Source organism: Carassius auratus, unplaced genomic scaffold, assembly GCF_003368295.1.
Source record: "Carassius auratus strain Wakin unplaced genomic scaffold, ASM336829v1 scaf_tig00214152, whole genome shotgun sequence".
Lineage (NCBI taxonomy): Eukaryota > Metazoa > Chordata > Actinopteri > Cypriniformes > Cyprinidae > Carassius > Carassius auratus.
Genome location: NW_020527539.1, coordinates 1 through 59645, shown reverse-complemented (window position 1 = coordinate 59645; position 59645 = coordinate 1). Strand labels below are relative to the sequence as shown.

The 59645-nt window shown below is 37.9% G+C and overlaps 2 protein-coding genes across 4 annotated transcripts; one reads left to right on the top strand and one right to left on the bottom strand.

Annotated features, from left to right (window-relative positions):
• The first annotated feature begins 15044 nt into the window (after nucleotides 1–15044).
• On the top strand, nucleotides 15045–30782 carry LOC113091267 (vitamin D-binding protein-like). Of its 2 annotated transcripts, none has more exons than XM_026256678.1 (12): nucleotides 15045–15205; nucleotides 15485–15554; nucleotides 15840–15972; nucleotides 19826–20037; nucleotides 22481–22613; nucleotides 25162–25250; nucleotides 25988–26114; nucleotides 26766–26968; nucleotides 28986–29118; nucleotides 30139–30188; nucleotides 30354–30465; nucleotides 30613–30782. In XM_026256678.1, the coding sequence occupies exons 1-12, from the start codon at nucleotides 15142–15144 to the stop codon at nucleotides 30649–30651; spliced, it is 1365 nt and encodes a 454-aa protein (XP_026112463.1). In that variant the 5' UTR covers nucleotides 15045–15141; the 3' UTR covers nucleotides 30652–30782. The 2 variants fall into 2 exon arrangements, with proteins under 2 accessions (XP_026112463.1, XP_026112462.1); XM_026256677.1 differs by having other exon boundaries at nucleotides 30139–30224.
• A 2974-nt stretch (nucleotides 30783–33756) lies between these two features.
• Nucleotides 33757–50160, bottom strand: LOC113091266 (electrogenic sodium bicarbonate cotransporter 1-like). 2 transcript variants are annotated; one of them, XM_026256675.1, is made up of 17 exons: nucleotides 49949–50160; nucleotides 48321–48434; nucleotides 47437–47611; nucleotides 46040–46173; nucleotides 45053–45324; nucleotides 43969–44036; nucleotides 42633–42818; nucleotides 42293–42406; nucleotides 39898–40059; nucleotides 38636–38814; nucleotides 37655–37727; nucleotides 37484–37552; nucleotides 37085–37258; nucleotides 36498–36662; nucleotides 36183–36276; nucleotides 35655–35737; nucleotides 33757–35271 (listed from the first exon to the last, which is right to left on the bottom strand). In XM_026256675.1, exons 1-16 carry the CDS (start codon nucleotides 50143–50145, stop codon nucleotides 35691–35693), a joined length of 2223 nt encoding a protein of 740 aa, XP_026112460.1. In that variant the 5' UTR covers nucleotides 50146–50160; the 3' UTR covers nucleotides 33757–35271; nucleotides 35655–35690. The 2 variants fall into 2 exon arrangements, with proteins under 2 accessions (XP_026112460.1, XP_026112461.1); XM_026256676.1 differs by having other exon boundaries at nucleotides 35655–35734.
• Nucleotides 50161–59645: the final 9485 nt, after the last annotated feature.

Below are 59645 nucleotides of genomic sequence, written 5' to 3'. Positions count from 1 at the left end.
TATTTAATTTAAATCAATTCAATTTTATTTTACATTTGATTTGTCCATTTCTGCATCTAAACGCATAAAAAAACCTAAAACATGCTCTATAGAACTATACTATTGACTATTATTTTTCTTTATCGTCCAATTTATTTGGTGTACACACTTCCATTTTATATAAAACTTGTTTTGTTAGATTATACACGTTAGCAGTGGTCTATAATAAAATATAACAGGTTTTATTCAAGCTGTTTAGAATGTTGCAGTAGGCTATTTTTTAAATGTAAATCCCCCTAAAAAATTATTGTTATTTGTTTTTCCAATAAATAAAAAGCATTTGAAAAACAATAACTGTTGTACTTTTTTTATACATTTTGGTATAATTTCATAGTTTATGCCATTATAGTATAAAAACACAATACATTTTTGCACTATAGTAATTTTAGGCCTTATCCTTTTCTGACAGTTTTAGGGATTTAAAAAATCCTAAAAAACCTTATTTGTGCTGCAAATAATAATTTTAAACTCAAAAGTAAATAGTCAGTTCATGCTTTATAAAGCCTTGTCCCAATATTAATAGTCAGTAGTAAGCAGTTTATAAATACAGCTATAAATAGCTTGTTCTTTTGGTTTATAAGCACATTTATTAAAAAGGAGAGTAAAGGGTCAGTTATCTTCCTATGAAAAATAAAAGATAAAAATAAACAAACAACACACAGATTGATACAGAACTCAGAAATTTTATTGTGGATTTATGATAAAATCAGCCTGTAAATGAATTCATACTCCTCCTCATACTAGTTCATACTCCTTTTTCAACATGATGCCAATATACTGAGATGTTAAATTGTGAATGGGTTTAGGATAGCTTAAATGGTGTTGCCATAGAGATTTATTAAAGTAACAAAAAAAATACAATAGTTATTTTACTATATCTTTAACATTTTTCATTCTTACTCTTCATAATTTTTTTTATATAATAGAAGTCATCATTTGAAGGAAGCACAGTAAGTTTCATAGCTTTATCATTTTCAAGAGCCAGCATAAAATTAAAACTATCATAACTTATAAATCAAGCTTGCAATTCTTAGTACCAATAATGGCCACCAGATGGAGCTATAGGATTACTTTTAAATAATTATTGTAGAAACAAGTATGATTTAAATCATTTATAGAAATCTTTCAAAGAAAAATAATATGAATTTTATGTATTTTACTGATAAAATGACCCTCACTTAATTAGAATAACAAGCTGAAGTATTGTGAACTGTATATTAAGAATAATTCTTTATAGGCTTTATGGACAGATACGTTTTGAGTGACTCTTGAAGGTTCAGCACCACATCCTCTTTTACCACTGTTTAAAGAATTATCTTACAGAACAGGTGCGGATGAATTTTGGATAGCTTGAATGGTTTTGTCGTGGTGATTTTTTGAAATAACAGTAAAAAAGTAACCAGTAAATGTCTTTTATTTTTTTTTAAGTGCAGCTTCTAAACACTTCAAAAAAATGTACACATAGAAGACAAGTCATTCTGAGGAAATATGCATAGTTTCATGAATATACAACACTATAATGGATGATAGAAAATTAAAAAACGATCATACATCTGATGTCACTCTGTCCCTCTGTCACTGTGGGGTAAATGTGTGTGTGTGTGTGTGTGTGTGTGTGTTAAGCTGAATTAGGTGTGAAACTATCAGGGAGCATTTAGCCTCCAGCGCCAACATTTTCAGAACTGCCACTTTCCTGGAGTCTCAGAATTACAATGTGTCAGGTTCTGAGAGATCTAAGATTCAAAAAAAAATATTTAATTAGAATACCATGAAGTATTGTGAAATACTATATATTAAGGCTTTATATATAGGCTTTATGAACAGATTAGAGTGACTCGTGAAGGACCAGCACCACCTCCTCTTGTCCGGATGGTTTGAGGAATATATTTTCCTGAATCCGGGATTAAGATTTAGGAGCTCAATTTTATTCCACCTCCTTTCCTGAAAGTCTGTCTTGCAGAATTTACTAAAAATTAATCTTCACATTAATTCCTAATTATTTTGCAATTATTTTTGTCAGTTCTTCTTGACCTGTTTTTTTTCTTCTTCTTTTCTGACCTCATGACCCAGTCAGCATTTTTGTACAATGGTCAAGTCTTAACTTATCCATTTCTGTATTGCATTTGTGTTATAATTTTCGACTTTGAGTTAAAACAGTTTGAGTTAAAACTCTTTTTTTTAGCGCATTTCATCTGTAAAAGAAAACATGCCTAATAATTCTGCACACATGAATATAAGGAGTTTTTCTCTTCCAGCTTTCCTGGACTATTGTATAGCACTCATAAATGATTAAATAAAAATAATGGTAGTTTATTAAGATTGATATGGTTTGGAATTGGTAAAATGTGCTTGGAAAAAAATCACAATAAAACAATTTTTTAATGTTTAAGTTGGAATATTAACTGACATGAATGAATGCTATATAAAATATTGTTCATGTTAACATAATGTTTATAAATGAAATCTTATTGTAAAGTGTTACTATATATATATATATATTGTTCTGTGAATGTGATTTTAAAGTCTAGATGATTCGGATTAACCCTTTAACTGCCATATCCTTTAAAACCTCTCTGCCAAAGGGATATTGTGAATGCATGTGCCCGCTGGGCACAGTTTACCCGATGCCACCGGGGTGGCGATGGCATTGGTGGCTTGAGCCCGCCATCGCTGCTTGCAGCTATATTTATTATTTTTATTTTTTATGAACCTTCCGGGGGTTTTTGGGGGCCTTAACATACTCAAAAACTCTTGAAAATTGGCACACACATTGGAACCTGCGGCCATCAGGACGCCACAGAGGCTGGGACCCCGGGCGTGGCACAGGGGCTCTACAGCGCCCCCTGGAACACAGTCAGAAACCTTGAACCATAGCTCACACACACTTGCATGTATTTATATGAAACTCAGTACACTTATAGATCTCATTGAGCTGAACAACTTTTGCACTCTATGTCATAGGCTCCGCCCAACAGGAAGTCAGCTATTCAGGGCTGTTTAAAAAAAGCATGCTCTGGAATTTGAAATACTCCTCTGAGGGCTTTCAACCGTTTGCTTCGAAACTCGGTGAAAATGATCTCAAGACATTGGGGATGAAAAATTGCGAGGGGATTTTTGATATCTCGAAGGGTTTGCCCGTGGCGTGGCGTTGAATTTAGGGCAAAAAATTAGAAACAGGAAATGCCTAATAACATCCACATACATTACCTGAGTTTGATCAAACTTCATCGGTTTGTTCGAAGTATGATACCGATCGTATATATGTGACTATTAAGAGTCAACGTTATAGCGCCACCAACTGGCAGCAGGAAATTGAGTCATTTTCAAAATGCTTTGAATTCAGCATCTTATTTTTACTCGATTTGCTTCAAACTTCATCAGAATAATGCCAAAACATGGCCGATGTAAACCTGTTGTGGGAATATTGATATCTTATATATTGTTGCCATGGCAACGTGTCAAACGTGAATATTCTGTTATGGTGATTTTGAGGCAGATAACAACCTCAGATTTACATGAAACTCAAAACACATATCAGTATTATTGATAGCTAGACAATGGAAAAAGCTTTTACAAGGGCGTGGAAGAGGCACTCTATAGCGCCACCTTTTGTCAAAAGTGGGGGGGTTAGTTTTAGCTACAGACACCAAACTCGGTACGTATATTGTTCTTATCAAGACGGACAACTTTCTAAATCACAGTTATCAGCTACGACCAACAGGAAGTCGGCTATTTTGATTTGAATATGGATTTTTGAAAAAAAATTGAGCTGTGATTTAATCCATACTCCTCAGAGGAAAAGTTCACTATACTCACCAAACTTTATCTACATGTTGCAAAAACATTGAGGAACTTAAATTGCAAACAGATTTTGGTTAGCTTGAACGGTTTTGTCGTGGTGATTTTTTGAAATGACAGTCAAAAAAGGAATCATTAACTGTCTTGTATTTTTAAATTGCAGCTTCCAAACACTTAAAAGCATTTTCTCATACAGAGATCAAATCATTCTGAGGAAATATGCATAGTTTCATGACTTTACGACACTGTATGATTAAAAGAAAATTAAAAAACTGTCAGACATCTCATCTCACTCTGTCCCTCTGTTTGAGGAATGTATGTGTGCTGACTGAGTGTGTGTGTGTGTGTGTGTGTGTGTGTGAGTGAGTGTGAGTGGGGGATGGGCATGAGCTGAGTGGCAGACAGACAGGGAGAGAGAGAGGGACTTAAACATCTCTTTAATCACCAGATTTTTGTTGTTGTTGCTAATTGTGCTGTTTTCATTACAGCTTAAGAAATCTCTTAGGCCTTATCCTTTTCTGACAGTTTCAGTGATTAAAAAAAAATTCTAAAAATACTTATTTGTGCTGCAAATAATAATTTTAGTCCCACTTTATATTAGGTGGCCTTAACTACTATGTACTTACATAAAAAAATAAGCACAATGTACTTATTGTGTTCATATTGTATTTTAAAACACTTTTGCTGCTATTGAGGTGGGATAGGGGTAAGGTTAGGGAGAGGGTTGGAGGTATGGGTAAGTTTAAGGGTGGGTTAAGGTGTAAAGTATGGGTCAACAGTGTATTTATAAATGCAATTACAGAAATTAAATACAGATGTAATTACATGTAGTTTTTTTTTTTTAAATATAAGTACAATGTAAAAACATGTATGTACACAATAAGTACATTGTACTAAATTATTAATTAAAATGTAAGTACATAGTAGTTAAGGCCACTTAATATAAAGTGGGTCCATAATTTCAAACTCATTTGATACTGACCTCTGACACCCTGTGATTGACATTAATCTGAATTTATATAATCTCATGGATGTAACAGTTAAAACTGTTCAGCTCACAGATGACGACCAAGCTGTGATGCAAGCAGAACTATTTCACAAATGCTTATAGGTCAATAAATTTATAACAAAACACTTTTAATTACTTAAGGATTTGGTAACAAATTAAAATAATGTCTCATTTTTTAACATTAGTAAATGCATTGGTAGATACCTACAAAATACCTACCACAAAGTCTCTTGGTAGGAAATCCGAATCCCAACAGGAAGTAGGTTATTTAGAATTTTCTCTGCAAAATTGGCGTTGTTTTTGCCATTTTCTGGGGATGTACTTTAACAAACTCCTCCTGGAGATTTATTCAGATCACCACCAAACTTGGTCAGTTAAATCTAAAGTCCTTTGCGATGTTAAATTGCGAAGATCTTGAGGTTTCGTTAAAGGGCATGTCCATGGCGACCTGACAGATTTCGATGTTTCGCCATGAAAAAGGAAGTTGCTGTAACTCAGACATACAATGTCCAATCTGCCCCAAACTTCACATGTTAGATAAGACTTCTGCCCTTAAGAGAGCTACATGCCCATATTCAGTTATAGTCATAGCGCCACCTGCTGGCAACAGGAAGTGACATATTTTACGCTGCGACAAACTACTCCTAGAAATCTTTTGACATTAATGTATTTTTTGTGGTCAGTCTAATCTTAAGGCCTGAGCAATGTTAAATTGTGGAGATCTTGAGTTTTTGTTAAAGGGCGTGTCCATGGCGCCATGACAAAATTTGACGTCTCGCCACAGCAAGAGAAGTTGTTGTAACTGAGGCATAAAATGTTCAATCTTCCCCAAACTTCACATGTTTGATAAGAGTCCTGCCCTGAACACATCTGAAGGCCAATATTCCATTATAATGATAGCGCCACCTGCTGGCAACAGGAAGATTGGCACATATATGGAATAAACATTGATATATTCTACTTATATTTATGAGTTTAAACGCATATTTCTCACCGTTCACCTATTTACTAAAGCCACTCGCTGCCGGTGAGCCCGGGTGCGAGGGCCCGTTCATCGCTGCTTGCAGCTTTAATTAGGGCCCGAGCACCGATGGTGTGAGGACCCTCTTGGAATTGCTCCGTTTATTATTATTATTATTATTATTATTATACTTCTCCAAAATGAATCGCATTTTTGAGGGCCTAAACATACTCAAAAAGTCATGAAACTTTGCACACACCTCAGAACTGGCGAAAATTTACATCTGATATGGGTTTCAGAAGTGGGTGTGGCAAAATGGCTCGACAGCGCCACCTATACATGTTCAACGGTGTGCGCCTCGAGCTATGTTTCACGTACATGTATGAAAATCGGTACACATGTGTAACTCTCCAGTACCTACAAAAAAGTCTCTTAGAGCAAAATTCTAAACCCAACAGGAAGTCGGTTATTTTTAATATTATGAGCAAATTTTGTGTCATTTTTGCCATTTCCATGCGTTGTATTTTAACAAACTCCTCCTAGAGACTTATTCAGATCAACACCAAGTTTGGTATGCCTAATCTAAAGGCCTTTGCGATGTTAAATTGCGAAGCTTTTGAGTTTTCGTTAATGGTCGTGTCCGTGGCGGCCTGGCGAATGTCGATGATTCGCCATGAAACAGGAAGTTGCTATAACTCAGACATACAATGACCAATCTGCCCCAAACTTCACATGTTTGATGAGTCTCCTGACCTGAACAGATTGACATGCCCATATTCAGTTATAGTCATAGTGCCACCTACTGGCAACAGGAAGTGACATATTTTACACTGCGATGAACTACTCCTAGAAATTTTATGACATCAATGTATTTTTTGTGGTCAGTCTAATCTAAAGGCCTGTGCGATGTTAAGTTTTGAAGATCTTGAGTTTTCGTTAAAAGGCGTGTCCATGGCGCCGTCACGAAGTTCGATGTCTCGCCATGGGAATAAAAGATGTTATAACTCAGGCATAAAATGTCCGATCTTCCCCAAACTTCACATGTGTGATAAGAGTCCTGGCCTGAACACATCTGAAGGCCAAAATTCCATCAGGTGTGGCAAAATGGCTCGATAGCGCCACCTATACATTTTCAACAGAGTGCGCCTCGAGCTATGTTTCACGTACATGTACAAACATCGGTATACACATGTAACACACCAATACCTACAAAAAAGTCTCTTGGTACGAAATCCGAATCCCAACAGGAAGTCGGTTTTTTAGAATTTTCTCTGCAAAATTGGCGTTGTTTTTGACATTTTCAGGGGTTGTACTTTAACGAACTCCTCCTAGAGATTTATTCAGATCAACACCAAACCTGGTCAGTGTAATCTTAAGCCCTTTGCGATGTTAAATTGCGAAGATCTTTAGATTTCGTTAAAGGGCGTGTCCATGGTGGCCTGACAAATTTCGATGTTTCGCCATGAAAAAGGAAGTTGCTGTAACTCAGACATACAATGTCCAGTCTGCCCCAAACTTCACATGTTAGATAAGACTTCTGCCCTTAACAGATCTACATGCCCACTTTCAGTTATAATCATAGCGCCACCTATTGGCAACAGGAAGTGACATGTTTTACGCTGCGACAAACTACTCCTATAATTTTTTTAAGATTAACATATATTTTGTGGTCAGTCTAATCTAAAGGCCTGTGCAATGTTAACTTTTGGAGATCTTGAGTTTTTGTTAAAGGGCGTTTCCATGGCGCCATGACAAAATTTGATGTCTTGCCACAGCAAGAGAAGTTGTTGTAACTCAAGCATAAAATGTTCAATCTTCCCCAAACTTCTAATGTTTGATAAGAGTCCTGGCCTGAACACATCTGTAGGCCAATATTCCATTATAATGATAGCGCCACCTGCTGGCAACGGTAAGATTGGCACATATATGGGATATACTTTGATATATTCCACTTATATTTAGGACATTAAATGCATATTTCTCAACGTTCACCTTTTTACTAGAGCAACACGATGGCGGTGAGCCCGGGTGCGAGGGCCCGTTCATCGCTGCTTGCAGCTTTAATTAGGGCCCGAGCACCGAGGTGCGAGGACCCTCTTGTATCTGCTTTGTTTTTTATTATTATTATTCTTCTTCTTCTTCTTCTTCTCCCGAATGAATCGCATTTTTGAGGGCTTTAACATGCTCAAAAAGTCATGAAACTTTGCACACTCGTCAAACCTGGTGAAAATTTTCGTCTGATATAGGATTCAGAAGAGGGTGTGGCAAAATGGCTCGACAGCGCCACCTATACCAAGAAAATCAACAGCCTTCCAGCTATGTTTCACGTACATGCACGAAAATTGGCACACATATGTAACACACCAATACCTACAAAAAAGACTCTTGGAGCGAAATTCTAAACCCAACAGGAAGTCGGTTATTTTTAATATTATGAGCATATTTTGTGTAATTTTGGTCATTTCCATGTGTTGTATTTTAACGAACTCCTCCTAGAGAGTTCTTCAAATCAACACCAAATTTGGTATGCCTAATCTAAAGGCCTTTGCGATGTTAAATTGCGAAGATCCTGACTTTTCGTTGAAGGGCGTGTCCGTGGCGGCCTGGCGAATTTCGATGATTCGCCATGAAAAATAAAGTTGCTATAACTCACACATACAATGACCAATCTGCCCCAAACTTCACATGTTTGATGAGACTCCGAACCTGAACAGATTGACATGCCCATATTCAGTTATAGTCATAGCGCCACCTATTGGCAACAGGAAGTGACATATTTTACGCTGCGACGAACTACTCCTAGAAATTTTATGACATCAATGTCTTTTTTGTGGTCAGTCTAATCTAAAGGCCTGTGCGATGTTCAGTTGTGAAGATCTTGAGTTTTCGTTAAAAGGCTTGTTCATGGCGCCGCGACGAAGTTCGATGTCTCGCCATGCGAATAAAAGATGTTATAACTCAGGCATAAGATGTCCGATCTTCCCCAAACTTCACATGTGTGATAAGAGTCCTGGCCTGAACAGATCTTCAGGCCAATATTCCACCGGGTGTGGCAGAATGGCTCTATAGCGCCACCTTTACACTTTCAACGGAGTGCGCCTCGAGCTATGTTTCACGTACATGTACAAAAATTGGTACACACATGTAACACTCCAATACCTACAAAAAAGTCTCTTGGTACGAAATCCGGATCCCAACAGGAAGTCGGTTATTTTGAATTTTCCCTTCAAAATTGCTGTTGTTTTTGCCATTTTCAGGGGTTGTACTTTAACGAACTCCTCCTAGAGATTTATTCAGATCAACACCAAACTTGGTCAGTGTAATCTAAAGCCCTTTGCGATAATAAATTGCGAAGGACTTGAGGTTTCGTTAAAGGGCGGGTCCATGGCGGCCTGACAAATTTCGATGTTTCGCCATGAAAAAGGAAGTTGCTGTAACTCAGACATACAATGTCCAATCTGCCCCAAACTTCACATGTTGGATAAGACTCTTGACCTGAACAGATCTCCATGCCAATATTCAGTTATAGTCATAGCGCCACCTATTGGCAACAGGAAGTTACATATTTTACACTGCGACAAACTACTCCTAGAAATTTTATGACATCAATGTCTTTTTTGTGGTCAGTCTAATCTAAAGACCTGTGTGATGTTTAGTTGTTAAGATCTTGAGTTTTTGTTAAAAGGTGTGTCCATGGCGCCGTGATGAAGTTCAATGTCTCGCCATGGGAATAAAAGATGTTATAACTCAGGCATAAAATGTCCGATCTTGCCCAAACTTCACTTGTGTGATAAGGGTCCTGGCCTGGACAGATCTGAAGGCCAATATTCCATCGAGTGTGGCAAAATGGCTCAATAGCGCCACCTATACACTTTCAACGGAGTGCGTATACACTTTAAACGGAGTGCGCCTTGAGCTATGTTTCACGTACATGTACAAAAATCGGTACACATATGTAACACACCAATATCTACGAAAAAGTCTCTTGGTACGAAGTCCGAATCCCAACAGGAAGTCAGTTATTTGGAATATTCTCTGCAAAATTAGTGTTGTTTTGGCCATTTTCAGGGGTTGTACTTTAACGAACTCCTCCTAGATATTTATTCAGATCAACACCAAACTTGGTCAGTGTAATCTAAAGCCTTTTGCGATCTTAAATTGCGAAGATCTTGAGGTTTCGTTAAAGGGCGTGTCCATGGCGGCCTGACAAATTTCATTGTTTCGCCATGAAATAGGATGTTGTTGTAACTCAGGCATAAAATGTCCAATCCTCCCCAAACCTCACATGTTCGATAAAAGTCCTGCCCTGAACACATCTGAAGGCCAATATTCCATTATAATGATAGCGCCACCTGCTGGCAACAGGAAGATTGGCACATATATGGAATAAACATTGATATATTCTACTTATATTTATGAGTTTAAACGCATATTTCTCACCGTTCACCTATTAACTAAAGCCACTCGCTGCCGGTGAGCCCGGGTGCGAGGGCCCGTTCATCGCTGCTTGCAGCTTTAATTATTATTCTTCTTCTTCTTCTTCTTCTTCTTCTCCCGAATGAATCACATTTTTGAGGGCTTTAACATGCTCAAAAAGCCATGAAACTTTGCACACGCGTCAAACCTGGTGAAAATTTTCGTCTGATATAGGATTCAGAAGAGGGTGTGGCAAAATGGCTCGACAGCGCCACCTATACCAAGAAAATCAACAGCCTTCCAGCTATGTTTCACGTACATGCACGAAAATTGGCACACATATGTAACACACCAATACCTACAAAAAAGACTCTTGGAGCGAAATTCTAAACCCAACAGGAAGTCGGTTATTTTTAATATTATGAGCATATTTTGTGTAATTTTGGTCATTTCCATGTGTTGTATTTTAACGAACTCCTCCTAGAGAGTTCTTCAAATCAACACCAAATTTGGTATGCCTAATCTAAAGGCCTTTGCGATGTTAAATTGCGAAGATCTTGAGTTTTCGTTGAAGGGCGTGTCCGTGGCGGCCTGGCGAATTTCGATGATTCGCCATGAAAAATGAAGTTGCTATAACTCACACATACAATGTCCAATCTGCCCCAAACTTCACATGTTTGATGAGACTCCGAACCTGAACAGATTGACATGCCCATATTCAGTTATAGTCATAGCGCCACCTATTGGCAACAGGAAGTGACATATTTTACGCTGCGACGAACTACTCCTAGAAATTTTATGACATCAATGTCTTTTTTGTGGTCAGTCTAATCTAAAGGCCTGTACGATGTTCAGTTGTGAAGATCTTGAGTTTTCGTTAAAAGGCTTGTTCATGGCGCCGTCACGAAGTTCGATGTCTCGCCATGGGAATAAAAGATGTTATAACTCAGGCATAAAATGTCCGATCTTCCCCAAACTTCACATGTGTGATAAGAGTCCTGGCCTGAACAGATCTGCAGGCCAATATTCCACCGGGTGTGGCAGAATGGCTCTATAGCGCCACCTATACACTTTCAACGGAGTGCGCCTCAAGCTATGTTTCACGTACATGTACAAAAATTGGTACACGTATGTAACACTCCAATACCTACAAAAAAGTCTCTTGGTACGAAATCCGGATCCCAACAGGAAGTCGGTTATTTTGAATTTTCCCTTCAAAATTGGTGTTGTTTTTGCCATTTTCAGGGGTTGTACTTTAACGAACTCCTACTAGAGATTTATTCAGATCAACACCAAACTTGGTCAGTGCAATCTAAAGCCCTTTGCGATAGTAAATTGCGAAGGACTTGAGGTTTCGTTAAAGGGCGGGTCCATGGCGGCCTGACAAATTTCGATGTTTCGCCATGAAAAAGAAAGTTGCTGTAACTCAGACATACAATGTCCAATCTGCCCCAAACTTCACATGTTGGATGAGACTCTGAACATGAACAGATCTACATGCCAATATTCAGTTATAGTCATAGCGCCACCTATTGGCAACAGGAAGTTTCATATTTTACACTGCGACAAACTACTCCTAGAAATTTTATGACATCAATGTCTTTTTTGTGGTCAGTCTAATCTAAAGACCTGTGTGATGTTTAGTTGTGAAGATCCAGAGTTTTTGTTAAAAGGTGTGTCCATGGCGCCGTGATGAATTTCGATGTCTCGCCATTGGAATAAAAGATGTTATAACTCAGGCATAAAATGTCCGATCTTGCCCAAACTTCACTTGTGTGATAAGGGTCCTGTCCTAAACAGATCTAAAGGCCAATATTCCATCGAGTGTGGCAAAATGGCTCGATAGCGCCACCTATACACTTTCAACGGAGTGCGTATACACTTTAAACGGAGTGCGCCTCGAGCTATGTTTCACGTACATGTACAAAAATCGGTATACACATGTAACACACCAATATCTATGAAAAAGTCTCTTGGTACGAAATCCGAATTCCAACAGGAAGTCAGTTATTTAGAATTTTCTCTGCAAAATTAGTGTTGTTTTGGCCATTTTCAGGGGTTGTACTTTAACAAACTCCTCCTAGAGATTTATTCCGATCAACACCAAACTTTGTCAATGTAATCTAAAGCCTTTTACGATCTTAAATTGCGAAGATCTTGAGGTTTCGTTAAAGGGCGTGTCCATGGCGGCCTGGCAAATTTCGATGTTTCGCCATGAAATAGGATGTTGTTATAACTCAGGCATAAAATGTCCGATCTTGCCAAAACTTCACTTGTGTGATAAGCGTCCTGCCCTGAACACATCTGAAGGCCAATATTCCATTATAATGATAGTGCCACCTGCTGGCAACAGGAAGATTGGCACATATATGCAATAAACATTGATATATTCTACTTATATTTATGAGTTTAAACGCATATTTCTCACCGTTCACCTATTAACTAAAGCCACTCGCTGCCGGTGAGCCCGGGTGCGAGGGCCCGTTCATCGCTGCTTGCAGCTTTAATTTAGTATTATATTTGTTTTGTTTGTAACTGTTTGTAGCACTTTGGGTACTCATGAAATTACTATGTTCAGAACCTCGGAGTCATTCGCTCATTCACTATTGACTAGTGAATGCCATATAGTTATCAGAAGGCCATGAGAGAATTTAGTATTTAGACAATATTGTGCAGTATGACGTGAATGCAGTGACAGAAGACCTTTGAAATTCAATCTGACCGTTTGGAATAATGTGATGTACTGCAATGCATACGTGATCTGAACCAATGATTCAAAACAAAAGTGCCTGGTGAAATGATTTGTTTTTCTCTAATTATACAGACGACTGTTTGTGTTAGATCATAGATATTCACCAGACCAAAGTAGTACTGGTTGATCATCTATCACTATCTGGCACTGAACTCCATATGACCATGACCTCAGGAACTCTGTAAACAGTAGTCTGTACCGTATCAGTCAGTTGTGCTCAGTTCGGAGGTGCTCTTTAAGACTGATGAGAAGAACGGAGCTGGCCTTGCACTACACCAGACACCTAAAATCAATGCGGTCTACCTGTATTGTGAATCTAAAACTCCATTGGCCTATTAAAGTCTGGAAAATGGTGGAAGCTACAGTGTAGTAATGACCAGTGATTCAAAAGTAGAACAGACTCTCAGCCAAAGCAGATTTCATTGATTGTTTTGACTGAAACATCTATTGTGTTTTATTTTGAGAATGTGAACGGCGTGTGACAAAAGAATCTGATTTTATAACATACGGCTGAAAACAAAATGAACTAATAATGTACCTGTACCTTTTGGATTATTGGACCATAACAGGTCTGGAATGGGAGCTGTTGATCAATACTATTGATTCAACTCTGTCCATGGTGCAGCCTATAATCTCTGAAGCCATAGTTACTAAGAAATGGATCTTCAACCGTGAGCAGCACGTCGGTATTTGGGGACATTTGAGTAAAATTGAAATGGTCTGCCAAAGGGATCATTCTATTTGAGAAAGATGAAATTTGAAATATATTGGGTAGGTGTGAAGAAGAATCAAGAAGGTGAAACATCTGCAAAAGATGCTAAATAAAATTATCCAATTGACCTCAGAATAAACGTGGGTCTTGTCGAAAAAAAAAAGTTCTTTTTTGAAAACTGAAAATAATGAATTATGAATATTGTATATACAATTGTTCAATTTTGGGATTTAGAACTGAGCATACTGATCATTCCTCAGCATTTATTATGTTTCTATCAAGCCTTTGGCAGCAAAACCCTAAATTAAGAAAACTGGACAAATTAACCTGTTTTATCCTACCAGATGAAGAATGATGTATTCTCTTTTTCATTCTGATAAATTGCATTGACATTGAAATCTTTCATCTTTAATTTAATTTGTATTTTTTGCTTAATTATGTATTTGTTTAAGCTTCTCCTCTTCAATACCACACTTATAACTGTGAACTGTATATTTGCTCTTCCAGGTGACCTGAAAATGTTCCTCAACAGGTCATATATTTTACAGCTCTTTGTAGAAATTATAAGGCAGATACACTGTTATTCAAGGTTTGTTTCACATTTAGTTTCAAATTGCTTTTTTATAATATATTTGGTATATTCTGTAACTAACATGCTGTGTATTTCTTATGCTAGATCATTATTGCCTTTGTTGATCTCAGCAAAGGATTTTACTCAGTTCAACAATGGCAATAATGAGCCATCGGTCAATCAGTTGATTGCGACATTACCATCCACTAAAGGTCGGAGTCTTGAATATTCTACAGATTTTCTTTAGTTTTTTTATTTCATTTATGGTATATTTTATATGGTTATGTACTATGAATACATTTTGCATTTCTTGAATCTGATATAGTGTGGTAATTAATTAAAGATCAACATAAATTGCTAACCTAATATGCTGAGTCCACTGCAACTGTGAAGTGCACTTTCAGCTGGAACAGAATATCAGAGCATCTTTTGATATCTGCTAACCTTTCCTGTGTGAAGAACAAAAGGCTTTCTTCACATATCAAAGTGAACTCTAATAAAAATCATTTTTTTTCTAGGAGCTTTTGAGCCTACTTCTTAATGCCAGGCTCAAATCTGAAGTCATATCTGGAGTATTTTTAGATAAACTTTAATAACCAGATGTGAGGTTCTGAGTATAACCTTTAAAATGTTCACAAAGCCGTTCGTTGTAAGTTTGCATCACTCCTGTCAAAACAGTTGTAGTTTTAGTGACCAGCTGTCAATCCATGTCATGGGGTTTAAGTGAAAGCCAGAGTCTTGTTTGCATTTAAACATTTACATAACTGACTGTTTTCTGCTGAAGTTAATTTTTGACTATGCACACTTTTGTTTCTTTTAAAACTGCAATACAGAAGCAGTTTCTAATTTGAACTCACATTTGGTAAAACACCTGTGGTAAAATATGAGGAACACAGTTCTCATTTTAATTTCAGTTTTAATAGTACCAACTTTGCTGGCTGACAAAGGTAGGAAGAACAGACTTTGTTAAATGTAATGGTATTTTACAGGCTTTATTTACACATTGAAAAAAGGAAGGAGTAAGCCATTTATTTTGTTTGTTTAATGTAGAATCTTTCACTGAGGATTTTTGTTAATAGTGTCAAAGTAAAACACAATAGTAATATAAATTTTGTTAAAGACAGGTTGAGAAAAATGAATAAATGTTCTATGAAAGAAAAATCAATAGAAAGATTCAGCTATGTTGATTAATGCAGTTATTCTTTATAATATTGATATCTCTGCAGGCAAGAACTATGCCAAAGAAAATGTTTGCCAAGAGCTCAAAGCCATTGGAATCGAAAAGTTCAAAGAAATGTAAGTTTAAATGTAATTTCTTTTCTCGGAGGATTAACACAGTTCTAAGTCTCAAACACAGTTCATGGATATAAATGCACTGCTTCTTTACATGTGCAAAATATTTGGATCTCAAGATGAAGTTTATTAAAGTTAGTTTTAAAAGGTTTTCAATTTCAGTTTAATTCCATATCATTGTGTATTTTTTTTTTTTTACATACACTATCCCTGTGTTGTTTGATGCAATTAGTTGAGTTTCTCTGAGCATGCTTGCATAACTTCTTTTCACCTTTAATCCTCCCGCAGGGTCACTGTCCTCTACAGTCAAAAGTTCCCGAACGGCACATTCCAGGAGGTCAGTTGTGTGGCAGATGAAATGAGTAAGCTTGCAGAACAATGCTGCAAAGATGATGCAAGTCCTGACTGCTATGATAAAGGAGTAAGTGGTTGTCCTCTATGATGAAAACATGTTTTGTGGCTGAAAAGAATTAAGCAACAAGTCGAACTCATCCGAATGAATCCCATGTTTCAAATACAAATCCATTAGCTTATAGAGATAAAACTCTAAAGATTTTCATACAGTTCTCAGCTTAAAATCATTTTATTAACCCTGGGTTTACATATCATTTAAATTGAATGTTTGTGATTGTAAATGAGGGTTAGCACAGCTTTTAATGAAAACCTGCTGGAGAGAAAAAAAGCAGTGCTAACTGTGTCAGCTTCATGTAGAGGAAAGGCACACAAAGACAAAGGTCATCTACACAAAAGTTTAATTGAATCCAATAAGATGATAATCCATGAAGGCAACAGGAGCCCACAGCAAAACAACAACAAACACCAATACTGGACAAGAACTGAAAAGAACAGGGAGAACTTATACAAGAACTAAATGAGGGAACTAATCAGATAATAAACAAATACAGGTGAACTGAATAAACGAATGAAAGGATGACAGAAACTATGTCAAGTGAAACATCGTGAAACTAACCAGGGGCTGAAGAATCATTTAATTTATGCTGGTACACGCTGTAAAAGCATTTTTCCCCACTGACAAAAAAACTAAACAAAAAACTAGCAAAAATAATTGTGTATCCTGACAAAATATTTATTTTAAGCTACATAAATTACAATTATTTCATTATATTACAGTAGATGTTTTGCTAGTGACAGATTTTATATTTATTTTTTATTTATTTTTAAGTCTGAAAGGCATGAAATAGTGACAGGAAACATGTTAACTGCAGCTATTTGCCTTTGCTTTTGCATGCATCAGGAGACTTAAATCAGACAAAGTGGATGACATGCTCAGATGGACACACAATTAATAAAGCAGGTGGAAAGCTCTGTTTGCCCAATCAATGAAAAATGAAAATGCAAAAATATGCAAAAGTATTTTAACTGAATGGTGGACAGTATGACGTCTTGAAACCGGAATGTCCAGGATTAGTTGCTAACCCATGTGAGAAATTAAACGAGATAACCCAATAATTAAAATGGCCATATGTTATAATTAAATGTGTGAGAAGCCCATGTTAAATGCATGCAAGTGGTTTTTAAATCTAAAGGTCAAGTTTATTTATATAGCACTTTAAAAGCAACATGTGCTGACCAAGGTGCCGCACAGTCAATAAATGATAGCTAAAACCATTAAGACACTAAAAGCCACCATAGCTAAATTTAGGATATACAGGTGCATCTCAGTTAATTAGAATGTTGTGGAAAAGTTCATTTCAGTACTTCAATTAAAATTGTGAAACTCGTGTGTTAAATAAATTCAATGCACACAGATGAAGTAGATGACAGGAAGATGAACTCTTAAAAGTTAAAAGAACCAAAGACTTAAACTTTTTCAGTTGCACTGTGTGCACTGAATTTATTTAATACACAAGTTTGAATTTCATTACTTAAACGTTTCCACAGCATTCTAATTTATTGAGATGCACCTGTACACTTTGTATTGTGTCTGTTATTTCTGTGTTTTCGAAGCCTTGAGCTTAAAGCAGAACTGGAGCAGAATCACATGCTAAATTTAGCACAACATACCTTAAATAAACTCATGCCCCTTTTACTTTGAATGTTCAGGAGAAAGTTAACTTAATTACATCCCTAACTCAGACAGCAGCCTATCTTGTCTCAAGTCTTTCACCCTTGATGGTCTTCTCATTGATACGTTATGCTGTTTATTTTGCCTGACTGTATAAAGTTCATCTTGCAAAATCTCTCAGATTCGGTTTTCATCATCAGCTATAGCTCAGCTCATTTCATTACATTTTCATGGGTTCCTGTCATCAAGATTCTTATCATTCTGTAAGTACATCAGTGAATTGTTAGCCAGGCCATTGCAGTGGCTGTCAATGAAGAAGAAATAATCTATTTTTGGAGAAATCTAAAATTCTAGCTGGTATGAAAGCATGTTTAAATCTGAGCCGTATCACAGTTGGAAGCAATTGCTATGACATCTTGAGTTGTGGTACTTATGGGAGTTACGTGAGTTTAAATCTGCCTCATTTCCCGGTCTAATTGCTCCCTGCTTGTCCTTATTGATTATTGTCCTTTATATTCAATATCCTAAGTGGCAAAATGCCACTTTCTTGAAATGGTGAACTTGGAAACCATCATCTACAAAGGTGAGAATATATGAATTTGTGTGTGTGTGTGTGTGCTCTTGTTTTTGTGACATATCAGGACACAACTCAAGATGTATAATGATGTTTACAAGATGTATAATGACATGGGTATGACGCATGTATTACAAGGAGAGGGTGACTTATGAGGACATAACCCATGTCCCCATTTTTCAAAATGCTTATAAATCAAACAGAATGAGTTTTTTTTTTTTTTTTTTTTTTTGAGAAAGTAAAAACGCACAAAGTTTCCTGTTAGGGTTAGGGGTAGGGTTGGTGAAGAGCGATAGAATATACAGTTTCTACAGTATAAAAACCATTAAACCTATTGGATGTCCCCACTTTTTTTACAAAAACAAACGTGTGTGTGTGTGTGTATGTGTGTGTGTGTGTGTGTGTGTGTGTGTGTGTGTGTGTGTGTGTGCGTGTGTGTGTGTGTGTGTGTGTGTGTGTGTGTGTGTGTGTGTGTACAAATTTAAATGGTGGTTACAACCAATAAATGTGGTGCAATGTGCCCATGATGATCCTTGTCTAACACTGAAAATGACCATAGATCAATGGAAGACTGATGAATCACATTTTCTTTTAGATCAGGTAGACAAGGCAGTTATGCTCTGGGTAATATTCTGCTGGGAAAACTTGGGTCCTTTTATTTGTGTGGATGTTACTTTAAAACATACCACCTACAGACTGTTGCAGGTCACATATACCCCATCATGGTAGCATTGTTCACTGATGGCAGTGGTCTCTTTCAGCAAGATAATACCACACTTGTTCAGATGGAATTGTTCAGGTGTGTTTGAAGAATATGACAAAGAGTTCAAGGCGTTCCCATGGCCTCTATGGGACCAACAAATCCGATCTATAGAAGCCCCACCTCAAACTTGCACGATCTGCTGCTAATTTTTTGTTGCCAGATACAACAGGCAATGTATACATTAAACACTAATATGATGGGATACACAGTACGCACACCCAAGACCCTTACAGAGGATAAGTGGCTTAGAGAATGAATTTCTGTAGTATACTGTTGCTTAGATGCAGGCTTTACTCAAAGAAATAATCTCATGTAATTAATACAAGTTCAACTCTCCTTTAATATGTGCATGGGGATAATAACATGTATCCTGGCCGGAGGCAATTCCTGCTCAATTCTGGAAACGTTTCCATTGTCAGTTCCAGGCCCAATCCTCTGCACACTTCAATGCAAATGAATTACAGTGCATGTTAGTTGATGTGGGTACATAGTAACTCGCTGCTCCATTTATTGTATCTTTCATGTCATTAAAAAATAATTGCTTCAGCAGAATGTTCTCATCTGCTTCAGCTTGCTGATTGCTCACATTGCCTTTGCAATTCTAAACACAAGGACAGTTTCAATGGGCTTCAAACACTGCAGGCTTAAGCTTCACTGCACATATGATAGCCATTTCTGATGTATCTGATTGTCTCAGTGCCATTAAAGGAACATGAAGCCATGCAAAATTAAACTATTAAATGGAAAATAAATAAAATATTTCAATCAGGCCTACACCAGAGAAACAATGATATATTGATTTGTAATTAAACACATTTCATTTTACACATATAGACAACATTTTTCATTTTGTCAGTACTTTACTGTGTTGTGTGCTTGCTTTCCATTTACATAGTAACCTTTTTTCCCAGGCTACAGAGATCTCTGAAAAGTCATGCGGAAAGGACTCTCCATTCCCTAAACATCCAGGCATCGAGCAATGCTGCACACTTCAGGGGCAAGAGAGGAAACTTTGTCTGGCCTCACTACGGTACACTGCAGATGAGCTGGCATCCCTAACGGAGCCCACAAATGAAGAGATCTGCACAGAGTACACTAAAGACGAGAAGAACTTCACTGTCAGGTGAGATTTGTCCCACTTATCAAGTCCATGATGCTTCGGGCTCATTATAGGAAATAAAAACAGAAGAAATTAATGTAACATTCTTGTTCTCCTGCTGGTCGCTTTCATTTCTCATTCTCTTTAGGATAAACACATTGCTACTACCCAAATCGCTAAGTCTTCAGAAAGGCTCTATCCAGCCTTTTTGGTATAACTTTGTAGAAATTGTAGCTAAAAAAGAGTATATTAAAATATATTCCCTAAGGAAAAAACACAGTATACATTTTCTAAGTCATAGTTATTGAAAAGCCTTTTGTGCAAATTGGATCTGCAAATTTAGCATTTCCTTCCAAATACATTCATTAGTATGAAGTATCCCAATAAAATGAATTCAGAAAAAAAATCACTGGCTATTTAAATTGTCTGAATGGTCATGGTTTTTTCTAAACTGTTATAGCATGATTAGAGAAAGAAACTTATTTCCCATGTCATTCTAATGAATTATGATTACATCTCTCTGTTCTGAAAACTCTCTCGTGCTCTAGAGACTGAAACGCATTGCATCAAGAACCCGAAGCTTTCTTATTGTTCATCTGCTGTATTGCTTTTCAGCAAAAAGTTAGTTAAAGGAAATTCTGAGACCAGTTTTTCCTTTTTTATGATATATAAATACAAATATCTATGAATGCAAATTGTTTATCTTGACAACCTATTGTATGCCAGTCATTTGTGAGCCGATAGTCTTGATGACTTTCATAGATGTTTTTCTTCATCATTTTACTCTTAAGGGCACCATTTTGGATATCAAACACTTTTCAGGATTCATATAGAGTTATCTTAGATTAAGTTAAGCATTTCTTTAGCATATTGGTTACACTTTATTTAAAGGTGTCCTTGTTATAGTGTAATTGTATACAAATTAATTAACATGTACTATGTATTTCAAGGGTTTGGGTTTGGGTTTGTGTTATGGTTAATTGCATGTAATTATGCATGATTTATTTTTATTACTACAAATAGTACATGTAACGTGTAATAAGGGATATGTAAAATACCTTGGGGTAGGCTACACATTTTTTAAAATGTGTGGAATAGTTTTACAATGGGTCTGAAAGCATTAACATAAAGCATATAACATGAAGCAAAACCTAAAGGAAATGTTTGATGTTTGCTACCTGAGAGCTGTAAGTTTACACAAGGAAGTTTCCATACATTGGTACCAAATCGGAGCCAGAGGAATTCATAAACCTTCAAATTCTGGTGGTGCTTTTAGTGCGTCTTGGATATCTGTGAGCTGTAATAACCTACAGCGTAGTTTTAAATAATGTCAGTATGTTCTGTGTCTTCTTTCTCCATTGCTCTACTGGGAGTTAAATACCATTTGACCATGTGTAATTTATCCATGGAACTAGAAACAATAACACCTTATTTGTTGAAAATGCTTTGGGAAATCTCATCTCCTTTTTGCCTATGGAAAGACATTTGGGCTTAATAGGCAGGTGGAAGTGATAATTGCTTGTTGGGCTGGTTTGCCTCAGGGGAGGCCTCTTGGTCAGATCTTCTATTCAAAGTCAATTTAAGTAATAATACAATATTTTCTTTGGACTTTAATGGCATGCAGAAGGCCTTCGTCCTGAAACAAATTAAGTAAATAAAAAAAAATAAAAAATAAAAAATGGTCACTTCTTTCAAAGTGTTAATTGCTTTTTGGCTGTTATAGTCTCATCTGATTGTGGTTGAATTTGTAGAGGAGATAAGTGCCTGTTGTTGATTCAGTGAAGCAGATTTCTGTATAGTTAATAACTTTACATCAAAAGCTGTTTCAGTTGAGTTTAACAAAATGAACAAAACGTGTGTCCCTACAGCCCCATTTGACAGGTTTAGGTACATTTAAGAGTTCAAAACACTGAAGTAATCACAAAAAAATGGCAGATACATTGAATTAATCATGACATTTTGAAGTAGAAATACTATTTTATTTTGTGAACATAATTGTAAATCCAGTAATCTTTGTTAAAAAATGTTTTAAAGCTGATTTAAGCTTCATGAACAGCAGATGTGAGTCTGCCATCAGTAATTTTGTTTTGACAAACATCCACACAAATTGCCGAACCTGGTGTCTCACTTCTTTTCTTACCTTACTTCTCAAAAAAGATCTGCATAATGAAGCTAACTCAGTGTAGTCGATTCATCCTTGTTCCTGGGTTTCCATGTTTCTTGTTGCCATGCCTTGCCTTGTTTTTGACTATGGACTGTTTCTGGTTTTTGATTGTTTTGCTGCCTGCCCTGACCCTTTGCCTGTTTTGTGGTTTACTCAACACTCTTTGAATAAAGCCTGCATTTGCATCCTCAACTCCAGTAGTTACTAACAGAGGAACAGAATATCCTGTGACATCTGTGACTCATGTCTGAGGGCTTTGATTTACCATGTTGATGTCATAAGTCATTATTTTCTCTCCCTCAGGTATGTGTATGAGTTTGCCCGGAGGCACAGAAACATCCCAGCAGGCTTTGTTCTAAATGCTACTCAGAACCATGTGAGAATGGCAGAGAGATGTTGCCGCCCTGCTGTCAAAACCACTTGTTTCCTTCATGAGGTAGAGTTAACCACACTTTTCTTATTACATTTATTGGAAACCCTGGGATGGCATAATCTTAGTGAGATGGGTGATGTTGGGTGAACGAACTGAATGGTGATTATGGCCTACTCCAAATCTGTTATATTTGATAACTTTGTCTTTTGCAATCACATGCGCACACACACAGTAAGACGCTGCAATACATTCCATCTATAATAGCTGTTGTTCAGGTAAGACATCTTACAGGACTGTTATTATTAGATGTCACAGCTGAAGTAGCCGACACTGAAATGACAACGAATGCTGGTCGAAAAACAGCTAATTATAGAAATTTGCTGGGGTGTCCAGAAATGGCTCAGACATGAAAATGCATTTTCTGGTTTATTAGCACTACATAAGTCGCTGTTATATAAGGAAGACAGACTGACACCTGTCTTTTACCTCAGACCCCCTAAAAACTGTCATCTGTGATTTACATTTATAACTGTGATTAAGATTTAAACTTGCAACCTCTTATACTTATGCAAGAAATAAGTCTCTAAATAAATAAACAAACCACATGTGAAACAAAATACACAGCATTAGCTCATGCTTATATCGGGAGCCTGAAATCCTAGAACCAGCCCATTTAAAATAACAAATTAAATTAATATACCATACTATGCCTGTCGCAGTTTCATTTCCTTCCGCCTTGCCAAGGCACAGAGAGAATACGTTTAGGATGACTGGGGGCATCAACAATAAATGTAATTAGTTCAGATTCTAATGGCTCAATATAGACCTAATTGGTCTCACTTTATATTAGGTGGCCTTAACTACTATGTACTTGCAAAAAAAAATAAGTACAATGTACTTACTGTGTTCATATTGTATTGTAAAACACTTTTGCTGCTATTGAGGTGGGATAGGGGTAAGGTTAGGGAGAGGGATGTAATTACATGTCGTTTTTTTTAAATATAAGTACAATGTAAAAACATGTATGTACACAATAAGTACATTGTACTAAATTATTAATTAAAATGTAAGTACATAGTAGTTAAGGCCACTTAATATAAAGTGGGACCACCTAATTGTTTCTCTTCTGTTACATTTTTTTTTTTAAATCTCTCTCAAATATAAAACAAACTATATTAAAGAAAACATATTAAACTCCTGTCAGCCTGTGACTCTGGATTGTTGATCAGAATACTTTAGGCTATCAGCCGGTATAAATGTATTTTGAAGCTGGTCTTTAGTGTAAGATGCTGATTTACCCACCAGGCTTGTTGTACATGATCTCATTAATGATGCTAGCTATTTGTATGTAAAGTGCAAGGCTAATGTATTTTAAATGTATACTGACAAATTTAGTGACATAGGAATGTTTAAGTATGCCTAATATATACACAGTAACTTATAACTATAACAGAACTAACATGAAGACTAATTATTATTATTTTTTTTTTTTTTCAGCAGGAATGCATTCATTAAACCAAAATACACGATTTTTAAGCTGTCTAATTGAAGCTGATGAATAATAAAAAATAATGCACTTCCAAGAATAGGCCCTGATTGCTCTGTTGACTTAAAAACTACTTTTTCTACATAGTCCGAAATGTCATTTATTCTTATTTTCCCCAGCAATGTTCAGTTCCAAGTCAAAATACATGCAATACATTCCATCTATAATAGCTGTTGTTCAGGTAAGACATCTTACAGGACTGTTATTATTAGATGTCACAGCTGAAGTAGCCGACACTGAAATGAGAACGAATGCTGGATCGAAAAAAAAATCTAATTATAGATATTTGTTGTGGTGTCCAGAAATGGCTCAAACATGAAAAATGCATTGTCTGGTAAATTAGCACTATATAAGTCACTGTTATAAGGGAGACAGACTGTCAACTGTCTTTTACCTCAGACCCCCTAAAAAATGAGTCAAGTCATTAAGAGATAGACAGTCTGCTTGTATTTTGGATAATGGGATATTGCACACATTTCCTGTAGAAGTGTTATTGTTCCCCTCTTTGTTTCTATTCTTATATGTATTGTCTAAAAAGTGCATAAGTACCATATGCTGACATATAGAAGCTAAAGGGTGCTTTTCCAGACTGTAATGGGACTAATAATCATCATTGTGTATTGTGTGTCTGCTTTTGGCATCAGTTTGCCTGAAGGCTCTTGCGCGGTCTATTGTGAGGAACAAACAGGATTCCAAGATATTATTCTCAAAACAAAACCTTTGATGGCAGACTCACATCTACTGATCGTCTGCTGCCCACACTGCTTTAAAAAGCTACTAATTAAATTGCTTTATTTCAGTTGCTGTGGGGGAAGCATGCATTTTGTCTAGTTTTGTCTAGCAATTTGAAAAAAAAAAGAGAGCAGAAATATGAAATGGAATGAAATGATTTTGAGGAGAAGGGTGATTCATATAATGATATCTTTCAAATCAGTTCGATTCAGTTTCATTTATGTAGGGCGAAACCCTAATAATGATCCAAATTATGATGATTATTACAATCAGTGGAGTTGGTGGAGTTGAATTTATTAGTATAATATCTTTACAAATCCTGTCTGTTTACAGAGACTCCAGATGCGAAGCTCTAACATTTTTCTGAGGTTTCTCTCCAGTGTTTGCAACAACCAAGTAAATCTGAAATCCTTCAAATATGGGTAAATATGCCATGACTCGCACAGATTCATCACACCATCATAGGAACAGTTTAGCAAAAATCGAAATTCTGTTATCATCTACTCATCCTCATGCTGTTTCTAACTAGTACTGTTGTTATTTTTTCATACACATCGATATTCATATATCTTTATTTGTATATTTTCTAAAGAATCCTGTAGAGCCAGGGTTGTCAATTCCGCAGTCTACAGGTTAAAGCTTTGATATACTGCATAAATTGAATTTTGATTGAAATAATTGGTCACTTTATTTTAAGGTGCAATTGTTACAGTGTAAATATACATATTTCTGTGTAATTGTACTGAGTAATATCAATTACTTTCAATGGGTTAAGAGTTTGGTCTGGGTTGTTGCATGCAATCATGCATAATTTACTTTAATTATTACAGTAAGTACATGTCACGTGCAAGGACACTGACACTGTAAAATAAAGTGTAACCAAAAATTTGATTCCAACCCATTTATGTTCTAACTGTAAAACTGTGCAAGATGAATAAGAGACTTCGGGGATGGAACTGAAGAACTGAAGCCTGTGTGTAGACATGAATTACAAAGACTAAGAAGGAGAAGAGTAAGATTAGAACAAGATCTTTAAACTGTATATAGTTAAGTTTCAAATAGTTAACTGTTTAGTTTCCTATGGGCCAACATGAAATGTATAAAATACATACTATGCACTTACGTTGCCTTACATATGTAAATTATGTCATGTTTGTAGGTTGTCTGCATATTATGGAAATCTCCTCGGACTGTCCTTTGAAGAGGCATCAGCCCTGTCCAGCCGTTTCCACTCTGGGCTCGAAAAATGCTGTTTAAAGCCCCAACCTGAGTGTATGATTGAAGAGGTGAGGAGAGCGGTCAGAGGAGGGGGTGAGCTGCCCAATACTGTGCTCAACAAATCACAATGAGCAGCACAAAGGTTCAGATCTCTCTTGGGACAATTCTTTTGACCAGTTTCCCTTCTGGTTGTGGAATTTCTTGTTCCAACTCAGAAGATATCTGATGATATGACAAACAAAAACAATGTGCTTATCCTTAGTACTGGAAGACATAATACTCACCGAATATATATATATATATATATATATATATATATATATATATATATATATATATATATATATATATATATATATATATATATATATATATATATATATATATATATATATATATATATATTTTCTTTTTCAGTGGTTCTGAATTTGGCTGTACCTTACCTTAATACCAGCAACCACATAATTATTTTAATCAAAACTGCTGTTCCTGTTCAGTTCAATTTTTATCATTATTATTTGTGCCATTTAGGCTGAATTATTTAAGTGGAGTGGTTTTATCAAAATACCAAGAAAAGGGAATGATGGGAGGTGATTATTCTAACTTTTAAAGATAAAAAGTACATGGAATGGAAATTTTGAAAGCTCTCCGATGTCATTTATTTTGCCATGAAAGTCATTAGAACAGCCTGATTAATTGCTCTTTTCTCTTCGTAATAGCTAACAAGCTTTCAGAAAGATCTCTGTGGTGAATCCAAACTGCATTCCATGTCTGAGGATTTCCAGAAGTGCTGCAAGAAACCTGCCCTGGACACCCTGGTCTGCGTGGATGACTTGAAAAGGCAACCCCGTCAGTTTCCAGATGTAGCCAGTCCTGTTTCATCTAAGCTCTGTGAGGAAGCTCAGCCACACGGGATTGACAGGTGCTCATTTAATATTCAGCCAATATTTGGAGTTTGGGAATCCGTGTGTGTCCAAAAGCAAAGGTCAACCGGAAAACAGATTCCTGCTGTTAGCCATGCAGCTCATTTCATTATTATGTGCAAAGATCACGTGTTTTGTTTGAGGAAGACCTTGCAATAATATTTTGATCTGTCTTGCATAATGTGATGTAAACTGAATATTGTGCATTCACCATGACCCTCTATACATGGGAATAGTCCCGGTCCACACACAACGGAGAGCATTCTTCTTGATTTTGATCTTTAGTTAGTCTCTTAAAGCGCAAAAGTGCACATAATCATGAATTATTCATAGTGTGGCTCTGAATTTGTGGATATTATCAAAATGTCTCTCTGAATGCTTAGAAATGAGCAAAAATAGCTTCAGATTTATGCTTAATTTGCATTATGATCAGCTACTGGAGCTCAGAATGCCTCTTGTGATCTATTTTCAAAACACTTATCTATGTAGGCTGCAAGAAGCACCTGAAATCTAGTCTTAACCGTGCATCAAAATGAGTTCACTTTCTCGCCTGATCCTAAAATGAATTGATCTATTTTAGTTTTCAAAAGATAAAGATAGGTTGATGTGGATAGAGTTGATGTGGAGGAGACTTTTCTTATATATTTCCACAACTAATAGGGTCAAATTACTTTCATGTTAAAACAGATCAGATTTATTTCAATTTGCATTGCACACTTACAATCATTTTCCTGAGCCCCAACCATTAGAACAGATTACACTCTAAGACTTATTTTTTTCCCATGATGGCCAGCTTCAATCGAATGTTCTCTGATCATGCCTTTCTCATTTAGTGAGAATGTAGCCAGAATGCACTGTGCATGCTGTGCTGAATGAGGCATATGAAGTTACTTGTGTGCCTGGGTGGACAAGAATGAATGAACTCTTGCTGAGGGGCAGACAGCCGTGCACAGAAGCCTATGTTTAATTTATCTTAAACTGTAATTAGATGAGCCACTCGACACAGAATTTGAACGTGTTCTGCTGAGTTTACCTCAGGCCCTGTGTTATTAAAGGTGACATTTTCACAGGGTTTCGGGGCGCTAATATCAGGTCATTTGTTGTAGCTTCTGTGTGTATGCAAGTGTAATTGATGTGAGACAGGGTGCGCTGTCAAAAATTTGAGAGAAGTTTTCAAGTGAGTTACAGAAGTTTTCATTAATATTAAAATAAAGTATACTTAAAAGCATATAAACTCTTATTCCTCAGTCATAACACTGCCCAACTCTACCCTCTAGTGGTGGAGTATACAACTTTAAATTCTTCGTTTTTGTATTAATACATTATTTTGAGCGTAACAGTGTGTGAAAGGAACTAATGCCACCAAAATTGTTTTAATAAAGCACAAAAACACAAACTATTATTTTATAGTTTAACTATAATAACTAGTATAATGTTTTGTAAAATGTTTTGGAATGAAGTCAGGTTAAATGTGTTAGTTGGGAACGGTCCTTTCCTGGAAAGACCAGTTTAAACTGTGTTAGAAATAGTATTTATGATCTAAAGATAGCATGTTGTCTGCAGTGCATACTACTCATTATTAGACTAAAAACATAGCAAATAATTCAAATACTAACCTGAAAATATTGATTTTGAATTGTTTTTTTCTTTATCCACCCATTTAGTGTGAAGTATAAACCTGAAAAGAAACATTTCAAATCAACTCAGATTTGAAATTCAGCACTGTAATAAATATTGATATATAGATCTAAATAAAGACACATAGAAGTAACACCAGACAGAAACCTCTAATGGACGACAGTTTGAAAACACTTCGAGGTCTTGCAGCCTTCTGCTGGTGGGCTGAACATCTCTGCTCATGGCCTGCCCTCAGAACTTGCATTTATAGTAGAGGCCACGAGAAAGGAACAGTCTCGTGATGTATGACACAGCAGATGAATTACAAAATAGCATGGATCCAGAAGTCAATGTATAGAATGAAATCCAAAGCGTGTTTATATGTGTGTGTGTTTCTAGATACTTGTTTCTAACTGGAGTGAATCATGCCTTCATTTCTCTCCCTGTGCTGACGACCGTTCTCGATCGAATCAAGAACACAGTAACGGCCTGCTGCTCGTCTGCTGAAATCACAAAGTGTTTAACAGAGCAGGTGAGATGACGCTATTCCTCCTGAGACTGACATGATCTACTAGTCTCTGGTTCGTGACAGGAGATCTTTGTTTCATTACAGGTAGATTTGAAACCACATGTTCTGTGCTCAGCAGCACGTTTTTGGTTCTTTGAAATTACACAACCAGGCCGTTCTTTAGATTTCAAGGGTTTTTTTTTTTGTTTGTTTTTTTTTTTGTGCCAGTAAGATAGCTCAAACCCCTGCGGGGACTTATTGTGAGAGGCTGCGATCTCTTCGATGCATGTCTAGATCATCTACAGCACAATGCCTCTCTGAGTGACTTCATTTTGCTGTGAAGCCTCATATTGGTTTTCATAGAAGGATCGTATTGTTTGAAGCTCTCATCAGAGCTGAAATGTTATGCTGATGGATGGCCAATAATACAAGCTGAAATCGCACTGAGGTGAGGTAGACAGTAATGCATAAAGATGCTTGAGAAAAATAACCTAGATGAAATCCTATTTTAACGCTGGAACTGGAGCTCTATGAGAACTACTTTCTCCTGCTTGACAATGTCAGAATCTCACAGGTAACCTGATCTAAAGCATGTCGCTGGCTGCTTAATTTAGCCTTTCAGTTTTCCCTCGCAGATCCTCCAATTATCTGCTCGCTCGCTGTTTTTCCACATACAGTAATTGGCGAAGTGCAACGAGTTGCTGGTGAGAGCATCTAACTGAAGGGCGCAACTGCATCTGTATCCAGAGATTGAACGCACATCATTAGCACGCAAAAAATGAAGCTTAATCACCAATTGAGAGTGTGTTGGGAGATCTCAATTAATTTAGAACGACAGGGCGCTCTTTGTACTCGCTGGGATCTATCCAAGCCCGAACTGTCATAACAACGACACAGTACTCTCATCTTCTCTCCAGCTGCAGGACTTTGAACATTGACAAGGAAAATACATAGTCATTTTTGATATTAAGGATTGGATTAATGGTCAAACTGATCAAACTTTTTCTTTTTTTCTTTCTCTCTCTCTCAACTTTGTTTAAACAGGAGAGTAAATTGAAAAAGACTCTATCCAAGTTGGATGACACTTGCTCAAGGTATTTCAAACTGGACCTGTCCGTGTTCAAAACTCTGTAAGTCACAGTCAGACTAGACAACAACACCGCCAGTACATGTGATTTAACAACAGGGCATTTGAAAGGAAAGGAGCTGGTTGTAGTTCAGTGGGACACTCTTCATCGTCAATGCTTCATTTCCTGCAGGATACAGAAGGAGGTGCAGGGGGAGGGAGGGGAGAAGCGGACACAAGCATGGCTGGACTTGGCCATATCCTGCTGTTCTCAGCGCTCCCCGGCACAACTCTGTCAAAAGCTGGTGAGCACACACACACTTATCATTGACTTTTGAAAAGTTTTAGCCATTGTACATTTCGCAGTGTAATAGCTGCAACAATTATTATTATAGATAGATTGACTTAGTTATTAAATCAGGTTTAATTCAAACTCATGTTTACTTTTTCAGACAGAGGATGTTATTAAGTATGAAGACAGCACTGTTTAAAGACTCTGAGCGCCAGCAATCATATTGGATGAAGAGATCTTCTAAATTCCCTCTCTAATAGTAAATGTCATCCCTCTCGCCATCTGGGATGTTTTATTCTCTTTAAATAAAATTCCCACTTACTTCAAAGAGTTAGTTTGTTGTTCTCTGTTCACTTTGCTCTTTTAGCTCATGAGGCTTGTGGCATTTGCAGTGTGATTGTATTAGGCTTCTGTATGAATAACCTTTACTGTGGACTACAGCGTCTACGATAAGATGATTTCTGTTGTTGCTAAGGTGTTTCATCACACATCGGAAGACTCTTCAAGTTTGCATTGGTCTCATGTATGTTTAAAAAAAAAATCTTAGCAAAGCGACTGAAAAGGAACGTGTGAACGAATGTGGTTTATTGTTGTGCTTCAGTTGATTTCAATACATTATAAGCTTAAAAAAAAGAAAGAAAAGTGTAAAAAGTAGAATTTAAGTTATTGTTGGTGCTGTGGAATTATCTGAGAAACTGAATTTTTCTGGTTTAAGATAAGATACACAAGTTAAATTAAAATCACTTTGTGAAGATGGGTTTTAGATTTCCTTTATACATTTCACTGGCAGTCAGAAAAATCTAAAGCACTCCGTGGCAGGAAGTAAAACACAAAGCACCATCAGGATGACGTTCACACATATGAGTGACTATAAAGGTGAAATGCACACTTTTTAAATACGAAACAATGCACACTGAATGAATGATGCATTTATATAACTCTTTATTGTGATTTGATGTACACTCAAAGCACTACATGTGGTGGTGGTTGGGGTGGCAGGGGGGTCTCTCCTCAAACATCAGTAGTGTGCAGCATCCACTTGGATGATGTGATGGCTGCCACAGGACCACGGCTGCAGTGCACTCACCACACACCAGCTACAGCTGGAGAGGAGAGAGAGTCATAGAGCCAATCAAGTGGATGGGGATTATTAGGAGGCCATGACTGACAAAGACCAGGGGCACGATTTGGCCTGGACACTGATTAACTGTATTATTCAACAGTCCAAATCCATCAAACACAGGCTTCCATTGAGTTATAAAATCACTCTTTCTGAACGTTTTTGGAACATTTAAAATATCTACATTTTTTTAATGTATTACAATTCATTTTCCCGGTTTTGCGAATGTTAAGGGAACATTACAGGTTATTATTTTGCAAACATTATGGGAACATTAATTTTGAATGTTCTCTGAACATTTTGAAACAAGTAGTAACATTTTAAAAAAAAACATATGAATATGCAACTAAAACTTTTTTTTTAAATATACATTAAATATAACTTTTAATCAACTTTCTATTAAAGCATACTGGAAGAACTTTTGTTGTTTGAGAGCACCTTCCCAGAAAGTTTCCCAGAAATTCGGAGAATGTTCCATTAGCTGGGCCCGCAGAGATTAAGATGGAAACTTCACAATCTCTGTATCTTTCATTGTCAATGAAGGCTTTTCCAGCTGTAGTTTGAACATGGAGCTTTCTCTAATCAGGCTGCTCTACCAACACAGACGCAGACTTCAACTTCAGTAGGTTCCCAATTAAAACCGCTGTAAAAAAACTGTTTAACTGTGTTCCAGTGAATTTGAAGTGCTGTTGGGTCTTTTGGATTCAATTAAAGTAGTTTTTATATTGAGTTCATGCGTGCAGCTTAATGCTGAGGTGTTATGCATCAATTTTAAATGTTTCTGTTGGTGATGTACTGTGAATGGGGGATTCTGGGTAATGAGTGAAAACACCACAAATGATCTAGAATAGATGTTTTTAGGCCCTAAAACATGTTCCTTCTGTACTAAGATGGTAACATGATCAAAACAGAACAGACAGTCTATCTATAAACTTGTGGCCGTCTGCTACAGCTGTCTGGATCACGTCTAATGCAGCAGAACGAAAGAATGATGAAAGGCCAAGATGTACTGAATTTCAGCTGGACAAAAGCACCAGGACTCTAAATCTAAATGGACTATGTTAGTTTAACTTAACTTGAAAAGAACTGAAAATTCTATGATATTTGAGCATGCATTCAATTTAAAATGTATATAAAACAGAGAAGGTCTGAGTGTGTACATTTGCTTCGGAATGTCTAAAGTCTTAAAATACGCAGACATTCGTTTTCTCCCGTAAATTGAAAAGAAACTGGCAAACGTCTAATTATCCTGCATTTAGTTTGTCATGGGCAGCCTGACAGTGTTCCTGATGTAGAAAGGTTTTAATGTGTCACATTATGCTGTTTTAATGCTAATGCTTTTTGAAAGGCTTGGAAAGTGATATTAATAGAAAGGAGCATTAGGGGAAAGATTTACGTGTGCCTGCATGCAATTTGAAACTGCTTGAAAATTGGACATCAAACATTTGAAAATCTTTTTTTCCTCTCTTCTCACAAACATCTTTCGATCTCTTCCTAAAATATCTATTTGGCTGGCAAATTGTAGCCTTCCTCTCAAGACTAGACCACTGAAATACTATTTGCACCTTTTTGTCTTTTTTTTTTTTTAAATGTCTCAAAAAGAATGCACTTGATATTCTACAATTAGTAAATGAGCTGTTAAAGTGCATGTCATGGGAACTGTATTTATGAGGGGCAGTGTTAATTGTAAACACTAGATGGCGATGTTGTGCCATCTTCAGTGAACAGCTAACACTTGAGACACGGCTGTTTTAATGCAAGATCATAAATTATTAATAGATGTCTCAACGTGTCAGAAAACCGCCTAAAGATCGTTTTTGGTCCCCAAATATATTATTATTATACAACTAGATTTACTTTTATTGGATACTGATGCAGCAGTATAATTTGTGTGAAAATAAATTGTAAAGTAAATTTGATTTAAAATGGTTTGAATAAAGAGTGTTTATATAAAGCAAATGAGCCACATTTGGGGCTACATTGGAGAAACCACAATAAAGTGAGTTGTTCACATTATGCATAGATCTTTAATGAAGCAAAAAGTTTTTGTTTTTTTTAGTCTTACATTGAAATATGATTTTGGTGGGGTTATGTACCCTATGTTCCGTATCAGATAAAATTTTATTAAAGGAGGACAAAAAGTATGAAAACAGTAGCACAGAAATAAATGAGCAGACCATTTAATAAATTGTTTTTTAATATTCATTTCCTTTGAAAAATATACATTCTAAAATAAATTTCAGCTGTTTTGTTCTAAAAAGTCACAAAACTTGATTAAAAAATGTATCATTGTTACACACTCTACAATTTAACATTTAGCATTGTTCAAGAATTCCCCCAGACATGCTTCACAATATATTTCATCTTTAGGTAACCCCAAAAACATAAGTTAAAAAAATATACTTACAAGGTTAAAAGTTGATTTCGAAAATAATGTATACTACAATTTGTATACTTTTGTTTTTTGAAAGAAAAAGGGAAAAATGATGACAAATTAGCAGAAGTCGAAGGATACTTCTTGGAATTCTTGAAGGATCAACGAGAACATGTTTAGGACATGAACTGTGTGACGCAGCACAAATGTCATCTTCATTCAAATGTATGTGCCACACTGTTGACACACTTATTTTTTTACAAATGACACAACTTGCAATATGAGACTGAACGACAAGACATATAAACCACAATTTAAAAAAGTGATCTGAATTACATGAAAATCTCAAACCTAAAGAAATTTCACATATTATTGCAATTCAGGTTTAAGCCACTTAGGTAAATCCTTTGAAGGACAACAGACCTTCGAGTTCATATAGGTTATAAACGTACACTTTTATTCTTTTAGACATTTTCCATAACCAGGTAACAAAACAACTGCCGGACCAGACTTGAAATGCAAAATCAATTATTAGGCTTTCTTAATTATTCAAGCTTACTAGAACGTGTTTGGATAATTAGGCAGAAATATAGTTTGTAAAACAAAACATGAAATTTAATAACGCGCTATATTAAATGAAAAAATATGAAAAACAGCATGTTCAATGCCAATCAATAACATTAACCATTATTAAAAAGTTAATCAAGTTAAACATTACTGTATAATATTTTGTCACAGTTGTTCTCTCTCTTCATAATAAAAAATCATTTGCTGAATAGTTTGCTCAAGATGTACATAAAAAAAAAAAATCTACATTAAGATCTCATGCTGTGCAAATAAAAACATGAGAAAGTTACATTATTTTCTTACATAATGCCTACCATGTAAAACAGAGGTAGAGGAGCAAAAAAATCAAGGAAAAGAATTATATTGTATTGGATGAATAAATGGAGGGAGCAGTTGTGGAACTGGGTAAAACAGCTACAGCATTTCTTCACAGCTCAGCACGTACTGTAAGTGAAATATTGAACTGAATTGCATAGTAGTTTAGGAATTACAACTTTGCAAACTGGAGTGATTAAGTGAGTGGAAGCCGTTATTTAGTCTTCACAGAATGGATCCATGATGGGGAACAGTCTTTACTAAATATCCCTAGGCAAATGGCTTTCTGCAAATCGGAAGAGCTAATAAAATCTATGAAGCTGATTGGTTAGAGGAGTTATATGGACGTCTCAGACCCTCGACTCCTCCAGTAGTAGTCATCGTTGTCATCTGGGTCCAGATCTATTTTAATCTGAGGCACATTTAATGGCAGTCTCTCTGAACTGAAAAAGACAGACAACTTACAATTCAATTAATTTCCCAGTAACTACCAAGAATTTCTTTGCTACTATTTAACCTGTGGTTCAAAGAATTTTCTTCTAACAAGCTAACAAGAGTAGTATTAAGGCATTAACTAAGCCTTGATGAATTATGATTTTGAAAGAAATAAAGGTGGCTTGTAGTGAAAGCATCTTGATCTCACTGAATTATAGTAATGCATACACTATTCTTTTTATCAAAGATACAAAATCTGAAAACTGATCTTATCATTTAATATGTACAGTTGTTAAGAGTGCTCTGCTTCACACATTCTTAATATTCTATGTTGTTATTCCTGCATACTATAACTACACATTACTAACACACAACAGCTCAAGATGCATACCTTGACATCGGGATGGTCTGAGAGTAGTGCCGCTTTTCAGCTAGATGTATATCGGTCAAGAAATGAAGGGGACTTTTCTCCTGCTAGAGAGACACATGGTCTATTATTAGCACACGCACGGCGTTACATTGTGCTGAACACCATCATGCTTTTACAGCATACAGGATCAACAGCACCAGCTCAGCACACACACACACAAGCCAAAGAGAATAAATGAAGACTAAAGATTTTCATATCTGGGATTTCATGGGAATGTTTGAATCAGCATTTTCATTAGATAATAAGATCTTAATACAACTCTTAAGATGTTACAAGTTTTAGTAGAAAAGAAAAATTACCCACAGTCTGTTAAATACTAAAGCTGAAAATGAAACGTTTTAGTTGTCAATTGCTATAGAGGACTGACACGTGACAGAGGAGCGAGTGCTAGCATGCGCCGCATTATGAAAGGAAGAGGAAGAAAAATGCTCATGCTGAATCGTTCAAGAGGTCTGAATTGAGGTGAGGCCCCAGGTCCGGTCTACTCACGGTCAGAGGCCTTATCTCCTAAAAAAGGCTCTTGCTCCATTATGTCCATTGGGATTTTAATGCTGGGCACATTCTCAATGTAAGGACAGTCAGACTGCACAGGGAGAAACAGTCAAGAAGAGCTTTAGGAGCTGAACCTACATACACCAGCATAGTTCACACTTGGATGGATAGACTACCAGTCAAATGTGTATCATGCACAGGTATTAAAACACATTATTAAAGGGCCACCTACTCAGTCAACTTATTCCCAAAGTCTTAAGTGTTCTTAATACAAACATTAAAACAAGGCCTTTATTTTTCAGGAAAACTCACATCTTCCATGTCACTGTCTATGCTCCCTTGTTTCTTCTTTTTCTTTTTCTTCTCATCTTCCTTCTTCTTCTTGTCCTTCTCAGGTATGACATCATCCAGGAAACTGAGGTCATGCTGGGAGAAGATCAAGTCCAACGCCTTCCTCACAGCAACCAGAGCCAAGATCTGATAAAAAAGTAAAAAGCTAGTGTTGCTCTTTCAGTTCAGTGCATATACTACAGATGATGAAAAAAAAAATACAACACTGAGTATCTGTTCATATTATGAAGGACAAACAAACATTATTATCAAAATGCTAGTGTAACATTTTATCTCTTTTTCTAGTGGGATGCAATAACTGGCACAAGTACATTACTGGTCAATAGTTTTGAATAATTTAGATTTTTTTTATGCTTTTGAGAGAAGTCTCTTATGCAGTATTGGTTAGCAAAAGAAACTTTCAACAAGAAAATAAAACAAAAAAATCCAGTATTCCAAGCGTCTGACAGGTAGTGCAATTTTAGACCTGAAGCTCTCAGTTGTGCAGTCAAAGCCGCTTCTAACACTAATGCTTGATAAATCAAGAACAGCTGAAAGTGGTGACTAACCATAACGGGGAAAACAATGGCAGCCACAGTGGACTTGAGGACCCAGAGGAGCGCCAGACAAAGCAGCTGGATGAAAGTGAAGAGGTGGACCTTCCTCAGTGGGACGTGCCGCAAGTAGATCAGGTCTGGCTGGTGTTTGGCAGGCATGAGGAGCAGCTTGAGCCGGTCCATAAACTGAGAAGAAGAAGAAGAAGAAAAAAAGAGCAATACTCAAACAAATATATAAAAAAGTGATTGGTGATTATTAAAAACAAATCTAATGTGTTTGGAAATACCCAAAATGATAATGTATAAGGATTTAATTACAATTTTTCAAAAATTAAATTTGATATATAATTCTAGTCTCAGACTTTTAATGTAAAAAGTTTTGAATGGCGCAGAATCGTTTCAAGAACTGACCTGAACTCCGTTGAGTGAAGCGACACCCATGTAGAGGAAAACTCCATACAACACTGGCATTGGTATAAACTACAGGAAATAATTATTCAGACATTCAAAGCCATCATGTGTTTGAGAAGAGACAAAGAAAATGACACACATGCAGCACATGCACATTTATCGTACTGTCACCTTGAGGATAGGAGCCATAAAGACAGACAGACCGGTGAGGATGAAGACAAAGATACCAGTGACTCTCTGTTCCCTGAAGAGGAGACAATTACAAAAATGCTGATTTAGCGCTCAAGAGACATTTCTGTGATAGTCTTTGATGAATAAAAGTTCAAAAGAACAGCATTTTGTGTCACTTTCAATCAATCTGATGTGTCCTTGCTGAATAAATGTATTCATTTCTTTGAGAAAAAAAAAAAAAGTCTTACTGACTCTAAATATTTGAATGTTAGTGTATGTGGACACCCGCTTCTAATTAGCAGGTTTGGCGATTTCAGCTGCACCCATTACTAGCAGGTGCATACAGCAAAAAGACAAACAAACATGCAGTGTATCATTGTTTAAATTACAGGAAGAAGTCAACTGGAAGACGCTTTTATCCACAGAGACTTGCAGTGCACTTATTAGAGTGACTGTTGAATCCCTTGGAGTAACTTGGAGTGTAGTTAGGTGTTTAAACCTGCAACGTCTAAGTTACCAGCACACATCATTAACTATCAGATCCCACTCATTAATAATAATAATAAGGGAAGTGGAAACTAATGGTTAAATATTCCACTTCCCTAATTATTAATGATTCTTTCTGATTATAATATTAATCAGATATTTATTATTCATGTTAATCATTAATACCTGAAATACTTTGGTAATGAACCAAACCAGAGAAGTGTTAAAAGTGCAACCTAAATACTGGCAGTGTGTTTTCAGCAGAACGAGGCCTGTTTACAGTACGTTTGTTCAGCTTACAGCTGCATCAATAACCCCCTGGAGTTCAGTCCAACATGCAGCTTTTTAACAGGCGTCCCACTGAACCCAACTCTGTAGTCCACGAGTGACGCAAAAGCTCTACTGTCAGTCAGATCCTACAGTTTTATGCCACGTTACTCTACAAATCACCACCAAAGATCACTTCATCTTTTGATTTGATTCTTTAGAACATACCTGACACCCAAAAATTTGGGCTGTTCGCCAGGGGCAGACGTCTCGGTCTCCATCTTCAAGCTGTCAATGTGGGCGATGGAGATAACTGTAGCAGCTACATACCAGGGCAGACCCATGAAAGAGCAGACTGCTAACAGCACAGCTACCCAGAACAAGTCCAGATGATAGCCTGCGCCTTTCTGATCGAGACAGAGAAAACAGGTTGTTTACAAAATGCTATAAGAGCAATCATAAACCTTTTATGACTTATTATAGTATTCTGTAACATTTTACAAGAATAGTTGCCCAGTAATGATTTTTTTTCTTTATTATTATTTACTCAGCCTCTCTTAGCTCTAAACATGCATGCTGCTATTTTTGCTATAATTATGTTATAATATAGCTGAACATAAAAGGATGATTTAAGCAGCTCTTTCCATTTTCCAGTGCCTCGGTCATGTCTATCAAGGTTGAAAACAAACCAAATTTGAGTCATCTTTAGTTAAATCAAGTAAAGTTATTTTACTGAATCACAGAATTTTCATTTTTGGGTGAGTGGTCCCTTTAAAGGAGCCATCGGGTTTCTTGAGTGCTTTATTCTAACAGATAACACTACTCTGCTCACACAAAAGTAAAGTACAATATGTCACCAGGGCAGTGTAATTCTCACAGAGATAACAACAGGAGCTCTTCAGCTGGGAGGCATTATAGTGAGAGGACACAATGTTTTGAGGCCAGTCTCACATTACAGGTCAAAAGAGAATAAATGGTTTGCTTTTTTCTGATTCACAATTCCTCTTTGTTCCACTTACAATCTGGACCAAAAGGGTGACGTTGAGGGAAACTGCTTTGAGTCAGAATTCAAAATGATTTAAATATATTTTTTCAGAATTCTCATACATGTAGCCTATAATTCCTGTTAGCATACAATTCTTGAATATCAACAAAGACTTTCTAGTTATCATCTTACAGACTCAGTATATTACAAGTTTTCAGTTCAGTATTAAGAATATTAAGATCAAATATCAATTCCTGAATTATTGATGTACAGCTCTTTTCCCTTTTGGCTTGCCTCAGACCTGTTTAAAGAATGCTATTTTTGACCCCAAGTTCTGATTCACATCCTCCAGAAAAAAGATAAAGAGCTTTATTCATAAAAGACTTTCTATAAATACCCCAATACAGTCGCCCACGGCACTGCAAGTGTTTCCTGTGGTCCTGGATGGCTCAAAGTGAGCGTGATAAACTTTCTGGCTCGGGAGAGAATCACACAGCAGGCCTACCTTAAGCTTGTGCTCCTTGCGATTGACAATGACAGCGGTGATCTGCTGATCCATGAAGAGCAGGATGGTCACCAGCAGGGCAGGCAGAGCTGCTGCCAGGTACACCCACCAGGGGTTCCCTCCGAACGGAGGCACAAACCAGCCACGGTTTGGGCTTGTTGGCTGAGGATTTGAGAGGAGTGCAGTTTGAGGATCACAGAAGTTTGCAGTCAGGGCACTTGGGAAATGTTTACAGGGTACAAACAGTACCGTCCTGAGTGGACTGGCATTGTCTGTGAACCAGTACATAAGATACAGCAAATAGAGCATGCCAGCCAGCGTGCAACTGATACTTGTTTTTCCTGAACAAAATCTATTTCTATCAAGCAGACGCTCAGGGCACCTGAGTAGAAACACCCCATGTACTGACCCGTGCAGTGCACAGTCCCAAAACCATTTTACTATAATAAATAACATGTATAATAACACATTTTAAACAAATAAATAAATAAATAGCTAATACAGAACAGATCATCTCTTGATTTGGCAATTTTTCCCCATTATTCTGTTTATACAGTGAACAAAACATATTTGAAATAAATATTATTTAAAAAAACTATTAAAATAAAACCGATTTAAAAAAAACTATGTTAAATCAATTGTATTATATTAGCATATACTGCAAATTATGCTAGTTGTTTTCTTTATAGATAAACGCAGGAAAAATAATTATAAGATATTATAATCAATTTTATAGAATATTTTACAGAATTTTAAAGACTATTTTTAAAAGTCTGGGGTCTGTAAGATCTGTTTTATGAAATTAATGATTTTATTTAACAAGGACGCATTTAATTAACATGTTAAATTTACAATGATCATCTGCTGAACATTCAACTTTGCTAACACAAAAATAAATTACATTAAAATATACAGTATCTCACACTATTGTCAGTATAGCTGGCAACAGAAGTGAGTACACCCTAAGTGAACATGATAAAACTGTGTCCAAAGTGTCAATATGTTGTGTGAGCTGTGTCCTCCTGGGCCTGGAATTCACCAGAGCTACACAGGTTGTTGCTGGGATCCTCTTCCACTCCATAGTGACATCACGGAGCTGCTGGATGTTAGTCACATGGTGCTTTTCCACCTTCCGCTCAGGTCTGGAGACACACCTGGCCACGCCATCACCATCACATGTCATCTTTGGTGTGTTAGGGCTCATTATCATGTTGGAAAACAGCCGTTCTGCCCAGTTTCTGAAGGGAGGGCATCATGTTCTGCCACTGTTCATTTTGGAATCCACGTTTCCCTCAAAGAAGTGCAGTTCCCCGGCACCAACCACACTCACGCAGCCCCTGACCATGATGCTACCACCACCATGTTTGATGTAGGCAAGACACAATAGTCTTGGTACTCCTCACCAGGGAGTCACCACACATGCTGGACACCATCTGAGCCAAACAAGTTTATCTTAGTTTCATCAGACCACAGGACATGGTTCCAGTAATTCTTGCTCTTGGACAGGTTGTCTTCAGGAAACTGTTTGCGGGCTTTCTAATGAGCCAGCTTCAGAAGAGGCTTCCTTCTGGGATGACGGCCGTGCAAACTGACTTGTCGCAGTGTGTGGCCTATGGTCCGAGCACGGACAAGCTGACCTTCCACTTCTGCAACCTCAAAAGCAATGCTGGCAGCATTCATGCATCTGTTTTTTTGAAGCCAGCTTCTGCACCTGATGCACGGCACGAGGGCTCGACTTCTTTGATCGACCCTTACAAGGCCTGTTCCAAGTTGAACCCATCTTGGAAAAGCTCTGTATGACTCTGGTCACAGTACTAGTACATCTTTGTGGAGAGCAACAATTCTAATTCTCAAATCCTCAGAGAGTTCTTTGCCATGAGGTGTCATGTTGAGCATCCAGTGGTCTGTATGAGAAAATTGTACTCAAAGCACCAAATCTTAACTGCTCTAAAACAAGATACACAAATGTGTATGGTCCTGTGAAGCAGACAAAAGCCTGAACATGATGAATAAGACATGCATCTTTGTTGTCACTTAGGGTGTACTCACTTTAGTTGGCAGCTTTATTGACAATAATGGCTGTATGTAAATCTATACTGCTATACAAGCAGCACATTGACTACTCTAAAATATGCCCAAGTTTCATTTCTATAGCATTGTCCCTTGAGAAGATATACTAAAATGGTTGCTGAAATGTGAGGCGTGTACTCACTTTTGCGAGGTAATGTATAAAGCATAATAGACCTCTTTCCAAAAAAAAAAAAAAAACACTTACAGACCCCAAACTTTTGACCAGTACTGTAGGTCTGTGCTGGAGACATATTAGAAGTGCACCTCAGAAGGATCATCACTTTACAGTAACAGACAGACAGACAAGGTGGATAGAAATTTTTACCTTAAATTCGCTTGGCACTATGAGCTTTGGTGTATCGACCCCAACCAGAGCGTCAACACAACAGAAGATCAAAATTGCCAGGACAATAGCAAAGTCACTTATGAGTTTTCTCACCTAAGATGGAAAAATGGGGGAAAAGGATGCTTCTTTTAGAGACTAAGTAATGAGCATCAAATCATTAGTTTTTTCCCTCAAAAACTGCAGTACTGATTAGGATCAGAGACTGGACTGACAAAACTATTTTAGCTTAACTGCCCACAGTATAAGGTTAGAGAGCAGGTTTGGCTAAATATTGCCTCTACACATGTAGTATGATTAGAGTCACAGATTGACTACTCACAGTAGTAGGAAAGAATGGGCTTGTCTTGAATTTCTTCAGACACATGGAGCAGGTGTAGGTGCCAAAGAAAAGGATGAAGGACATGAGGGTGATGTCGGGCACAAAGTCGCAGGCTTTGCCCACTAACTCCCCTCCGTATTTCAAGCATTCCTTCTTTGACAGTGAGGACCAGGTGGCATTCAGGGGCTGCACAAGTGACACAAAGACACATGATCAGAACATTAAATCACAAGGTGTCTGGATCAAACTTATAAGATGTTCATTTACAGAAAATCATTTCATTCCTTGGAACTCTTTCGTTCATGAGAGTAGAGGCAATAAGTCAGATTCTGTTGACTGACTTTATAAACTCATTTGAAATGATTTAAAAGACTTTCTTTGTGCATTTATGTGATCATGTTTATAATAACTGAAGGATGAGAGGAAATTGTTTTCCTGTGGTGATCAGCTTTATCAGCAAACAGACCAAACATGAACCCAAGACATTAATTAAAAGTTGAGTGACCCGTGAAAGTTGCAGAACATTAAACGCTCTCCAGTTTCTGTTTGAAGGCAGATACGCTGTCGTCTTCAATCTCTCTGGAGTTTTACAATGACTTTGTTACTGTTCAGGTTTGCACAAAATGTGCGAAACGTGAGCTATGGCTAATTCAGTTCCAAAGATGTTGGCAAGGATTTGGGCATTATGTTTCAATCATTTCAAACTGAGGACTTCATCTGAATGGAAGCATTGAGAGATCTCTATTATTCTCAACTGGGAGCCCAGTTTTTCTAATGAAGAGAACAAAATGTCAGGCAGGTCTGGATAAAATGTTTTAGGAAACAGCCAACAATTTAAGGATTAAAAAGCACCATGGATTTTCTGAACATAAAAGGAGAGGGAAGTTTTTTCAAATGTACTGTGTTCTATATGGCGACCTCAATGAATCCAATAAGATTCAAGGCTAGAATACACTACTTCACAAGGTTTATGTAGCAGTCAATGTTAGTTGCTATAAGTAAGAGACAGTCTGCAGATGTTCAGCAATTTACAGATTTCACAAAAAAAAAAAAAATAATGTAGTATTTACTGGGCTCAAACTTTGATTTTGTAGCTTTTTCAGACTATAATTCTGTTCCATCACACATGCATGATATTTTTAGTCGATTTAAGAACACATTTAATTTCTTCTTTTTTTCTGTTTCTCCTAGTAATAAGGAGCATGTTTATGATGATGACATTTTACAAAGCGGTCAAGTGTATAATGCCTAGAGTTTTACAATTTGCTCAGATTTGAAAAGTCAAGTTGTGTTTTCCAGCCGTACACATATTTCAGTGATGTTTTGAAACACTTACAGTATCGCTGTAGTTTACTGTCCAGATAAGTGAACCAAGCGGATCAGTGTACACATCTGAAGAATTGACTGAAAAACACAAAAGGTCAAAAGTGTCAAAGCTGGCCTTCAGAAAGAACCAAAAGCATACAGTGGGGTTCCAACATCTGAATCCACCACGTAAAAATAAAACAAAACCTAAATCTTATTTAAATCTGAAGATAAACAATGTTTAGGATTTTGAATAATTCTGAAACTTTATTCTTTAAAATAAAGAAATAATGTATAAATAAATTTAAAATAGAAAGGTTTTCGCTTCTGTTTTATATAAACATATTAAAGTTTCCAATCTTCTGTTAGTCACGTCTTTACGTGATATGAATTCACAAGACAGAGTTCATCAGTTTGCATGCATATGAAAAAGTCAGGGGAACACAAACTATCAATCCAAACAGCTTTTTGTTGGTCAGCATGGTGAATTCACATGACTAACCTGGACTCTTTGTGAAACCTGCAAGGTGAAATAATTTGCCCAGGTTAAATTCCTAATTAAAATAAATTCCTAATTAAAATAAATGGATTTTGACAGTAAAAATTATGCTGATAATCAATTTTTTTGTCAACTCTGATCTTGATCCTGAGTTTGTGGAGTGCAAGCACATAATTGTGTGACATCGGTGGCTAACAGACATGCCTAACTCATCAAAACTCTTTTGCTAAAGGTTAAGAGATTGAAGAATATTAGAAATTCAAACACCATATAGTGTTTCATATCAAGAAGAGGAATAAAAGTTGGTAACTCCACTTGAGCTCAAAGTAGCACATTCTGGATCCCAAGCGAGGGAAAAAAGGTCATTTTGTGCTACATCAGATCTGCCTCACTGAGCAAAGTAATGTTACATATGCATCAGTAATCTTTTTTCCTGTTCGTTCAGCTCTCATCGTTTCTTGCATCTGTGGACGTGTTGGAGACTTAGGAAGGCGATTTACAATTTGAAATGAAAGTAAAAATTCAGGTAAGTTTACAAACCTGCAATGAATAAAGGTTTAGCATCTAAAACTTCAAAACAAGAAAACATCACAGAAAGAGATGTACCAGGTCTTACCATCAGTGGGTGCCACACACATGCAGTCATACTGTGTGACGTAATTGATTTTATAGTCTGAATTGATCGGATAATAATGGGCCAACTTCAGCATCTTCTTTAAGGCGTCATAGATGAAGATGAAGCTGATGAGCGAGGAGAAGCCCTCTTCTGTAAATCGGGTGAAATACTGCACCAGGAAACTGGCATCAGTGACCACCAGGACTAGACAGAAGAAGGCCGACCACAGACCGATCCAAAGACGGAACTCTAGGTAGTCAAAACCATTATCCCTGTGGAGGATAGTATGAATAGAAAATTAACCAATTTTCAAATCATACAGCAATAAATAGTATACTACCATTCAAAAGAATATGTGGGGGACATTTTTTGCTCACCAAGATTGCATTTATTTAACTAAACAAATTATAGTGAAAACAGTAATATTGCTAAATATTATAAACACTTATAATATCTATTTTGATATCATTTAAAACGTAATTTATTCCTGTAATGGCAAAGCTTAATTTTCAGCAGCCATTTTTCCAGTCTTCTTTGTCACATGATCATTCAGAAATTATTCTAATTTACTGATTTGGTGCTCAAACATCTTATTATTGTCAATGGTAAAAATGTTGTAATGTTTAATATTTTTTGTGGAAACTGATATATTGTTCAGGATAATCTGATGATTTCAACGCCAATCAGCAAACTCGGGAAACCCCCTTTTCGGCAAGGACACAACACAGGGAACCCCCTAAACAAGCAATGCAAGTACATCCAAATTCTCTATAAAATCCTAAATGATTCCCTTTGAACTAAACTGACCTACTTCCTTAACACTCTGAATTGTAGTAGTGTATCTATGACCAGCGCTGGAAATCACCATGTACTGAACACTTCAGTAAACTTCATTTACAGAATCTAAGTTTCAGTTAACTACTAAACAGTCAGTATATGCAGTAGTTAGTTTGTGAGGACACATTCTGAACAAAGATGATGACGTACCTGCTGAAGTTGAAGAGCAGCCTTTCAAACACCAGCACTGGTCCCGTACTGCTGAGGATGGTCAGAGGCTGCCCAGCCAAGAGGCAGAAGAGGCCTCCAGTCACCGCTGTACCCAGAAAGCTCTCCAGCACACCCTTCACACGAAACACAGTGAAAAAGAGCCAAAGGGTTAGGGAAAAACCAACTAAGGCTCAGTCACAATCACGTTCCCTTGAAATAAGGTCTGTTAAAGTGTATTTAAAGCCCAGTTCATACGAGAACAGTTTTCTTTGTTCACCTTGTTTTGTCTCATGCAAATCTGTGCTTTTCCCACACAACCTCTGTAAAAAATGACAAAGCAGATAACCTACTATAGTTTTTCAGCTAAATCAAAGGTACTCTGAGAAATGTAATCTAAAGACCTTGCCCACAGAAATGGCTCGGATTGAATCCTAATGAATTAATTCCTTTAATGATGTATATCATTTTCAAAAAATAGTTTTTATTCCCCATAAATTTAATTAAGTGTTGCACATGGCCTTCCATAATGCCACTATCCAGACAACAGACTCCAACCCTCATTATTAACTAGTCCAGTCCAAATCAATACATGAAATCACGTCAGCAGGCGTCTGCTGTTAATAACAGAAATCCAAACGCTGTTTGAAAAACTAATCCTAGAGAGTTTATGAAAACTGCTATAATGAACGGCATCTGAAGAGACAAGTGACTTCATGTTACAGTCGTGCTTCATAATTTAAATCCTGTCTGAATCAATAACGGGTGTGTTTTACCTCACACAATTAGTAAAAAATGACTCTAACTCGGGCACTCTCTGAGAAATCTACTCCCATCCGGATGGGAATGTCTGTGAATGTGGTATACTATATACGGCTTCATCCGTCTTTTGACCTTCATCAAATACAGTGACTTAAGTTAATTATCTTGTTACGCTGATTAGTACACCTTCATTAAGGATTTAGACTTTTTGTTGGGTAAAATAACAAAACAATAGTTGGTGGCTAAAATAGATGGAAATGGAATCAGTAAGGAGAGTCTGATCTACTTTGTACTACTCAGAACAGACCTAGACCTCATCTTAATTAATTCCTTAATTTCGTGTTTTATATAGAAATGTTATAATGTATAAATAAATAAACTTTAATAGAAGATCCCTCTAAATTACACTTTGCTAACTGACAAATACTCAAGGGCTTACTAACATGACCTTTGAACTAGAGGTAACATTTCAAAAGGAGGGCAGAGAAGAAACTGCTCCCAGTGTGTGTCAGTTAAAGATTGATGAGAATGAATAACACTGTAATCCCTGGCCAGGTTTGACTGATTCTTATTTAGAAAGGCTCAGGGCACATCCGTGAACTCATGAAGTTTCTCATGATTTGCGGTTTTATCTTCACCTGCATGTTCTCTGTGGCGTCGCCCAGCAATCCTCCGAACGTGATGGCATTGGTTACTGTTCCCAGGTAGATGAAAAGAATGGCAGACAAAGACTGGATGTGTAGTCCATCATAGAAATCACTGAAGAAAAAGGGGGCTTTTCTTTTGACATCAAGAATAAGGCCTCCACAAAACCTGAAGAACAAAACATATGACATAATTGTTATAGTAATTTTCATTCCATTTCTATGTGTTATCTTAATCTTGCTTCCTCTATATAAATAAATATTTTCACTCTGTACAGTGGGTTTCAAAAATCTGAGTCAAACTTAAAACTTATAGGATTTCATTTTTCACAACCTAATAATAAACATAAAAATAAATAAACGTAATAATTGCAAAAATTTCAGGATTTTGAAAATTGCATTTTATGATGAACAATGAACAAGAAATATTATTAAATATTATAATATTATATTATATTATATTAAATATAAATATTATAATAATATTATTAAATAATATTTTTGAGCCACTAATAAAAAAGAGGGACATTAATTTATAAAAAATATATTAAAGTAATATTTTAAACCGTAGCATGTTTACTGGTATTATTAATTGGTAACTTCTATTTAGTGCAGAAAACTACTCATAAGCAGTTCTTTGCCAAAGGTCAAGGCATTTCTAAAACCAACAGCGGGACTGTACTGTACTAGTAAAAAGAAATTGAATCTAATTATAACAGTCTGTACTCCGTAAACAGAGCACATGCTGACTTCAATGTTTGTCTAATATTAAGATAATTCTAGTCATTTTGTCAAACCTTCATCTGAACTAAATATTGAATGTCAGAGGTTAGGCTTAATCTGTTCCTCAAGAAGAATTTATACAAGCATTAACTTACTTCCCCGTCCTCTTCAGCTCATCACCTACTGCGTGCCCCCCGCCCCCCTGTCCACCGCTGTGAGGCGTGTCTCCATTCATCTGTGTGCTGTCCCCTCCAGCATACATGTTCTTTCTGGACAAGATAACAAACAAATGAACAAGACACTTATATTATTATGATATTATTAATGCCCTAAAATTACCGTTTATAAAGGAGGAAAGAGAACAGAGAAAGAAAGATGACAAAATAAATAAATAAATCCAGCAATCTCATACAATGGTACTGAAGCTCACTCAAACACATTAATATGTTACTCATTCAATCATCCATATGGTATACAATCTTAAAAAAAAACAAGGAACGATTGGTAGAACTATATGATAATAGACAATCAGATAAATTTATCAAACAATAGACAAAATTATAAAACAACAGATAAAAAGACAGATTGAGAGATAGAATAACTTGACGATTGATAAAACGGTGCATTGATAAATAAAATGATAAGATAGACAGGCAAACAAGCAGATACGGATAGCTAGATAAAAGATTTAAAAAATATATAGTTACAGACAGACAGACAGACAGATAGTTACAGACAGACAGACAGATAGTTACAGACAGACAGACAGTTACAGACAGATAGACAGATAGTTACAGACAGACAGACAGTTACAGACAGATAGTTACAGACAGATAGTTACAGACAGTTACAGACAGACAGACAGATACAGACAGACAGATAGTTACAGACAGACAGACAGATAGTAACAGACAGACAGACAGACAGTTACAAACAGACATACAGTTACAGACAGACAGATAGTTACAGACAGATAGTTACAGACAGACACACAGATAGATAGTTACAGACATACAGACAGGCAGACAGATACAGACAGACAGATAGTTACAGACAGACAGACAGATAGTAACAGACAGACAGACAGACACATACAGACAGACAGACAGACAGTTACAGACAGACAGACAGTTACAAACAGACATACAGTTACAGACAGACAGATAGTTACAGACAGATAGTTACAGACAGACACACAGATAGATAGTTACAGACATACAGACAGGCAGACAGACAGATGAACCAGTTCAGTATGTTGTTTATATACAACAATCCATGACTGAATGTATGAGATCTATTGTGTGTAGTGTACACTGTGTGCTATGCTGGTGTGACTGACTGCTGCTGGCACATTTGTCTGCATATTGCTGATATTGGCTGGTACAGACTGACATGGCAGGATGAGGAGGCAGCCTGCTGTCACTTCACCTGAAGCCAAAGAGAGGTGACGTACGCTCTGCTTCTCCAAACTGAATGAAAGGATGGATGGCCTGGCCAACTGTCTTTTGAAACTATTTCCTGACCATGTGTGACATAGATTATTTAATACACTGTATATGACTATGTATAGAGTTTGGATATTAAAATGTAAAAGCACCTGTACACCCATTTTACTGACATTCTACTGTCTTTTGTAACAATAAGATTTGATTTTTACATTTGCATTGAAATTACTTTAACCCTTTATCCTTTAAACAACAGAAACAGCCTCAGAAAAGCGATCTCATCATTGTTTCAGCAAAAGAAAGAGTGACAGGTTCATATGGGCTCTCTACATCTTTACCTTTTATCTGAGGATGGCAGGGATTTTGGAGGCTCTATCCTAATGGCAGGGTCCCATTCTCCAGGAGGGAGGACAATGACCTCATCCAAGAACTCGTCAATGCCAGCGAGGAGATCTTGTCTGTCCTTGGCTTTGTACGCAATTTCATGGAAGACCTTGACAAGATAACGGTAATTACTGGCCAACTCTCTTCTCATATGACTAATCCAATGCACAAATCTTTTTTTTTTATTTTTTATAATAGATCATAACTGTATTAACAGTGTAACAGATATGCAGGTCAGCGATTCATGGGTTAAATTCTGTTTTATAAATTCAGACTGTTGGTACTAAATGCCAGCCTGGCTGGACTTAAACTATTTACGATGCCCATGCGAGCTTCAAAGAAGAAACGAAAACCCCCAACCCAAATTCTTCCAACACTGGAGACAAAGGAACTTTTCGTATAAGTTCCTTACTTTCATTTTATTATTAATATGCATTTTAATTATGTTTATGGATTGCATAAAATGGTTAATCCTTGTTATGTGAAGAGTATAAGTTGCAAGCTTATACTTTAGGAAATGTCTTTCCTCACTTTAACTTCCTCAAAGAGAGCCATGCTTCTGCAACCCCCACTTTTGCAGGTCGTAAAGTTTACGACCACACAGGACAGGAGAGAAGCCAAGTCACTGGCTTCTTTTGAACAATGCATTCTATGGAATGTATTCATTAACTTTCTGTTTTCATGTTTTATAAATGTATTACGTATTCCCTTTTAGTACATTTAGATGTTTCCCAACATCTGCAGTGTTATCATGTGTTAAACAAATCTTTAAATGTGTAATTCGATCTAAAAATTAGATCTTTGGTCATATATATATTATGTCTAGTCTTGTTCTAATCGTCATGCTTTGACAGACCCATTTATCTAGAGCAAAGTAATGAAAAATGTATTTAATCTGGAATAATGAACTTGCTTTAATATTCCTGATGAAATCGGACAGGCCCTAAATCATCAGGGGTTTGTCTCAACCGAGACAAAGGAACTTTCCCTCCGCTTCAGATCGCGGACATTCATTGGATGCTCCCTCGAAAATGGGCGTGAACTATTTCAAGCTATAAGAATTGACCAAACAAGGTCCACCCTTCTCTTCTTGCGCTCTTCTTGCTTTTTTTTTTCTCTTCTCCGTTCTCGGACACGCTGCTCTCCAACGTTGCTTCCGCGCGGCCGTAGGCCGCGCTCATAGCGCGAACCCTCTCAGCACAGGGGCTGAGAGAAAAAGCCATTTTAATGGCTCCTTTGGAAGCTTTCGTTTCGTTCGTTTTCTTTTCTTTTCTTTACTAAAGTTTATTAAACTATTCGCCTCTCCACGCAATGAAGACGAATTCTGGAACAATGTTTGTTGAACCTTTCAAATACCGCGCGAGGACAGAACAAAGGACCACGTGCTCCACGCTCACGCCAAGCGCAGCGTGCATGCGCGTCACATGGCCTCCGTTTCATGGCACATGGCTGTTTCAACGGGAACAGTGCGTAAAGCTCACAAGCTCGACGCCGATCTCACGCCACTCACATGGGACACCTTTTGCAAGTATCACTTTCTCTATGGAGATTTAAATGCTGCTTTAAAGTGTTGTTATGATCTGATTTGTTGTTGGCTTCCCAAAGGTTACTGACTATGATTTTCATACCTGAGCTCCTTATGTGATCCCATTCTACTTCTTTCTCTCTCTCTCTCTCTCGCTCTCTCTCTCTCTCTCTCTCTCTCTCTTTTATTTGGATTCCGTTATGTCTTGTAAATGTTTATTGTCTGTATTTTCGTACGCATATTTACTCTGTGTGATTTGTAGTTTGATGTATTACTAGTTTAATTATTAAAAACCCATATACTGACGATTGGCTCGGACTCCACCCCACTCACATTACGAGTCACTGAAATGTTTTGGTCTTTAGCTACAAGCTCTAAATTTAGAAACTAAATTTATCATAAGGATAGGATAATATTTTCATGGCCAGAGAATACTTTTCCTTGAATTATAAGGCGTGATAACTTTATTGAAAATTGATAAGTCTACAGTGGTGTGCAGGACATACCACGGTTTGATCTGCAGTAATTTATAGTAAGAGATATCACAATAATTGATATGAAGAATGTAATATTGACATATTAATGAGTAAATTACAGTGCCCTGTGATTAGTATTGGTATTGGCAATTGAGCTATTTTTCATAATCAATAAAATTAAATGTAACTGTCATCTGAGATATATATTAATCAAATTCTTGATTAATTATTCAAATTCCCTATATATCATTTGAGTTAATTACTATGTAAAACTCATTGTTGTTACATATTTTGGTGGAGGAACGCGGCTAGTTTCAAACTTCGTTTTGTGAGCAATCAATCTGTGTATATGGTTCTTAATAATTTCTGCACGTGCGCTATGAAATTATGTAACGTTACTGGTGAGATAAGTCGCAAGACGCGAACTCACTCAACTGACTGAGGCAAAAAGCTGGTCAGTCAGCGCTAGGTATTTGTAGAAACTTAACAGTATAGTCACTGTTATTTTTAATGAAAGTAAACTGCAGTATAATATTAAAAGTATCCTGTTAAGAAAGACCAAAATCTTTTTACAGTGAGAACATTTTAATATGAATAATTAAAAGATGAAGAAATCTTTTATTAGTTGCAACATGTAAATCTGAACATGAGCGATGTTCCTCTGATTCAGTAAAAAGGCCTTCTTATTAAATATCGTTATTGAATTCATGGTAAACCACATGATATTCAAAAAAAAAATAAACGATAAAAACTCCTGGTCTAAAATTGGCTTAGCTACCCGATTTTTAAACCTAAAACATTTAAATCATAAGTGCTATTTTGATAAATGTTTATTGGAGTCAACAGTTGGAAAATTCCTGTTTTTATTACAGTTGTGTTTTGGAAGTGAACGGATCCTTCTTCAACCTATGTTAATATAGCACCTCAGAGATTAAAACCTTTGGTTTGTTACTTGTGATTTTTGATGCAGAAAATCAGCCTGACAAATGATCAGATAAATTCTAAGTCCTATTGAAATTGTAATTCCTCTATCTAAACACTAGAGGGAACGTGTGGGTTAGAAATTTCAGGGTACACCCTGCTTTCTGATTCCAGCTTGCATGAGTGCAAAGCTGCCAACCTGTGGCCATTTCAGATAATGCGCTCTGATTGCTAATTTATAATCCCCTGTGATGTATATTTGAATTGGATGTCTAAATTCTCGATAATTATTTGCATTTACAGCTTTGCTCGTGCGAATATTATTACAGGGAAACAAAAGAATGTTCCCTGCCTTTGACTGTTTACATTTACTTTGAGTTTAGTTCAAACATGATTTGAATTAAAATGTAATTGTTTAATAGTGGAAATCTAGATGTTTTCAGGTCAACCACTGATTGACCCACTTAGAAGGTAAGCCATCTAGTGGCAGTCTCCTGTTAAATCGACTAACAGACCTCTGTCTTTTCCATTCTGTTTTGAATTGCATGTCCACTTTTACCCTCTTTGATTAATCTCACACTGTTTGATTAATTTCATGATCATTAATGATAACTTACAAGCTATCAATGGTTATTATAGGATCTTATTCAGATTTTCCTTTTAATTCTTACATGCTTATTTTAAATTTTGATTTAAACCAGTTTTGAATTTTTAATTTGAATTAAGTTTTCTGCTCAGCAGGTTAAAGACAGAGAAGCAGTACTTCCCCCCCCTTGTGGTGAAAACCAGCTACTCCTTCTCCCTTGTTTCATTACTGTCTTTTAATTTGATGTTTATTATTTTGCTTCTCTCTTTTGACTTAGGTTATTTTGATAATTACCATTATTATCATAAATTCCTTTGTTTTGTTTTATCATGATTAGGTAAAGCTGTTACCTTTCCTCTCTACATATAGTTACTCAAGTGATGTTAAACAAACCAAACCTTAATTAACTTTAAGTTTCCTTTGTTCATCCTTTGTGTATTTGATTGTAGAACTCCCTTGGTGATTGGACAGTCATCTCAGGTTTCCAGTGAGCAAGGCTGCCCGACCGGTGTTACCGATACTGGCTGCGAGTGAAACTCGGTCCCTCTTGTCTCAAGAGACATCAGCAATTTTGGCACTCCAAAGGTTGTGCTAAAAGTCACAAGCCGTGCTGTCCTGCGACACGCCAGAGTAACGGAGGACCGGGGACACTGCGGTTCAGTGTTTGGGGAGCACCGGGGAGGTTGACCAAGCCACTGGTTCCCACCTGAATGACTTCAATTCAACCAGGTGAACCAAAAGTGATAAAACCTATCCACTTATTATAAGCCACAGAATATTAGATATTCCCCCGGATATATTTTAAGTGTTCTGACCCTTTTGCTTCTTTAAGCCACACCATATTTCTAGGTTTCCTACCCAGATAGCCCACTCACCTGTTGGCCCTATCTTAAAACCTAGCAGTAGGCTTAGGCCTCCTTATTCTCACTTACACATTGTGTTTCTGTTGTTTTCATCTCATTTCAAGTGTTGTGCTTCACTTTGATCTTTTTCTACCCTCTGTTCTGTTGTGATTTGTTTCTTTCATTTCACATAGAGACAGTAACCTGGGAGCCACCAACGAAGTTAAATAGTAGAGCGACCACCAGCAGCCGGTGTCATCACACGACCCGCTAGGCTACTGCCTGTCAAATCTCCATTTCAGGTCCTTCGTTGACCCAAGTTAATTGGCTACTTAACTGTCTGACTGTTTGCATCAGTCAGCCCCAAAATTCTCATAAACGGCACAGCCCGTATGAATATAGCTCGTTAAATGTAGAACGAACTTGCATTGGTCTTTTTGTGTGTGTGTGCTGTGCTTCTCTCACCGACAGAGAATCAGGATGTTCCAGGCATCCAGTCCAGCAGTCCACGGGGGCCACCTCTCGACATGGTTGAAAGCAGTGACGACCCCCTTCCTGCCCAAGGACGCCAGTAACCTGCAGCACCCAGAGCAACTAGACACCGAGCTAGATGAACTGATGGCACGCGATCCAAACCAAAGCGACTACTACAGAGAACTCGCCAGGATCTTCGGAAGCCTAGTTCACATTCTCGTCGCCCAGGCACGGCTCAGTGAACGGAGCAACATCGCGGAGGAGGCCTGGAAGGACCAGGCCCCAACCCAGAGTCATCTTGATCAGCTTCTCCTCGAGACCCAGAACCAGCGCGAGAAAGAGGACGACACAGATCCAGAGCTACAGAAAGGAGTTGAAAGACTTCACCATGCCCTGCAAGATCCTCGCCTCGACACAGATCAAAGAGAACATCTGGAGAGAGAAGCCAGAAAAGAACTCAACAAAAAACTCCAGCAAGGTGACGCTCTCCTAAAAAGAGCAGAGACTGAATTGAAAGAAAGAGTCTATAAAACCTGGGCCTGCAAAACACACTTGCAAGCGGCCCAAGCTAAATTCAACAAGCTTACTCTGCAGAGAGACAAGCTCCAAGATGAACTTTACACTGCTCACACAGAACTGAGACAATTTCACAGATTACAGAGTGGCTGGATCGGAGAAACGCACACCACAAAATTTCTCCCGGGCCGCCACTCCAACCCTTTCAGCCAAGAACCCAGAGCTGGAAAAGGGGGTGTAGTCTCCCTTCTAAGGAAATCACCAGCCAGCTTACAAGAACATCTGTCAACAACGGAGGGAAGAGAACCCTTCCAGAGAACGCATGTCACCAAACCCTGCACTGCTCACAGAGAACTTCACAAGCTAACCAGAAGCATCTCTACATTCAATCCAGATCCTGCAGGAGGACATGATGTTCATGCTTCTTTACAAGCCATTGACTTTCATTTGCAAACTGTCGCTAACGTGACAGATGTGAACACATTGTACCTGTTAAAAATCACGGCCAGCCGTGATGTGCATTGCTTTCTGGATCGTCAACCAGAGACTGTCAAAGCGTACTACCAGCAACTGCTACAGACTTTGATTCTTGAATTCTCTGATCCAAACTCAGACCATGGGCTCCTTATTGCTATGGACCTCAAACAGGGCCGATTTGAAAACCCACAGACTTTCTGTAGTCAGCTACGAAACACCTACTTCGGAGCATGCAACGAACCAGGTATGGAACAGGATTTCAACTTAAAAACTCTGTTCCTCCCAAACCTACATGCCAGTTGGAGTTTTCATCTCAGAGTCCCAGCGTGTCCCCGTAACAGAACTACACAAGAGTTACGGAACTTAGCCCACAAAGCTTGCACCAAGCAAAAGACTATTTGTGAAAAGACTGTGAAAACCCCAACGTCTCTGTCTCTGAGCACTGCTTGGAGTTAACCCTAGATGGCGCTCTACAACACCACAGTCACAGACATCTTTACAGAGAGTCAATACCATTCCAAGCCAGCAGAGGGCAACACAGTGCAGCCACGTCTGAGACAGCAGAGATCCTGAGGGTGCTGAAAGATCTTCTTCACATGAATACTCGCAAGGAAGATGAGCCAAGCACCCAGAACACTGCCCGAGCTCCACAGTCAACAGCTACAGCTAACTGAACGAGACAGCACAGGTCCTCACACCAGGTACCACAAACACAAGGTACCAGAAAATGCTGTTTTGACTACCTGCCTTCGCAGCGAGCTACACAAGACCGGTCCTCATCACCCACCGATCGTCCCACCTGCCCTAATGCCAACATTCCTGGGCAGCCCTGTCAAAAAGGGGGTGGGTCAAAAAGGAGTCAACAGGGAAGACCTGATCGACACAGGATTAAACCTGACGGTGATCTCATCTTACCTTTCCAAAAGACTCCAATTTGAAGCTAAGAGACAAGATCGAACTCTTACACCTCAAACTTATGAACTGAATGTACAGGTGTACAGACAGGATGACATCCAGTTTGAACAGGTTGTTTCCATTCACCTGACATTCGTTCCGATGAGTCTAATACATCCCATGTATGTCCCACCAATGAACACTCATACATTGCTCATCGACAAAGACCTGCTAGAACACTTTGACCCTTTTCTGAACTTCAAACAGCTAAAAGACTTCGCTCAAGTGCGAGAACCTCTTTCTCTCCAGCCACACAGGTTGCTAGAGCCAGACTGTCAGGTCGCAGAGGTCACGGGAACTCCCACAGAGCCAGACGGTCAGGTCACAGAGGTCACGGGAACCCCAGCAGCCAGCCATGAGTACAACGCCCTAACAACAGGCCCAAGTTCAAGCCTCTGTACCTTAGTCAACAAACAGGGTACGGTGGTACCAGCTTACACCAAAGGGGTCGCTGTTCGGCTCAACCTGCAAGGTGGTCAAACCTTACACCACACGCTGGGTTTCTTCCAATCCTCACCTGAATGTGTGGAACTCGGACTCACACTTGCAAACAAGCATGTCAAACACCAACACCTGTTCCAGCAATGTGATAACATCACAAAAACACACAATGTGATCGTGTACTGGAAGAAGGTAAAAGGACACTCGAAGTTACCAAGTCTAGACGAGGACTTTAAAGATCACACTGACACCCTTGCCAAAACTGGCACACTAAACAACATTCTGTGGTCCACTCCCAACCCACCCACCCACATTCAAGGTCGAAGTGATTACACACAGCACAGAACTTTACTAGCTAAACTGCCTACCTCAGAATCGCTTACGCAGGCTCCGTTGTCTACACAGACCAACATAGCGGACATGCGGGCTTCTGAAACCTTGATAATGACTTTGTTTTACCACCTCTCAGACCCCTCCATCCACCCTGGCAACCAGTCTACAGTCACTGACAACCAAAGCCCCAGACCACTGCATGATACACAAACCATGCTGCGTGCACAGAACAATATTGTGGGTTGTGCACCGTCTGACATCACAATGCCAGGGCGTGTAATGCCACGGAGCAAAAGGGGGATACTGCCAATATATTTCCATGACGCAGCATGTGCTGCACCACGCAGCACCAGAGCCACTGACACAACACTGAGGCAAGCGTCATGCCAGCAGCAAGATGTGGCAAAACATGGGCGAGGGCGAGCTAAACCCAGTCGCCGCCCACGAAGCAAAGAGACTGTCCTGTCCAACCAAAGACAGGCCTTGTTTGTTTCTTTCTCCCCTTTCTCTCTCTCTCTCCCTATTATCTGTACCAGGATGCTGCTTGGTTTGTGCCGTGCTGTCAGCCAAAGAGAGGACAGCTGCCACCGAGAAAACCGCTGAGACTCCTGACTACCGATGACAGGGCACACTACCCCAGCACACTAACGTAATACAGCTGTACAAGGTTCCGATGAGAGACTCCCTCACTCACACTGAGAGCCGATGTCAAAACACCTGTTCAGCCAACATGAGAAAGTGACGGTTACACAAATGGAGTTAGGTGGACACCACCACCGCTCCAAACAGTTCCCGGGAGCTTTGCTTAGAGCCGCTGCTGCCGCCAGAATGTTTAACATTGTTATGTCCAGTGTCAATGCAGCGAACCAGACTGTAAACTCCTTGAAACCACTGTTTACTGTCTTCCAGAAGAACTTTACCCAGACTCAGCTGCTTACAGCGTTAACAACAGACATGCTGTGGGAGGTTAGCTCCTCCAATGACAGCCTAACCACGAGTAAAACCCCACCATACATGATACCCTTAAGCCTTGTGTTAACTGTGCTGTCTTACACCATCACCATGCCAGCTGACCTGCTACGAATGCACCTGGCCAACTCTCTGGATAGCGCCTTCCTACGGCACGTAAACCCAAACAGAGAGTGAACGTGCTCCTGAACCAACTCATCAGCGAGTCAAGCAAGTCTACAGACCTAAAGACATTGTCAGTGTCAGGATGTGGAAGAGCAACACCCACACCAAAACACACATTCCAAATGTGGTGGCCTACCACGACAGCAACACACAGCTGTACCTGGCCCCAAACATGCACATGTGTACTTTAACCAAAGACATTCATTATCTCTGCCTTAGCAAACCCTTCCTCAGACACAACTCTGAAGGAATCTGCGAGCTGCAACCCTGGGTCAGCGATACGCGCTGCCCTGCCGAAGCCAAGCCTCGTACACAAGTCACAGAAACGCAAGCAGAGATTGTGGGTAACAGATGGCTCGTCAACACTCCTGTGCGCTCAGCTATGCTGACCTACGACCAGCATGACACCGCCACCCGTGCCAACCTGCTGGACCAAGTACTGAAAGGTACCACCCAACACATTGACATTACTCCTGTCGATACAGCCCTCCAAGCACTGTCTCGACAGCCCATTCTGAACCAGTCATCTGCGGTCCTAGCCTGGACTGCTGCCGACACTGCACGGTGCATCTCCACCGTCATTGGTCCCGCCCTGACTCTTGGCGTGACCTTCATCCTATACAGGATACTCAACGAGATGCAAACCTCTACAGCCAAACTCACGACAACTGTGGCTGGAGGTCTCCGATGGAATCCCCGGAAAGGGACGCAAAGTCAAAGACAATACCGAACCTCACCAAGCTGAATCCTCAGCTTCAGGAACCACCTGTCATCATGACCCACCTGCTGCATGACCATCACGATTCACCTGTCATCTGCCCATCGGATGATTGCCGTCCGATGATGTCCACACAGGGACTTCATCTGACGAAAGGGGGAGATGTAACAGATATGCAGGTCAGCGATTCATGGGTTAAATTCTGTTTTATAAATTCAGACTGTTGGTACTAATGCCAGCCTGGCTGGACTTAA

Bases quoted from the DNA above. Each gene is read 5' to 3' on its own strand.
- LOC113091267 (XM_026256677.1), top strand. From the start codon at position 15,142: ATGAGGAACACAGTTCTCATTTTAATTTCAGTTTTAATAGTACCAACT. The intron at 22,614-25,161 runs GTAGAGTTAACC...GTCTGTTTACAG, and splicing joins CCACTTGTTTCCTTCATGAG to AGACTCCAGATGCGAAGCTC. The intron at 25,251-25,987 runs GTAAATATGCCA...TCATGTTTGTAG, and splicing joins CTGAAATCCTTCAAATATGG to GTTGTCTGCATATTATGGAA.
- LOC113091266 (XM_026256675.1), bottom strand. From the start codon at position 50,145: ATGAGAAGAGAGTTGGCCAGTAATTACCGTTATCTTGTCAAGGTCTTC. The intron at 48,435-49,948 runs GTAAAGATGTAG...TATCTTGTCCAG, and splicing joins CTGCCATCCTCAGATAAAAG to AAAGAACATGTATGCTGGAG. The intron at 47,612-48,320 runs GTAAGTTAATGC...TTTGTTCTTCAG, and splicing joins GAGCTGAAGAGGACGGGGAA to GTTTTGTGGAGGCCTTATTC.